This window comes from Helianthus annuus, chromosome 3 (assembly GCF_002127325.2).
Source record: "Helianthus annuus cultivar XRQ/B chromosome 3, HanXRQr2.0-SUNRISE, whole genome shotgun sequence".
NCBI classification, from domain to species: domain Eukaryota; kingdom Viridiplantae; phylum Streptophyta; class Magnoliopsida; order Asterales; family Asteraceae; genus Helianthus; species Helianthus annuus.
In genome coordinates, this window is record NC_035435.2 from 163585966 (window position 1) to 163658054 (window position 72089).

General features: G+C 36.3%; 1 protein-coding gene and 3 long non-coding RNA genes across 4 annotated transcripts; all 4 read left to right on the top strand.

Moving 5' to 3' along the window:
- Positions 1-30864: 30864 nt before the first annotated feature.
- LOC110928255 lies at positions 30865-33415 on the top strand. Its single transcript, XR_004888791.1, has 4 exons — positions 30865-31164; positions 31259-31472; positions 31671-31691; positions 33338-33415. It is a non-coding gene; the product is annotated as an uncharacterized LOC110928255 (long non-coding RNA).
- An 8302-nt stretch (positions 33416-41717) lies between these two features.
- LOC110928254 lies at positions 41718-43116 on the top strand. The gene is made up of 3 exons (XR_002586244.2): positions 41718-41773; positions 42618-42723; positions 43067-43116. It is a non-coding gene; the product is annotated as an uncharacterized LOC110928254 (long non-coding RNA).
- A 2717-nt stretch (positions 43117-45833) lies between these two features.
- Positions 45834-47297, top strand: LOC110928253. Its single transcript, XR_002586243.1, has 3 exons — positions 45834-45960; positions 46585-46672; positions 47144-47297. It is a non-coding gene; the product is annotated as an uncharacterized LOC110928253 (long non-coding RNA).
- An 18859-nt stretch (positions 47298-66156) lies between these two features.
- LOC110930544 (golgin subfamily A member 3) lies at positions 66157-71481 on the top strand. The gene is made up of 6 exons (XM_022173858.2): positions 66157-66578; positions 67885-68085; positions 68169-68291; positions 68376-68413; positions 68514-70170; positions 71267-71481. Exons 1-6 carry the CDS (start codon positions 66501-66503, stop codon positions 71267-71269), a joined length of 2100 nt encoding a protein of 699 aa, XP_022029550.1. The 5' UTR covers positions 66157-66500; the 3' UTR covers positions 71270-71481.
- Positions 71482-72089: the final 608 nt, after the last annotated feature.

Consider the following 72089-nt stretch of genomic DNA (forward strand, 5'->3'; position numbering starts at 1 on the left):
CTTCATACATGTTAAGCTGGAAGAGGATTATCCTATGCCACCAGCACACGGGCTATGGTTGACCCACTGAAGACCCCATACAGAACAATGGGAAGATATGTACTTGCCACGTCTAGAATGGTATACATCGATAATGAATCCTCGGCCAAGATCAAACCCCAGTCTTAATTACATAGATAGTTATACGGAAGAATGATTTTTGTAACTAATAGTATTTTTTTGTAATTAATAGTATTTTTTTGTAATTAATAGTATTTTTATGTAATTAATACTATTTTTTTTGTAATTAATAGTATCTTTTTTGTAATTAATAGTATTTTTCTATAATTTTCTACAAATTCTATAATTTTTATTATAATTTCTATCATTATTCTATAATTAGAATTCATTAAAACAGGTTAATAAAATTTTAATAAAAAAATACAAGTAAACGCCTCGTATAGAGCTAGACGGGTCGTATACGGTTGACCAAAAGACCATTTAGCCCCTGATATGCCCCCAATCTAGGCTTATTTCAGGGGCTAAAAAGTAATTTTACTTAATCCAGACGCCTCGTATAGAGCTATACGGGTAGTCTATTTGAGCGGGTTTTTGAAAATTTAAATTTTGAATATCTGAATTTCAAAATTTGAATTTTTTGAAAATGGACGCTTCGTATAGACCTGTACGGGTCGTTTATTTGAGCGGTAACAATTCTTTTACTTTAAATTTGAATTTTGAAAATATTTTATGTTAATTACTATTTTACCCTGAAAGTCCCCAGTATAGCCCTTTAACAGGGGCTCAAAGGTAATTTAGAAGCCTAGACGACACGTACAGGTCTGTACGAGTAGTACAACTGAGGCGACAACTTTAACACCTTTTCCTTTTTTAATTATTAAAAAAGTTTTATTAAATGACCATTTTGCCCCTGTATAGCCCCCAGTATAGGCATTATTCAGGGGCAAAATGGTAATTAACCACTCCAGAAATATCTTTTTGGTTTGGTTAATTACCATTTTGCCCCTGAAAAATGCCTATACTGGGGGCTATACAGGGGCAAAATAGTCATTTAACAAAAAGTTTAGACGTCTCGTATAGCTCTATACGAGTCGTCTATGTTTCGTATAAGTCTGGGGGGGGCCCTAGACGACACCGATTACACCCCCAAACAACAAAAACACACACATACGCACAAGACAGAGCTATACGCCTCGTACGTATTTCGACCGTATTTTTGAAGATTTGAAGCATCACCGGTACGTATTTCATCCCGTAGTTAAGTATTTTTGCCTCGTTTTTGCCTTTAGACCGTAGGTTTGCCCTGAAATTTGATTTTTGTTGGGTTTTGGGGGTTTGACTATAATGTTGAAGATGAACCAGTAGAACAGGACGCCGAGTATAGCCCTATACGAGGGCTATACGAGGCTCTGATTTTTTTTTTTTGTAATGTTATTATTATTATTATTATTATTATTATTATTATTATTATTGTTATTATTATTATTATTATTGTTATTATTATTATTGTTTATTAATTATTATATTATAAATATTATTATTATTACTATTATTATTGTTATTATTATTATTATTATTATTTATTAATTATTATATTATTATTATTATTATTGTTGTTATTATTGTTTATTAATTATTATATTATACATATTAATATTATTATTATTATTATTATTGTTATTATTATTATTATTTATTAATTATATTATTATTATTATTATTATTATTGTTATTATTATTATTAATTATTGTTAATATTATTATTATTTATTAATTATTATTATTATAAACATTATTATTATTGTTATTAAATATTATTATTATTAATGTTATTATTATTATTATTATTATTTAATTATTTACTTATTTATTTATTTATTATTGTTTTTATACGTATACGGTATTTATTTGCAGATTGATTATGGAGGACGATCTGATTCCGGGCGATGACATTCACGTAGAGCCGGTTCACCAGGGTCCACGACGGAGACGGCGACCGCCTGTGGATACGCTGCAGGGGCATCCATATCTAGAGTTTCCCGACGGCACCGAGGCCGCCCGTCATTGCCAGAAGCTTAAGAGGATGTACATTGGATCGCATGCAGCGATCGACTGGGATGCGATGGACGAGATAGCTGAGACGCCGAGAGTGCGTCGGTTTATACCTGTCGATTCTCCGTGGCATCCTCTTTTTGATTTGGCGCACACGCCGACCTACAGGGAGCTGCTGGTCGAGTTCCTTTCGTCATTCACATTTTACCCTCCTGGGGTCCCAGTGCCGCTCCCGCACCCAGGTGCTCCTCCTCCGCCTGAGGTTTCTTTCAGGCTTGCTGGCGTTATGCGTTCGATGACGCTAGCAGAGTTTGCGGTGCATTGTGGTTTATACATGCAGGAGGAGATCGAGACTGAGATTTACACAGCGGGGCTAGTGGTGGTTGAAAAACCCACTCTTGTAGGGTTTTGGCAGGTGATTGCGGGGGCGGATCATTGGGAGCACGAGAAGTCGAAGGGGAGGGTGTCGTTTGTTAGGGACCCACTGTACAGGTATGTACGTTTATTATGGCAATTATTGTGATTATATGCACTGTTTATTAATCTCTGTTTTTTGTATTTCGCTAACACTATCTGCAGGTATCTGCACCATTTGCTCGCTACTTCTATTTCAGCGCGCGGCTACAGCCGTGAGTGGTGTACGCCCACAGATCTTTTTTTCCTTTATTGTTTGTTGTATAGGAGGCCGTGCGCGCTAGCACACGGTCTAGCCCAGTACTACGCCTCCGCCCATCACCGGCAGGAGCGCGGATTTTTGTATGGCGGGGCGTACGTGACCGTCATTGCCCGTTCATTGGGCCTCGTACCACACCAGGACCCACATCTACGGACGCCGCCAGTCATGCCGACGCGGATGGGTTTTCAGACGCTGTGTGCGATGAAGGTAATCAAGAGGTTCGCTGTTGGCCCGCGGTTTAAAAACCGCGAGGGGGGCGTATGGACAGAGGAGGCCCTACCAGAGCATTTCGAGCCCGTTCATCCTCCTGCAGATCCTGCTGATGCAGTGCCCGTGGAGGACCCTCCGGAGGATGTAGACGGTGCAGCGGTGCCACAGCCACCGCCACCTGCCGGGGTGTAACGCCCGGCTATTTTGTACTTTCCATTTATAGAAGATTTTGTTCGTAATCTATTTTTGGAAACCTTGTATTCTTGTAATCATTTCCTTTCTTTGTAATCTTTATCAAATCGAGACTTGGATCATTAATGGAACTGGTATTTTGTTATGTATATGTTGTACGCACTCTAATTAAGCTCGTATGTCCAACTTCATGAATCAATCGATGCTTAATCATTACCCTTGGAAACTATGTGTGAAACTTGTAATTTAACTAAACTTATGCCTTGATCGTGTTTCAAACAAGAACGACACTTGATTTGACACTTATACGCTTTATCATACTTGGTTTATAATCCTCATACTTAATCATAACTTATTCTATGCTGTTGTGACAAGAATGGCCCTCGAAACACCTTAGATGCATCAATTAAACAACTATAGGGGCCAAATTGTATCAAAATGAAACTTGTTTCCGAACCACAAGGGGCTCGCGGCCCGCATTAACTAGCCTGGATATCCCAGGCGGGCCGCATGAGGCCCAGGTCTGCAGACCATATGGATGGTCGCGACCAGCCTCCATTTTTGAGCGGGATTTCGAGTTTAAACCGAGTTTAAGCTCTTGTAAACACCTCTAAACAACCCTAATCACCTCCCTATAAGTACCCAAGCTTTCCCAAGCACTTGGACACTTTCACCACTCTCAAATCTCACCAAAACACTCCCAAATTCAGGCAAGAATCTGTATTTTCGGACAGATTCATACTCCTACACTAAACTTGGTATAACTTGCTCATTTCTTGATGAAAACACTTGATTCTTCTTCCTATTTGCTTGGTTAATCATGGAGTTTGATTCCTTGACTTCTCCTTGGAGAAATCAGACCTGGAATTGCTCCGAAATTGACCAAAAACTTTCTGTTTTGTTACATCTTATGCAAACTTCATCCAACTTGTGTTTAACACAACTCAAACCAATGTCCTAATGCTTACAACCTCTCTTATGGTTGGTTAAGCTTAAAAACATGGTTGAGACATCTAATTCAGAGGTTAAAACCTCATAAACTTTCTGTTTTAGTTAGGGTTTTACCCACAAGTTGTAACACCCTAACACGTAATTAGCGAAAGTCGCAGCGGAAGTTCGTGCCATAAAAATTCTTTCACTATAAACCTTACGTCTTACTTGAAAGTTCACTTTTAAAATAACTCTTTTATATCGAATACAACAAACTGACTCTATTATAGAATAAATCATAGCTTATGTACAACAAATTTACATCCTTAGACAACCCCGTACAATCCCTTAAGTGACTCGGTCTTCGATCTTTATTCCTTGATGATCCTCCGTGACCCGCACAACCTGCATTCACCACATACATTCAAAAACATTAGCACACAATGTATAAACAAGATCATTCGCATACACTTCACATCTCGTTCTTTATCAAACTTCAAGCATTTCATCTGCGTATCCATTTCCTGGCGAGGCTTCATGAATGTACCTGCATTACTTATCATTCTCAAGGTACACCATTAATAACGTTAATCCTCAATGTGTCAAAATCATACACATATATGTACTTACATACCCACATACATATACATCTACATGCGTACATACACTCATACATACCCTTATACATACCTACATACACAACTACATACTTACATATCCTTCCTACAACTAGACATACGTACATACACTCATACATATCATTAAGCATAACTACATATCCTACTACATACGTACACTTGGAGTTATAAACATACATACGTGTATGCCTACATACATGCTTACATAACTTCTACATACGTATACAAATACATACAAGCACACAAACTTGCTTATCTACATATGTACATACTTTAACGAACACATACTAGATCACGCGTACCTCTTACATAATCATACATTATTAACGTGGGTCTTAGACTTAGCTTTATAGCCCATAAACATCCAAGGAACCTTCAAAATCATGTTTGGAAAGTCCACCGTAGTCCACGGATATCAAACCGAAGCCTACGGTACATAAATTAACTTAAATAACAAGATTTCAACTTTTGGGACTTGGGAAGGCCGTCACCGACGCCCCTAGGGCCGTCGGCGACGGGCCTTGCATTTACCCGTAGCCCAAAAACACGGAGACAGGTAATTAACCCGTCAGCACAAAAACTGATTTTCTAGATCCCGTCGGCGACGCCCCCATGCCCGTCGGCGACGCCCTCTAGATTTTGCATTTTTCTGCAGCTCCGTTTCGTCGTCCGTACGCACTAAAACACGCATAACTTTTGAACCGTTTACCCGTTTAACCTCCCGTTTCTTCCTACATGCTTGTAAATTCACATTCTATCATATGAACTTAAAATCCCATATCCGGATTAAGGAAATTCTTAACTTACACTATCGGCTTATTATTCACTTATGAATTATTCGACCCGTTATGGGTATTTATACATTAAAAGGTCTATAACATACAAAACCCTATACTTCACTTTCATACTTGTCCAAGACATTACACTAATCAATAACTTGTTTCTAAACTACTTATTAAGATCGTTTGCCCAAAATACCCATCGAGGGCATTTTGGTCAACTTTAATCCCATCATTTACGACGAAAGACTTTCCTACATATTTAACCTCAAACATCATGTTTAATTAATTTCAACACTTTATTACTTACTTGAACTAAGAAGTGATTACGGAAATCACTTACCTTGTAAACCTCATGCTTCTTACTTGATATGTTGCTTCCCTTGTCTTGCTAGCTCCGAAGGTACAAGTCCGCCTTTCCGAGGACCTATCCTTCATTATCATTTACATACACACACACGTTAACCCACAATCTAATACTAGCTAACCACATCCACAATCGACTTTCATGTCACATTAACTTCCAAGCATTCAATGTCAACACACACATTGTGACCTTATCCATCTAACATATTACGCAATCATCACACCACACAACATGTCTATGAGAGTCATGTTACATTCGTAGTTTTTGCATAGATTCTAGGGTCATTAGTTTAACCATAGTATTACTTATATCAAGGCAAGTTTACTTCCTACTTGTTGGGTTTCTTAGAAGTCAAACCACCAAACTTTTCCACATCTAGACTAATCGTTGTAACATGGACCTACATCAATGTTTTCAATTAAGATTCTACATACCATCCCTAACAACACATGACTTGCATGTTTACCAAGCTAATGGATCACATAGTGTGTATCTTTTACAACAACAAGGTTCATGGACCTCTAAGGTGCCATCGTTCACCAATTGCATAACTATTATACTTGCAACATGAAATTCATTCAAGACACCTTCATTTTTTTTTTCATATTTACTAGCAACTAACACAACCAACTCATTATACTAGTCATTCACAATTTCAAGGACACCATATCATCTATTATCACTAGTTAGGCATTTTATCAAACACTTGGTGTGCATACAACTTACTAAGCGTAGTTTACAACTAGTTTAAGCATAGTCATCTCCTTCCAAGTTCCAATCACTAAGAGAGTGCTCAATATCACATTCCATTCATACAATTAGCCCTAGACTATCATCTTAAAACCCGTTTCAAGCTAGGAACAAGTAAATCAAACAAGGATTGGACATGGGTATAACACCCATGTCGGCACTTTCATTCACCATGGTGGGTTTCACCTCAAATCATCAAATTGATATAAATTAGCCATGAATAAGGTCCCATTTCATGATACTATCACTTATTCATATTCAATTTCTCACAATTTCAACAATTCAAGATTTACCCATGACTAACAACTTCTCTAAGTTGAAAACTATGACTTACATGATGATTATTGTAACTAGGTGGTGATGAATTAGCATCCATGCATGAGATTTGGGCTAGAATTCCTCTTCAATTGGAGCTTCATCAAGAAGTTGGAGAACTCTCCTCCTGCTTCTCTCAAAATGGCGATGGTGCACACAGACTAAATGTCTGGTATTTTTCCCACCCCCACATTCTTATAAAAATTCATCCCTATTGCCCACCTTTAGCCCCTCATGTTCTTTTCTTATTTATTTGACCCCCATTATTTTCCACTCTTATTTAATAGCCAACTTTACCTAACCAAGTTAAATGACTTGGTTATTAGTTAAATATCCCACTTAGTCAATAAATCATATTTACTTATTCCGTCCTAATTAAATGTCCAAATAAAATATTTGGACCCGAGTTTTGGGGCGTTACAAGTCTACCCCCCTTAAAAGAGGTTTCGTCCCCGAAACCTTGTTCATTATCTCAGAAAAATAACTGCCTTTTCTTCTTGGTCAGTATATTCATTCATTTACATATTAAGAACACACTCATAATGCGTACACCTTAGGGCTTTGCTTTGGTCTTCTACCGTTAGCATTCTTTCTAGTTACTCTCATTAACACATGTTCATTTAGACCATGTACACATGCATCTTGCTAACATTCATTCGGGGTTATGATCATTACTACATAGCTATTATTTCACTCTCATAATTCGCACTTGCTAGAAGATTAAGTATCATTCTGTTGTCATTACATGTATAACCACTAGGCGTACCCTTGTAAGGTAACCCCCGAGATAATAAATCATGACCTAAAATCCCGTTCTAGGGTTTTATGTTCCTATCCATGACTCAAGTATGAGTCAATGTCCTTCCTGTGTTGACTTATAAATTCTCACCCTAACCACAACGTAGCTACTATTTCACGCATATATATATATATATATATATATACATTTTTGCCATATCACAATTGTGCTACCATTAGTTCATATGGAATTACCTATTCAACCCATAGCCTTATATCTACATTCACATATTAAACAATTCACTAACCTTGTTACTTTGGCGCAATATTACGACTTGCAAGAACAGATCGGTCCACTTTGTCACAAGTCTGTGCCATCTCTGGATGGGTTTTATTCATTTTTATGACATATTCTAGCTCGCGAGCATCCTTTTACTAACTCTATTGGTTTCATCACCTCAAGAGTTTTACCATCCTTACATATAAAATCGATGATTAGCGCCTTTCATTCAATTCCATCAATCATGAAATTTATCAAGTTATCTTGTTTACATACTACCCCCCTTCCAAATTCCTTTAAAATATTTGTTCGTTTGGCCTGCTCGTAATGGGTCAATGCATGTTCGTTCCTTAGTATATCATCTTCATTTGTTTGACTTTTCGAAAGTCCCATACTAAATACATTCTCACCTCTGTTTTATTAGTTACCCAAATTTTGACACACCCTTCTCTAGTCGAGCCATAAGCTACTATTGAAAGCATAACCTTTTATACATACCTGGCGTGAGTCAAAAGCATTGACTCGCTATCAATACCTTGCGATGGTTATTTCTTTCAAATTTGTGGCGATGCATGCCCGTACCTTGCGCTTACCTATAAGCATAAAACTTGACAATCAAAACATTACTTACCGGGTTCAAATGGCGTTTACCATTTGACCCGTATGACTCATTTGTCCTTTTAACCATTCTTGCATACAACATATTTTCATATAAATATATATGCAAAATTTGAAACATAATTTGGATAATATCCGCTTTAAAGGATATTTACTTGTTTGGTCCGTACTTACTTACGAATTCAAACATTTTCCTATAGTTCATTCTTACTTGTTTGACTTGTACTCACTTCTGGATTCAAACTTTTCATTCTACTTTTCATTCCTTTCACTTATATACTTTCATTTCTTTTACGCATTCGATTACCCAATTAAATGGGTAACGGCATATACTCTCGTAATGAGATTCAAGCATACCACTTACGACCCGGTCACATCGGGTTAATTGCTTTCAACATAAATCTTTCGTTCTATCCGTATAACGGGTCGAACTTATACATTCGTTATTGCATTCACGACCACCCGTTCTAAACGGATGGTACCTTATCCTTACTCGACTTGTTCAACTTGAACCGGTCGACTTGCATAGCTTATCATAGCATTCGCTATCATAACCAAATCCGCAAGGGATTTGCATCATTCTTATCTTTCATTCCTTGAATCTGTCTCGCGGATTCAAGCATTGCATTCGCATATTTCATTCCTTGAATCCGTCTTGCGGATTCAAGCATTGCATTCACATCTTTCATTCCTACAAGGTACTCTCAATCCCCCGAGAGTCTTACTACCCATTTCACCCACACGCCTAGCTGCTACCAAACTCTATCGGACATACCTGTAATAATTATCACGGTCTCACGAACGTCATACGTTTCTTGTGTACTGGCCAGGTACACATTCCACGTACTAGTTTCGTGCCTTCGTGTAATTGCCACCTTATGTCGAAGAATTTAGTTTCGGCTCGTGTAACCTTTTCAACTTATTTGTTATGTCGTTATTATATTTTGCTAAAAATTTTCTTTCACTTGCTTAATTATACCATTTCATATGCCCACACGTTAGGTTTACGTACCTGGGGTCAATTCGCCTTATTACTTGCCTTGATGTCGGTCCTAGACCGCATCCACGGATCTTCCCTTCCAAACAATTGCGCTTACCCTTCACATAACATACTATTAATTTCCTTCAATTACATAGGCTAATACATACTTACATTTGCTTTTGCCTTTAGGCCTTGATCGAGTCTTGGATTGTACGGGTTCCTTATCATAAGAGCACACAAGTTTGAGTTCGAGTACTTACTTTCTTGTACTTGATTCTCTCAAACCAGGGCTCTGATACCAACTTGTAACACCCTAACACGTAATTAGCGAAAGTCGCAGCGGAAGTTCGTGCCATAAAAATTCTTTCACTATAAACCTTACGTCTTACTTGAAAGTTCACTTTTAAAATAACTCTTTTATATCGAATACAACAAACTGACTCTATTATAGAATAAATCATAGCTTATGTACAACAAATTTACATCCTTAGACAACCCCGTACAATCCCTTAAGTGACTCGGTCTTCGATCTTTATTCCTTGATGATCCTCCGTGACCCGCACAACCTGCATTCACCACATACATTCAAAAACATTAGCACACAATGTATAAACAAGATCATTCGCATACACTTCACATCTCGTTCTTTATCAAACTTCAAGCATTTCATCTGCGTATCCATTTCCTGGCGAGGCTTCATGAATGTACCTGCATTACTTATCATTCTCAAGGTACACCATTAATAACGTTAATCCTCAATGTGTCAAAATCATACACATATATGTACTTACATACCCACATACATATACATCTACATGCGTACATACACTCATACATACCCTTATACATACCTACATACACAACTACATACTTACATATCCTTCCTACAACTAGACATACGTACATACACTCATACATATCATTAAGCATAACTACATATCCTACTACATACGTACACTTGGAGTTATAAACATACATACGTGTATGCCTACATACATGCTTACATAACTTCTACATACGTATACAAATACATACAAGCACACAAACTTGCTTATCTACATATGTACATACTTTAACGAACACGTACTAGATCACGCGTACCTCTTACATAATCATACATTATTAACGTGGGTCTTAGACTTAGCTTTATAGCCCATAAACATCCAAGGAACCTTCAAAATCATGTTTGGAAAGTCCGCCGTAGTCCACGGATATCAAACCGAAGCCTACGGTACATAAATTAACTTAAATAACAAGATTTCAGCTTTTGGGACTTGGGAAGGCCGTCACCGACGCCCCTAGGGCCGTCGGCGACGGGCCTTGCATTTACCCGTAGCCCAAAAACACGGAGACAGGTAATTAACCCGTCAGCACAAAAACTGATTTTCTAGAGCCCGTCGGCGACGCCCCCATGCCCGTCGGCGACGCCCTCTAGATTTTGCATTTTTCTGCAGCTCCGTTTCGTCGTCCGTACGCACTAAAACGCGCATAACTTTTGAACCGTTTACCCGTTTAACCTCCCGTTTCTTCCTACATGCTTGTAAATTCACATTCTATCATATGAACTTAAAATCCCATATCCGGATTAAGGAAATTCTTAACTTACACTATCGGCTTATTATTCACTTATGAATTATTCGACCCGTTATGGGTATTTATACATTAAAAGGTCTATAACATACAAAACCCTATACTTCACTTTCATACTTGTCCAAGACATTACACTAATCAATAACTTGTTTCTAAACTACTTATTAAGATCGTTTGCCCAAAATACCCATCGAGGGCATTTTGGTCAACTTTAATCCCATCATTTACGACGAAAGACTTTCCTACATATTTAACCTCAAACATCATGTTTAATTAATTTCAACACTTTATTACTTACTTGAACTAAGAAGTGATTACGGAAATCACTTACCTTGTAAACCTCATGCTTCTTACTTGATATGTTGCTTCCCTTGTCTTGCTAGCTCCGAAGGTACAAGTCCGCCTTTCCGAGGACCTATCCTTCATTATCATTTACATACACACACACGTTAACCCACAATCTAATACTAGCAAACCACATCCACAATCGACTTTCATGTCACATTAACTTCCAAGCATTCAATGTCAACACACACATTGTGACCTTATCCATCTAACATATTACGCAATCATCACACCACACAACATGTCTATGAGAGTCATGTTACATTCGTAGTTTTTGCATAGATTCTAGGGTCATTAGTTTAACCATAGTATTACTTATATCAAGGCAAGTTTACTTCCTACTTGTTGGGTTTCTTAGAAGTCAAACCACCAAACTTTTCCACATCTAGACTAATCGTTGTAACATGGACCTACATCAATGTTTTCAATTAAGATTCTACATACCATCCCTAACAACACATGACTTGCATGTTTACCAAGCCAATGGATCACATAGTGTGTATCTTTTACAACAACAAGGTTCATGGACCTCTAAGGTGCCATCGTTCACCAATTGCATAACTATTATACTTGCAACATGAAATTCATTCAAGACACCTTCATTTTTTTTTCATATTTACTAGCAACTAACACAACCAACTCATTATACTAGTAATTCACAATTTCAAGGACACCATATCATCTATTATCACTAGTTAGGCATTTTATCAAACACTTGGTGTGCATACAACTTACTAAGCGTAGTTTACAACTAGTTTAAGCATAGTCATCTCCTTCCAAGTTCCAATCACTAAGAGAGTGCTCAATATCACATTCCATTCATACAATTAGCCCTAGACTATCATCTTAAAACCCGTTTCAAGCTAGGAACAAGTAAATCAAACAAGGATTGGACATGGGTATAACACCCATGTCGGCACTTTCATTCACCATGGTGGGTTTCACCTCAAATCATCAAATTGATATAAATTAGCCATGAATAAGGTCCCATTTCATGATACTATCACTTATTCATATTCAATTTCTCACAATTTCAACAATTCAAGATTTACCCATGACTAACAACTTCTCTAAGTTGAAAACTATGACTTACATGATGATTATTGTAACTAGGTGGTGATGAATTAGCATCCATGCATGAGATTTGGGCTAGAATTCCTCTTCAATTGGAGCTTCATCAAGAAGTTGGAGAACTCTCCTCCTGCTTCTCTCAAAATGGCGATGGTGCACACAGACTAAATGTCTGGTATTTTTCCCACCCCCACATTCTTATAAAAATTCATCCCTATTGCCCACCTTTAGCCCCTCATGTTCTTTTCTTATTTATTTGACCCCCATTATTTTCCACTCTTATTTAATAGCCAACTTTACCTAACCAAGTTAAATGACTTGGTTATTAGTTAAATATCCCACTTAGTCAATAAATCCTATTTACTTATTCCGTCCTAATTAAATGTCCAAATAAAATATTTGGACCCGAGTTTTGGGGCGTTACACAAGTAGTGTTCAAGTGTGAAGCTTGATGAATGTGTGATGGTTGGACTAGCTTGGGCTATCCTTCATAAGAATCCACTCATTACTTGATGTTTTTCTATAGATTAGTTGTTGTTATTACCTTAATACTTGTATGTTCATGACCCTCCTTGTTGTTTATAACAACAAGTGTAGTGGTGAACAATAGAGGTGCCTAAATGGGAGCTTGTTCTTCCTACCTCATGTATGTACTCTATGACACAAAGAGGTACCTAAATGGAGACATTAATCTCCTACCTCATGCTTGAATCATAAGACTTGTAATCTATATAATATCTAAGCTATTCTATATACATATATACCTAAGTAACTAAACTTGATGATAACTTAATAGTTACTTGTCAAGAATATGTTACATCATCTATGACCATGCTCTTGTTACGACTCTAATGGACCTTTGAATCCATGAAATCATACCAACTCTTTTGAGTTCTAATAGTGTCAAGAACAAGGGTTATGTGTACAAGATGATTATTTTTACTTATGTTATTTTCTATACAATTTAAACTCCGAATCTATAATCTTCCGTAAATGCCAAACTCACACACCTTGCTTGCCTCGTGTAGAAGGACAAGGTGCTCCGAATTAATCCATCCACCAACTCTCTCGCGGGATTTCAAGTAGGAAAGCTTGCAACCACCGTGAGTATACTCGTATTCCCCTTTTTACTTTTACCACTTTTGGGGTGTAACATGTTTATCTATCAACAAACTTACACATGAACATTTTGCTTAAACACATAAACATTCCTATAACATGCTTGTATACGTGATGGCTTGATGCTTTAAACTTGGATTAATCTTATGTGTCGAATTTATCATTAACTTCGTACGAGCCAAACCGTGACATATGTAGCGCTATAGGATTAACTACCCGCCTCTTTATCTACGGTAATGTCATGAGCATATTGCGTTTCCTTGGTTTGATATGTTAGACACATACCATATTTAAATGTTTATCTTGAATCACATGCTTGCTATGAGGAATTGTTTAAAACTTATCTCTTGCTATGTATGTATCAAACTTGTATACTCGCCTTTGCTTTTGCATTGAATTGTATTTTTAAACATGTTACAGGTTGATGATGACGATGCTATGAAAAGAAGTAGCATTGATGCCTAGATACACATATAGACGTTTAGGTTTAATATGTTGTATCAATTTTGCTTATGTTGTTATGTATTACTTTTGGAACTTGTTGTCATTTGAGTTTATGTAATGTTGACTATTTGAAGTTATGAAATGAAATTGGGATTATTTAAATATTGTCACAAATAGCATTATGATGTCTCTAGCAATCTTCACACTTCGTCTCATCCCGATGTTTCCGCCATTGGTCGGGGTGTGACAGATTGGTATCAGAGCCATAACTATAGGGAATTAGGAAAATTGCCATGCTTTTGCCCTAATCTATAGTTCTAGGAATTTTTCCTCTTATTTGTTGTTTAAAACTTTTGTACTCTACCATGCATGCTTCCTAGCTATACTTTTGATTAAATTTATGTGCCTTTCCTAAGGCTAACACGAATACACCTATGCTATTTTATACTCTTGTAACATCAACGAGACAACTTTACCAAAATAGGCGTGAAACCCACAATTTGGTAAACGACTCTCACTCTACCTTTAATCTATTTTTGCACGAAATTTCACCATTAAGCTAGGAGTGACATCCACAACTTAATGGTAGTTTCCATTTCAACTCTAGTGGACCCTTGTCAAAGTGTCAAAATTTTATTTTTGGCCGACAAGTACCAACCACATTTAGGGTACGAAATCGTCAAGTTAGGGGTGAAACCCGCATCTTGTCGATTAAGTCCCATTCCTTGATTTTTATTCTCGCCAAAGTCCCGAATGTTCCAATCATTTAGAGATGTGTAGTAACCGGAAGGGTAAGATACCATTAATCGCTTCTCGACGAGAGTATCTTACTTATAGGCCAAAGCACAATATCTCTAAATCGAAAGGACTTTCGACCCACTTTGGAATTGTCGACGTTTCTCTACCCGAAACAATCCTATGTTTTATTGAGCCTCTCTTTTATGTATCTCAATTTATATGTGATTTTATACTTGAACGTTCATTTGTTTCGAAATGTCGTTTTAATCATTTCGCACGTTACCGCAATCACAAACAATAATAATTCTCGTGAACAAACTAAATTTATATCCCTTTACGCAACTTATGTGTTATACTTGTTGAATGCATGTTGGAAACTTATGCTCTATGTGAACTTTACTTGATACATGAACATTTACTTGCTTTTACATACACAAACCTTATTTTCAATTAATGATCAAGTCTCATCCTTTCCTTCTCTTTCAATCTTTTAGATATCGTCTAGCTCTTCCAAGAGGCAAAAGTCAAAGAAGGGATCAACTTCCACCGCCATGTCTCAAAAGGATTGCATGAGATTTATGGCCAAGCAATTTGCTAAAGTCCTACCCGACATCTTTAGCAAGATTCAAATCGATTCACCGCATGGCTCTGTTGACTCAAAGGCAGAAAAACCTAAATCGACCTTCCAATTTAAGCAATTCATGGCTTGTAAACCCTTAGAATTTACTGGCAAGGATGGCGCTACCGCCATGATGAACTGGTTTGATGCCATTGAGCTTACCTTCTTGCAAAGTGGCTGCCCTGACGAACTAAGAACCTTGAATGCAACTGGGGTGTTTCGTGAAAAGGCACTCGAGTGGTGGACGACTGAACGTAACAAAAAGGGAAACGAGGTTGCACATGCTATGCCTTGGGACGATCTCAAACAGCTTATGAAAGACCACTTCTGCCCTCCTCATGAACTCCAAAAATTGGAGAACGAATTTTGGAACCTTACTCAGAAGGGGAGTGACATGGATGGCCTGATTACGCGCTTTAAACAACTCAGTGTTCTCTGTCCCGGACAAGTTGAAACCGTAGCCAAATTCGTCCGTTGTGTTGCACCTTCCCTGACAAACCACCTTGCCTCTGCTAATCCCCAAACCATTGAAGATGCTTTTCGTATAGCCACCGAACTTAACAACAACTGCGTTCTTCATGGAACCTTTGACAAGGTTTCAACAAAGAGTGCACGCCAAGCTACAATTGACTCTTCTGATGAGCCCAAACCCTCTCAACCGTCTAAGAAAAACCAAGGCAAGAAGCGGAAGGCTTCGAGCCAAAATTGTGCGGTCGTCACTCCGCCAAATCCACAACCCCTACAAACCGTGCCTGCTTTTACCAACAATGAAACTCCACGCAAGGTTTACACTGGAACGCAACCGAAGTGTGGCAAATGCCAGTATCATCACCCTCCAAACGCTCAATGTCGAAAGTGCGACAAGTGTGGCCGAGGTGGGCATACTGCTCCATACTGCCGCTTCCCACCTCATGCCTACCAAAACCAAGCCCTTTTAGCTCCGAATCAAGTCGCCCCTGCGTGAGCATGCTACACGTGTGGTGATACCAACCATATGGCCAACGTGTGCCCTCAACGATACCAGCCACAACAACCTCGACAGCAGCAACCGCAGCCTCAACAACAACAGCAACAGGTCCAAGAACCCGCTAGAGGTCGAGCTTTCCTTCTCACCACTGCTCAGGCTCAAAACGCGAACGACGTCATTACTGGTACGTTTCTCGTTAACCATGTCTATGCTTCATGCTTATTTGATACTGGTGCCGATAAAAGTTTTGTGTCGTTAGAATTCGAGTCCTTGCTCAAGTGTAAACGCTCTAAGTTGCCAAAATCTTTCGCTGTCGAAGTCGCTAATGGTAAAACCGTCGCTGTCAATTCTGTTCTCTCCAATTGCTCGTTGATTTGTAACGCCCCAAAACTCGGGTCCAAATATTTTATTTGGACATTTAATTAGGACGGAATAAGTAAATAGGATTTATTGACTAAGTGGGATATTTAACTAATAACCAAGTCATTTAACTTGGTTAGGTAAAGTTGGCTATTAAATAAGAGTGGAAAATAATGGGGGTCAAATAAATAAGAAAAGAACATGAGGGGCTAAAGGTGGGCAATAGGGATGAATTTTTATAAGAATGTGGGGGTGGGAAAAATACCAGACATTTAGTCTGTGTGCACCATCGCCATTTTGAGAGAAGCAGGAGGAGAGTTCTCCAACTTCTTGATGAAGCTCCAATTGAAGAGGAATTCTAGCCCAAATCTCATGCATGGATGCTAATTCATCACCACCTAGTTACAATAATCATCATGTAAGTCATAGTTTTCAACTTAGAGAAGTTGTTAGTCATGGGTAAATCTTGAATTGTTGAAATTGTGAGAAATTGAATATGAATAAGTGATAGTATCATGAAATGGGACCTTATTCATGGCTAATTTATATCAATTTGATGATTTGAGGTGAAACCCACCATGGTGAATGAAAGTGCCGACATGGGTGTTATACCCATGTCCAATCCTTGTTTGATTTACTTGTTCCTAGCTTGAAATGGGTTTTAAGATGATAGTCTAGGGCTAATTGTATGAATGGAATGTGATATTGAGCACTCTCTTAGTGATTGGAACTTGGAAGGAGATGACTATGCTTAAACTAGTTGTAAACTACGCTTAGTAAGTTGTATGCACACCAAGTGTTTGATAAAATGCCTAACTAGTGATAATAGATGATATGGTGTCCTTGAAATTGTGAATTACTAGTATAATGAGTTGGTTGTGTTAGTTGCTAGTAAATATGAAAAAAAAAATGAAGGTGTCTTGAATGAATTTCATGTTGCAAGTATAATAGTTATGCAATTGGTGAACGATGGCACCTTAGAGGTCCATGAACCTTGTTGTTGTAAAAGATACACACTATGTGATCCATTGGCTTAGTAAACATGCAAGTCATGTGTTGTTAGGGATGGTATGTAGAATCTTAATTGAAAACATTGATGTAGGTCCATGTTACAACGATTAGTCTAGATGTGGAAAAGTTTGGTGGTTTGACTTCTAAGAAACCCAACAAGTAGGAAGTAAACTTGCCTTGATATAAGTAATACTATGGTTAAACTAATGACCCTAGAATCTATGCAAAAACTACGAATGTAACATGACTCTCATAGACATGTTGTGTGGTGTGATGAATGCGTAATATGTTAGATGGATAAGGTCACAATGTGTGTGTTGACATTGAATGCTTGGAAGTTAATGTGACATGAAAGTCGATTGTGGATGTGGTTAGCTAGTATTAGATTGTGGGTTAACGTGTGTGTGTGTGTAAATGATAATGAAGGATAGGTCCTCGGAAAGGCGGACTTGTACCTTCGGAGCTAGCAAGACAAGGGAAGCAACATATCAAGTAAGAAGCATGAGGTTTACAAGGTAAGTGATTTCCGTAATCACTTCTTAGTTCAAGTAAGTAATAAAGTGTTGAAATTAATTAAACATGATGTTTGAGGTTAAATATGTAGGAAAGTCTTTCGTCGTAAATGATGGGATTAAAGTTGACCAAAATGCCCTCGATGGGTATTTTGGGCAAACGATCTTAATAAGTAGTTTAGAAACAAGTTATTGATTAGTGTAATGTCTTGGACAAGTATGAAAGTGAAGTATAGGGTTTTGTATGTTATAGACCTTTTAATGTATAAATACCCATAACGGGTCGAATAATTCATAAGTGAATAATAAGCCGATAGTGTAAGTTAAGAATTTCCTTAATCCGGATATGGGATTTTAAGTTCATATGATAGAATGTGAATTTACAAGCATGTAGGAAGAAACGGGAGGTTAAACGGGTAAACGGTTCAAAAGTTATGCGCGTTTTAGTGCGTACGGACGACGAAACGGAGCTGCAGAAAAATGCAAAATCTAGAGGGCGTCGCCGACGGGCATGGGGGCGTCGCCGACGGGCTCTAGAAAATCAGTTTTTGTGCTGACGGGTTAATTACCTGTCTACGGGTTTTTGGGCTACGGGTAAATGCAAGGCCCGTCGCCGACGTCCCTAGGGGCGTCGGTGACGGCCTTCCCAAGTCCCAAAAGCTGAAATCTTGTTATTTAAGTTAATTTATGTACCGTAGGCTTCGGTTTGATATCCGTGGACTACGGCGGACTTTCCAAACATGATTTTGAAGGTTCCTTGGATGTTTATGGGCTATAAAGCTAAGTCTAAGACCCACGTTAATAATGTATGATTATGTAAGAGGTACGCGTGATCTAGTACGTGTTCGTTAAAGTATGTACATATGTAGATAAGCAAGTTTGTGTGCTTGTATGTATTTGTATACGTATGTAGAAGTTATGTAAGCATGTATGTAGGCATACACGTATGTATGTTTATAACTCCAAGTGTACGTATGTAGTAGGATATGTAGTTATGCTTAATGATATGTATGAGTGTATGTACGTATGTCTAGTTGTAGGAAGGATATGTAAGTATGTAGTTGTGTATGTAGGTATGTATAAGGGTATGTATGAGTGTATGTACGCATGTAGATGTATATGTATGTGGGTATGTAAGTACATATATGTGTATGATTTTGACACATTGAGGATTAACGTTATTAATGGTGTACCTTGAGAATGATAAGTAATGCAGGTACATTCATGAAGCCTCGCCAGGAAATGGATACGCAGATGAAATGCTTGAAGTTTGATAAAGAACGAGATGTGAAGTGTATGCGAATGATCTTGTTTATACATTGTGTGCTAATGTTTTTGAATGTATGTGGTGAATGCAGGTTGTGCGGGTCACGGAGGATCATCAAGGAATAAAGATCGAAGACCGAGTCACTTAAGGGATTGTACGGGGTTGTCTAAGGATGTAAATTTGTTGTACATAAGCTATGATTTATTCTATAATAGAGTCAGTTTGTTGTATTCGATATAAAAGAGTTATTTTAAAAGTGAACTTTCAAGTAAGACGTAAGGTTTATAGTGAAAGAATTTTTATGGCACGAACTTCCGCTGCGACTTTCGCTAATTACGTGTTAGGGTGTTACATGATTCTAAACGATCATACGTTTTCAATTGATCTCATACCTATGCAAATGGGTAGTTTCGATGTCATAGTAGGTATGGACTGGCTTAGGCGAGTTCGTGCTGAAGTTGTCTGTTCCGAGAAGTTTATTCGCTTACCTCTTCCAAACGGTGACTCTCTACACGTCTATGGTGAAAAGCCTTCTCAAGGCCTTAAGCTTATGTCGTGTATCAAAGCAAACAAATGCTTACGCAAGGGTACCTTCGCCTTTCTCGCCCACATTGTGGAAAAGAGGGACAAAGGCCCAAGCATAAGCGACGTTCCTGTTGTACGCGACTTTCCGGATGTATTTCCCGACGACCTTCCTGGTCCACCTCCTGCTCGTTCTGTCGATTTTCGCATCGATTTAGTGCCTGGTGCTACGCCTGTCGCTAAGTCCCCCTATCGTTTAGCACCCTCTGAGATGCAAGAGCTCTCGAGTCAATTTTAAGAGCTTCTTGACAGAGGCTTTATACGCCCTAGTACTTCTCCTTGGGGCGCTCCCGTTTTGTTTGTCAAAAAGAAAGATGGATCATTTCGTATGTGTATTGACTATCGTGAGCTCAACAAGCTTACTATCAAAAACCGATACCCTCTTCCTCGCATTGATGACCTCTTCGATCAATTGCAAGGCGCAACCTGCTTTTCAAAGATCGATCTTCGTTCTGGGTATCATCAACTTCGAGTACTCGAAGAAGATGTACCTAAAACCCCTTTCCGTACGCGTTATGGTCATTACGAGTTCGTGGTCATGCCCTTTGGTTTGACCAACGCACCTGCTGTTTTCATGGATTTAATGAACCGCGTGTGCAAAGCATACTTGGACCGTTTTGTGATCGTCTTCATCGACGATATTCTCATCTATTCCAAGACGCAAGAAGAGCATAAGCGACACTTGCACCTTATCCTTGAACTCCTTCGTACTGAACGTCTATACGCCAAATTCTCCAAGTGTGAATTTTGGATAAAAGAGGTTCAATTCCTTGGTCATACTGTCAACGAACTTGGAATTCACGTTGACCCCGCAAAAATCGAAGCTGTGAAAAATTGGATCGCACCTAAATCTCCGTCTGAAATTCGCTCGTTTCTTGGTCTTGCTGGTTATTATCGTCGTTTCATCTCCAACTTTTCAAAAATCGCTGTTCCTTTGACCTCCTTGACTCAAAATGAGAAACCTTTTGTTTGGGGTCCCGAACAAGAGGAATCTTTTCAGACGCTCAAGGATATGCTTTGCAATGCTCCTATCCTAACGCTTCCTGATAGTAACGATGATTTTGTTGTGTATTGCAACGCTTCAAACCTTGGCCTTGGTTGTGTCCTTATGCAACGTGACAAGGTTATCGCTTACGCATCGAGACAACTCAAAATTCATGAGAAAAACTATACTACCCACGACCTCGAACTTTGTGCAGTCGTTTTTGCATTGAAGATTTGGCGACACTACCTTTATGGTACTAAATGTGTGGTCTTCACCGACCATAAGAGCCTCCAACACATCTTCAACCAAAAGGAACTGAACATGCGTCAACGTCGTTGGGTAGAATTATTAAACGACTACGACTGCGAAATCAAATACCATCCAGGTAAAGCGAATGTAGTAGCCGACGCTCTTAGTCGCAAAACTCATGTCAAAAGTATTCGTTGTTTCCAACTCGTCCACGATCTTCAAAATCGCATACGTAACGCTCAATATACATCCGTTAATGAGGGTAACCTCTACAACGAGATGCAATGCGGTGCTGAAAATAGTCTCGTGTCCAAATCTGATGGCATTTTATACTATCTCAATCGTATCTGGATTCCCAACCGTGATTATCTTCGCAAATTCCTGATGAAGGAGGCCCATAACACGAAGTATTCTATTCACCCTGGTGCCGACAAGATGTACCACGATATGCGTACATCCTATTGGTGGCCTGGAATGAAGAAGGATATAGCCACTTTCGTCTCAAAATGTCTCACATGTTCCAAAGTGAAAGCTGAACATCAACGTCCCTCTGGCTTACTCGAACAACCCAGAATTCCTATCTGGAAATGGGAGAGCATTGCCATGGATTTTATCACTAAGCTTCCTCGCACTACTGCTGGTCATGACAGCATTTGGGTAATCGTTGATCGATTGACCAAGTCAGCTCACTTCCTCCCTATTCGTGAAGACTTCAAAGTCGAGAAATTGGCTAAGGTCTACATGAAGGAGATAATCTGTCGTCATGGTATTCCCATTGACATCATTTCTGATCGTGATGCTCGTTTTACGTCTCGTCTCTGGCAAACTTTTCAATCTGCTATGGGTACTAAACTCAACCTTAGCACTGCCTTCCATCCTCAGACTGACGGTCAAACCGAGCGTACTATCCAAATCTTAGAGGATATGCTTCGTTCATGCGTAATAGATTTTGGTGGCAACTGGGATTCACACTTGCCCTTGGTCGAATTCTCGTACAATAATAGTTATCACGCGAGTATTCAAATGGCACCTTTCGAAGCATTGTATGGTCGCAAGTGTCGTTCGCCTATTTGTTGGCACGAGATTGGTCAAGCCCAAATCACCGGTCCCGAGCTTATACAAGAGACAACGGACAAGATTTTACAGGTTCGAGACAACTTATTGAAAGCCAGGAGCCGACAAAAGAGTTACGCTGACAAAGGACGCAAACCTATGGAATTCGAGACAGGTGACTTCGTGCTTCTCAAGGTATCCCCTTGGAAGGGCGTGGTTCGATTTGGCAAGAAAGGGAAACTCGCACCTCGCTACATTGGTCCTTTCAAAATTCTCGAGAGGATTGGCAAGGTTGCGTATAGACTGGACCTGCCCGAAGAACTCAGCAATGTACACCCTGTCTTCCACGTGTCCAACTTAAAGAAATGTCTAGCTGACGAAGGACTCCACGTTCCTCTCGAAGACATGCAAGTCAACGAAACGCTTCACTTTGTGGAAAAACCGGTCGAAATCATGGACCAAGGAACCAAGCAATTGAGGCGCAGTCGAATTCCTATTGTCAAAGTTCGATGGGAAGGAAAACGTGGCGCTGAATTTACTTGGGAGCTCGAAAGCGAAATGAAGTCGAAATATCCTCATCTTTTCTCTACGTCTTCCTAAATTTCGGGACGAAATTTCCTAAAGGAGGGGAGACTGTAACGCCCGGCTATTTTGTACTTTCCATTTATAGAAGATTTTGTTCGTAATCTATTTTTGGAAACCTTGTATTCTTGTAATCATTTCCTTTCTTTGTAATATTTATCAAATCGAGACTTGGATCATTAATGGAACTGGTATTTTGTTATGTATATGTTGTATGCACTCTAATTAAGCTCGTATGTCCAACTTCATGAATCAATCGATGCTTAATCATTACCCTTGGAAACTATGTGTGAAACTTGTAATTTAACTAAACTTATGCCTTGATCGTGTTTCAAACAAGAACGACACTTGATTTGACACTTATACGCTTTATCATACTTGGTTTATAATCCTCATACTTAATCATAACTTAATTTATGCTTTTGTGACAAGAATGGCCCTCGAAACACCTTAGATGCATCAATTAAACAACTATAGGGGCCAAATTGTATCAAAATGAAACTTGTTTCCGAACCACAAGGGGCTCGCGGCCCGCATTAACTAGCCTGGATATCCCAGGCGGGCCGCATGAGGCCCAGGTCTGCAGACCATATGGATGGTCGCGACCAACCTCCATTTTTTAGCGGGATTTCGAGCTTAAACCGAGTTTAAGCTCTTGTAAACACCTCTAAACAACCCTAATCACCTCCCTATAAGTACCCAAGCTTTCCCAAGCACTTGGACACTTTCACCACTCTCAAATCTCACCAAAACACTCCCAAATTCAGGCAAGAATCTGCATTTTCGGACAGATTCATACTCCTACACTAAACTTGGTATAACTTGCTCATTTCTTGATGAAAACACTTGATTCTTCTTCCTATTTGCTTGGTTAATCATGGAGTTTGATTCCTTGACTTCTCCTTGGAGAAATTAGACCTGGAATTGCTCCGAAATTGACCAAAAACTTTCTGTTTTGTTACATCTTATGCAAACTTCATCCAACTTGTGTTTAACACAACTCAAACCAATGTCCTAATGCTTAAAACCTCTCTTATGGTTGGTTAAGCTTAAAAACATGGTTGAGACATCTAATTCAGAGGTTAAAACCTCATAAACTTTCTGTTTTAGTTAGGGTTTTACCCACAAGTAGTGTTCAAGTGTGAAGCTTGATGAATGTATGATGGTTGGACTAGCTTGGGCTATCCTTCATAAGAATCCACTCATTACTTGATGTTTTTCTATAGATTAGTTGTTGTTATTACCTTAATACTTGTATGTTCATGACCCTCCTTGTTGTTTATAACAACAAGTGTAGTGGTGAACAATAGAGGTGCCTAAATGGGAGCTTGTTCTTCCTACCTCATGCATGTACTCTATGACACAAAGAGGTGCCTAAATGGAGACATTAATCTCCTACCTCATGCTTGAATCATAAGACTTGTAATCTATATAATATCTAAGCTATTCTATATACATATATACCTAAGTAACTAAACTTGATGATAACTTAATAGTTACTTGTCAAGAATATGTTACATCATCTATGACCATGCTCTTGTTACGACTCTAATGGACCTTTGAATCCATGAAATCATACCAACTCTTTTGAGTTCTAATAGTGTCAAGAACAAGGGTTATGTGTACAAGATGATTATTTTTACTTATGTTATTTTCTATACAATTTAAACTCCGAATCTATAATCTTCCGTAAACGCCAAACTCACACACCTTGCTTGCCTCGTGTAGAAGGACAAGGTGCTCCGAATTAATCCATCCACCAACTCCCTCGCGGGATTTCAAGTAGGAAAGCTTGCAACCACCGTGAGTATACTCGTATTCCCCTTTTTACTTTTACCACTTTTGGGGTGTAACATGTTTATCTATCAACAAACTTACACATGAACATTTTGCTTAAACACATGAACATTCCTATAACATGCTTGTATACGTGATGGCTTGATGCTTTAAACTTGGATTAATCTTATGTGTCGAATTTATCATTAACTTCGTACGAGCCAAACCGTGACATATGTAGCGCTATAGGATTAACGACCCGCCTCTTTATCTACGGTAATGTCATGAGCATATTGTGTTTCCTTGGTTTGATATGTTAGACACATACCATATTTAAATGTTTATCTTGAATCACATGCTTGCTATGAGGAATTGTTTAAAACTTATCTCTTGTTATGTATGTATCAAACTTGTATACTCGCCTTTGCTTTTGCATTGAATTGTATTTTTAAACATATTACAGGTTGATGATGACGATGCTATGAAAAGAAGTAGCATTGATGCCTAGATACACATATAGACGTTTAGGTTTAATATGTTGTATCAATTTTGTTTATGTTGTTATGTATTACTTTTGGAACTTGTTGTCATTTGAGTTTATGTAATGTTGACTATTTGAAGTTATGAAATGAAATTGGGATTATTTAAATATTGTCACAAATAGCGTTATGATGTCTCTAGCAATCTTCACACTTCGTCTCATCCCGATGTTTCCGCCATTGGTCGGGGTGTGACACGGGGCACCTCAGTTTCCACGACACATTATTCCAGGTCATGCCCACGGAGCTGCGCTACATCCGGATGTACGAGCCGAGCTTGACAGGCTCAACGATTTGGTAGGTTGGCTGGTACGGGCGGAGCAGGATAGACGAGAGAGAGAGGGATTACCCCCGATACCGCTTCCACCGGTTCGAGCACCACATCAGCAGCACCAGCCGCAGCAGCAGCATCAGGATTCAGATTCGGATTTGGATGCATAGACCTGTTGTTGTTTTTATTTTTATTATGGATGTACAAACTTATCTTATATATTTTTGTTTTGGATGTAAAAAGTTATCTTATATATGTCATATTTATGTTTGTTTTCAGTTATTCGGTTACTTAATGATTGTTGTCTTAAATTTATATAATACGGAAACAAAATATGTTTTGAATATAATACGGAAACAATATATCCCTTGAATATAATACGGAAACAATATTTGAAAGAGATAAAATATTAATCGAAAGAATAATATTTAAAAAAGCAAAATGTTAAAAACAATATAATATTTAATCGATATAATATATTCGAAGAGCCGATTTTTAAAATAGTTGATTTTTAAAAAACAAAAACTTTTTATAGTGTAAAAAACAAAAAAAAAAAAAAAAAAAAAACTTTTTTTAAAACCATAAAAATTTTCAACAAATAAACATATCTTCAAAACTATCCAAAAAACCATACCAAAACCCACCAAAACACCCCTCATTTCAGCCAAAAAAAAACCAACTTTAGACGCCTCGTATAGGGCTGTACCCTTCGTATAGGGTTCCTTAAACGTCGTGCCTGACACCCTCTGAGACCACCTTGAATTCAGTGCATATACGCCTCGTATAGAGCTATACGAGGCGTCTAGGGCACAAAAAGTGTGAAAATAGGCGGAGAAGGTGTCCGGATAGATCTGGCCTAAAAAAAATGAAACTACCCGTTGGACCACTCCCATTGGCCAGTCAACATCTCATCCTCATGCAATTTGTTTGGTTGAGCGTTGTTAATAAAACGCTGATTCACTTTTTTTTCAAAAAAAATACCAAACAACGCCCTATGTAATGGGGGGAGGGGGGCGTTTTTGGGCGTTATTTTTGGAATTAAAAAAAAAAAACGCCCCACTACGGGGGGTCTTAGCTAACGAAATTAGAGCATATATGTCCTTTATATTCTAATTTCATTATAGACAATGTCTTTTTTTCCTAAAAAGATAATTAAAATAAAGGACATCCGCTATAAAGAAATTAAAACATGAAAAACATTCATTGTAATTTCGTTAGTTAAAGGACGTCGTCATGTTACTGAAACTTAAAAGGGCGTAAAATGCATTTACCCAATTTAAAATGCATGAACGTATATTTGCACACACATATGTACAGTAAAGTTCATAGCAAAACATAATATTGTGAGAAAATTGAATAATAAAATACTAGAACTGATCGTATGTGTTACACACAGTGGCAGACTTAAAGGGAGCCGAGGGTCCGCCTGTGCTACGACTCAACTTTGTCTTCAAAGTGTATTTTTCCCCGTTTTATGCTAAATATATTTAATTCAAGGCCCAGTGAATCAATTATTATATTAGAATTCTATTTACATTTTAACTAAAGTCCAATATTATTAGTATACAATCTTTATAAGTAATGTGTCTGCATTTGTTTTTAGTACCCGTATCAGTAACCGGTTTAGTTCAGTCTCAATTCTATTTAGATTGAACTATTTATCTGATGAGTAATAAATTATTATGATGATCTCAACAATAAAGATAACTTTTCTCTTCCTTTTTTTTTACTTTTAAAAAAAATATTTGATCTCAGCTATTCACTTACTCATCAACTTTTTTAATAATAACAGTTTTGTACCAAAAAACCCCATGCTTATTTAAGAAAAATTTTGTTATGTTCTTCTTTTTACCAGTTCACAAAAAAATACGTTGGGAATCCAGTAAGAATGTACCAGTGGTTCACTGGTTCTGGCGGCCATGGCTAGTTCACCATGTTTTGGCTAGGCAGATCGAGACTCACCATCAAAGAATTGAACAACAAACATCATTAGGCATATTGAGACTCACCATCGATGAACGGGCTGGAATTGTTTACAAGAGGGAGCCGGGAGGCCAGACGTGTCGCTAGTCAGAAACAACAAACATCTACGCGGACGATAATAGATGAATACGCGTAAAACGAGAGACATTGAAGAATTCGCAGGGAAAACGATCGAACACATGATTTAAATGCTGAGAAAATTATGAGACCGAATTTGTGAAGAAACACTTACCGTTTGAGGAAAACATAAAGCCCAAGAGAAAGCCCATAACACTTAGTGGCCCGTATTAACTATTAAGTCATCAATAATTTACTAAAAGGCTAAATGCAAGTAATGCAGAATTATTTGAAGTTAAGTTTGACAGTCTGCTACTCGTACTCCTTAGGGCTGTAAATGAACTGAATGAACACGAATAAGATCGTTCGCTAAAGAAATAATGTGTTTGTGAACGGTTCATTAACACTTACCGAAGGAGACATCATGTTCATGTTCGTTCATTAAGGAAATGAACATGTTCATGAACCAGTGGCGGAACTAGGAGAAAAATTTAGGGGTATCCCAATTTTTTTTTACCTTGAGCCGCCCTTAAAAATTCAAGAGACCGGTGCGACTAGTAAAAATGGGCCCTTATTATTTTTTTAACCTAGGCCTGTCCGTGAGAATTCAACAACCTTTAGAAGACCCGAATGGCTAGTAAAACTGAGCTTTAATATATACAATTATTATGTAACAAACCCGTGTATTACACGCGTTAAATAAAAAATATTAAAAGTTAGTAATAAAATTCAGAAATTATAATATGATATTTTGAGATAAGATATAATTGAAATTACATATTGATTAGGTATAGATAGGTGTGTTATAAACTATTTTTAATGTAAAATTGTTAATCAAATTGAGTTTCACTCTCTAACAAAGTGAGAGAATGAAAACTAATTAATTATAGGATCCAAATATAATTTTATTTTTATATTCTAGAATATATGTTGATTATTATTTTTTTTTATTAATGGGTGTATCAAACACACACGAGAACGTTATCAATTTTTTTTTATAAAACATTAAATGTTATTTAAAAGTTTTATAGATAATATTTTGTTTGTAATAAAAATATCTTTTAACAACAAAAAGATCGAAAATTATTAACAAAGTAGATGTAATACTTGATAAAATGATAAACTAAAAAAGTAAAAAACAAACGGATAACGTTTACAGTAATAAAATAAAATAAAAAGTTAATAGTTAAATATGCATTAACATTTTTGAACGAAAATAAAAGGTAAATGGTAAGAATATTTAGGGTGTAAGGGGTGCTCACCTAAGAGGTGAGTCCCCTCTCTTACGCCAAACCAATACTCTTGTGCCACGTCAACTCCCCTCTTAAACTCCCCTAACACCCTAAATTGATGGCGGCACTCCCCTCTTAGGTGACTTGGTTTTTTATTAAAAAAAAAAGCAAGAAAATCTCTCATTGGTCCACTCATCCTCTCTCCTCCCTCTCTCCTCCCCCTCTCGTCGGTGAATCCCCACCCATTTCACTCCCCTAAACCACTCACCTAAGGGATGGCGACGGTGTTCTCCTTAGGTGAATGTGGTCACCGAATGCACTCACCGAATACACCCCGTGCACCCTTAATGAGGTTTTAAAATTGACTAAACTTTTACAGGTTTTACTTTTTGACTTCCCAATGCTAAATATTATTATTATAATAATATGTTATAACTTCATCTTCTTCGCACCTGCAACTTCAATTTTCCTTCGGAAGTTTCGTTTCCGTTGACCAGAAATTATTTTCTCATTTCAGTTTCACCTACACTAACTCAGGGGTATCCTAATATTTGTTTAGAGGTATCCCACTACATAAAATTGAAAATTTTAAAAAGAATTGTATTTCGTCAAGAAAGTTCAGGGGTATCCCGGGCAACCCCTAGCCGCCACATAGGTCCGCCCCTGTCATGAACACAAATAAACACTAACCAAATCGGCAAGGATATAGGTCGATGGCAACGGGAGAAGTGCTGGAACTTTATTTTTGATAAAGCCATAATCGTGGAACAAAGGTCAATAGTATTCATCTATGTGAATAATGAGATGAAAAAGGGAACGGTTCATAAACATGGTGGAAATCAGGTTTCATATTCTATTTGTTAGGATAATAAAACCAATAAGAATTAAAGAATATGAAAAGTTTAGATAAAATAAATAAATGTATAAAAATATTTAATGAACAACATAAGTAAACGAACATGAACACGTTCACGAACATTCACGAAACAATTGAACGAATGAGACCTCTGTTCGCGTTCGTTCATTTAACTAATCGAATGAAATTTCCTGTTCACGTTCGTTCCTTTACTAAACGAATGAACGTAAACGAACTTCCGCCGAATGATTCACAAACTTTTCGTTAAACATTCGATTCGTTTACAGCCCTAATTTTATGTATAATGACATGGTATACTCTGTCATTCTATGCAAGATAACACATATATAATTTTGTTCGTTAACATTAAAACAAAAATAGAATAAAATAAAAAAAGTTAACATTAAAAAATTAAAAAAACAAATAGAATAAAATAAAAAGAATTGAAGGAAACATGAAGTTGTGCACGCATGGAGTGATGGAGGGGTCACCCGGCCATGCCTCAATGCCTCATCATGAATCACAACGCATATTACCTTTTTGATATACACACACAATTTAAAATTTAATTTCTCACATATTCATCAATTAACACTTTTAACTAGGGTATTAAATTAATCGTGTTTACCAGTTGATTGTTTAACTCTATGCATTCACCGGTTGATATAGACACACTCGTTTAATCTGAAAATTTTAGCTTTTATGTATAACTACACTGAAATTACAAATATAGAAGGGTGATACAAATTTCTATAGAATATTTAACCACTTAAGTCTTAAACCATCTAACTTCTTGTTACTATTCAAGTTTTACCATTAAATACTCAATCAGATTATGTTTTAACAATTTTTTTATAAAATTTTGGGTGTACAAATAGCAAAACCCTATAAGTGAGTTTCACATATCACATTGTTTCACCGTCACATCATCTTATTTTTAATTTAAAATAATAATATTTTGTTTAGATAAATTTAAATTTAAAATATAACTAAATGGATGCCCACGCGCGTTACCACACAGTCCTCATGATTAATAACATAGATAGTTAGGTAAATGTTTAAGACTAAATAGGTTTTCAATTGATTGTATCATAGTGTTAACAAAACTTACATATCATACATCTATATATATATATATATATAAATGAGATGTGATTTGGGCTAGGTGGCATTGGATTTGGGACATTTTTGCTGATGTGGCAACTTATATTTTTGAGTTTAGGAGGGAATTCTCAAATGACTTCATCATTCACGATTTTAACAAAAAAGTGGCGGGATCCGGCTGTGATTCGGGTCACCAAATATTAAAAAACGGATCCTATATATCATCTTTACCAGACCACCATATCTCATAACCTCACTTTTCACAAACCCTACATACCATTTCCTAAATCTGCTTCTTCGTTTTTCAGAGATTCATCGTCCTTAGGTATGTTATTATGCCATTCCTTCTTTGTTTTCGTATTGTTAATCTAATACATCTTTGATTTTTTTCGATTTCATCAACTATCTTACATATTCAGATGAGATTCATAAGGACGACAGTGTTTTGATGCTTTCTTCATCTTCATGTAAATGCTATTTGTTTCATGTTTCCAGATTTGAAGAGATCGATTTGTTTGCTGTTTAATAATGATTTACGATGTGTTTTGTCATATCTAGGGTTTGCTTGTGGTCTTTCGTATCCGTCAAAACCCTAATCGACCGGAGAAATCGTCAAAAGTTCTTCACAATATGGTTAGTTTCTTCTCTCAATTTTGTTATTCAATCATCTTTCATCCACATTCAATTTTACAAACCCTAAAGCTCATCTACGGTTTCATCTGTAATTAGATCTTATACTGTTTATTTATGTTATTAGATCTTATAGGAACTTTTTTTTGTTCAAAACCCATTCGGCAGATCTTAATCATTTTCGTTGTTATTTGTTTGTAGATCGTTCCACATAATTTGCAGGTATGTAATTTATATTAGATTGTTATTTATTGTAAATGTTTAATGTGAATTTTTGATGATTTTTATGTTTTTTTTTTTTTGTTGATCGAACCTGTTATATGTAAGTTTAATCAACAATCTATAAAAAATTTGTTCTTCATCTCCTTCTCCGCAGATGCTTATTGTTTGATTTTTTTTTTTCCGTTGTTTGTTGGTTGTTTGTTGATGATGATTTTGCATTATCCGATTCCAATCATATGAAATGATATTTTGTTGATGTTTTGATTTTGTTCTCATGTTACTCATATTTTTATTTACAGTCTTTTAGTTTGTTGTTGATGATGATATGTTTTGATTGTGTCCGATGTTTTTTGATTGTGTTGATGAAGATTTACAGTGGTCTGATATTTTTTCATCCGGTATAATGTTTTTGTCTTCGGAATATTGATTTTGTTTCTAAAAAATAAATATTTTTTATTTTTTTTAAACCGTTTCTTTTTATTTTTGGATTTGGAAGTTTCTCAATTGATTAAATTATCTTTTAAAGCTTATTGATTGTTGATTTAGGAATACTGATTGTTTTTCTATAAATACTTTACCGTTTTATTTTTTTTTAAAACCTTCATATATATTTTTCAGATATGCATCCCTTGCACAACAGTTCTTCATTTTTAAAGCTTATTGATGAAGATGACCCGATATTTTTGCTATGTTTATGTGTATTCTAATTACTAATCATATTTTAAGTAAACTGATATTTATCTTTTTTTATTATTTTGTTTTAAACTTATAGCAAATAAATGGTGATTTATATTTAGTATGATAATTTATGGCATTGGATGTTAGTGATATAATTTTCAGAATTCAAATTTTAAATTTTAAATTTTGAGGTTTCTATTTTAAATTTTAAATTTAAAATTTTGAGCAATTTTAAATTTCGTTAGTGATTTATTTTTAGTATGATAATTTTGCGGAATTAAGGTTTCTGTTTTTATAAATAAATGGTGTTACGTTTTTTGAAACCTCAAATTTAAAATTTTAAGGTTTCTATTTATATTTCCGGAATTTAAATTTTAAATTTAAATTTTGAGCAATTTTAAATTTCGTTAGTGATTTATTTTTAGTATGATTATTTTCCGGAATTAGGGTTTCTATTTCTATTTCCGGAATTCAAATTTTAAATTTAAAATTTTGAGCAATTTTAAATTTCGTTAATGATTTTTTTTTTGAAACCTCAAATTTAAATTTTAGTGATTTATTTTTAGTATGATAATTTTTTCGGAATTAAGGTTTCTATTTAAATTTTAAATTTAAAAGTTTTCCATTAATGTGTTTCATTTTAAATTTCGAATCTGTAAATTGAATTTAAATTTGAAAGGTTAGACTTTCCTAATAAGTTTGCTTGATTTACGGGATTGGATATTAGTGATTTGATTTTCAGATTTTAAATTTTAAATTTTGAAGTCAATCATTATTTTAAATTTAAATTTTGAAGTAAACCATTATTGTGTTTGATTTTAAATTTTGTATGCTTTGAAATCTTGATGTTTTTTTATGAGATGCTTTGACTATATTATTTGTAATTTTAGGGATGCTTCGAGTCTTTGACTATTGTTTTTGTACTCGAGTTGCATATCTCACAAACTTTTTGTGTTTTGTAATTTTAGGTGAAGAGCTTCTTTCAGACTCCTTCCCCTACAAGGAACTATTGAATGGGTTCCTATGAGAAGTTGAAGAAAATGTATATCTGTTAGGATCTGAGGCTGTCTGTGATTGTGTTTATTTGCATAGAACGAATAAGTGCAGCGGAAATGAGTAGCAAACTTTGTAAACACAAACAAAGGAAAGTGTAGATTGATAAACAATTGCTTTTCATTGAGTCAAAAGATTTACATAAAAGCAAAAGATTATAGTGCAAGCTTACAATCTAAACTCCCCCTCAGCCTGATACACCAGAGTTGGTTGCACAAGATGAAAGGATGAATTGAGGAGAAAAACTCACTCAAAACGATCAAGTGTAACAGTACAGAGTACTGTCATACTTATAGGCAAACCAAACTACTGATATGCTTCAGCTGACGTCACCATGATAGTGACATCTAACGACCTAACAAACTATAAATACTGTTCTATACAAACTACTGTTATGTAACATCTGATAATCACTAAAGTACAAAACATAAGGAAACTACTGCTTCACGTTCCACTGTTGTAGCCTTAGCACAGATGTTGAGTCTTCAGTGCTTTCTTCAAAGGTGATCAGTCTTTGAAAGGGCAGTGCTTGAGTCTTCAGCAGTACTTAGGATACAGCAGTAGATAGAGCAACAAAGTTTGTCTTCAGCAGTTGTTAGATAATCATCAGAGTTTGGTTTATCAGTTGTTGTAGTTGAGCAGCACTTAACATCCATCAGCTGTTAGATAACCACTATCAAGGGAAGAGATTAGAGTAAACTGCTGCTTATTAAGTGTCCACTGATGGGATCCGGTTTTGGCTTTACATTATCTGTTCCTCTGTTAGGGTTCAATCCCAACAATCTCCCCCTGGAACAGATAATGCCAAAACCATTCCTTATTCAGGACCTTTATTACTCATCAAGAGTGCCCTAGCTTGTTCCTTAAATTCAACTTCAAATTCTTTGGCACTCTGGTCATCTACATCCCTGCACAGTGAAAGCTCAAGGAGATCCTGCAAATCTTGAACACTAAGGCCTAGTGCTTCTTTCCTTGATATATGCTTCACCTCACCATTGGATCTGAACAAAGTCAATACGTGGGTCTTTTGATCAGACATCCACTTTAGTATTTTTGAATCCAATGGGTTTCTTGGGAGAGATTTATTATCAGATGAGTTGAGGGACAATGGCCTTGAAAACATCTGCAGACTTTTAGACATTCTATTGAAAGCTTCTTCAATGACTCTGTCTGCTGCAGCTATATCATCTGCAGTTTCTTGTTCACTAAGCTCTTGTCTTTCAACTTCTGTCTTGTCTTTTGCAGTGTCTGGAGATGCAGGTTTGTTGAGTACCTTCTTAAAAAGGTTTTGAAGCCTTGATGAGCTGTCTTCATTTAGACCCATTTTTGAGATGGTGTCCTTGAGATACTCAGCTTCCTTTTCTAAGACCTCTTCTTCAGTCAGTTGTTTGCCTTCATCTTGTTTTGACCCAAGTGTAGGACTGTCTGCTGATTTTAGCATTGTCTTGAGGTTTTCAATTTTCTGTTCAAGCTTCATCATCTGTTCTCTTTTCTTTGAAGCATCTGAAGCAGTTTTCTTCTTTTTCTTTAGCCTCTCATAGGCTTCATCAGTTTGCTGCCTAGACCATTTTGATATGGCTTCAGCAGTGTCCATCTTAGCATCCACTAACTCCTTTTTCTTTCCTTTATATTCAGCAGTGAGGTCAGCAATGAGCTTTTTGTATTTACTCCAGTTTGGAGCATTTTTCTTCTTTGAAGGATCATTTTTGATTCTTTGGATCCTTTCAGCCTCATGCTTTAAAGCTACTAATGGCCATTCCTTAAACTGTTGTTCTTTAGCAGGATAGAACTTTTCTTTCATGATGAAGGCTAGAAGTTGTTCTCTTAACTTCTTCTTTTGATCAGCCTTTTCCTTTTCTAGCTCTTGGGCAAATTCTTCTATCTGCTTTACCTTTGCAAGGTAGAACTCCAGTCTTTTAGCAATGCCTACTTCGCTTAGACTTTCCTTTTCACTGTCAACCTTAGCTTTTACTTTAGCTTGCCTTGCCTTTATTTTGAGATAATCATCTATATCCTCTGGTGGCATGTAGCCTATGAGTGAGGAGAATCTTCTTTTTGAAGGATCTTCTTCTGTATAGAATTGCCTCATCTCATTTTTGAGAGCTTCAATTTCTAGAGGATATTTTGCATCATTAGGATCATGTGTTCCCTCATTGGCAGGTATTGGCTTCCTTTTTCTACTGAGGAGCTTTGGTTGTGATATAGGAAAGGATAGAGCAGTGGTGGATGGTTGACTAACAACTGTTGAAACAACTGGTGTCTTAACTGCTGTTGTCATTACAACTGCTGATGTGTCAGCAGATGTCTTCTACTTTTGAGCAGGGGATGGAGGATGTGATGGTGGTGGTGACTCATCATCAGGAATGAAAACCCTTCTCCTTTTTAATGCAGGGGAGGCTGGTGATGTATTGGGTGGATCAGTGGTTTGTGACTGTGACTAACTGTCAGTAGTTGAAACAACTGGTGTTCCAACCACTGTTGTCATTACAGCAGATGTTGTAACATCTGCTGTCTTCTGCTTCATGGCAGGAGGCAGTGGTGGTATGATTTTAGAAGATGGTTTTTGTGTTTTGGACACAGATGGTGGTGGTGGAGCAGTAGTTGTGGTGGTGTGTGATGAAGTGGTGTGTGTTGGAGGTGTGTGTGTTGATGAGATAGCAGCTGTTTGGCTACTGACAGCAGTTTTTGTAACTACTGTTGTATCAGCTGTTAAAGTTTTTGTGGTTTTGGGTTTTTCTGGTTCAAAGTATATCCCATCTTCTATACCTTTCTTTTGCAGCCTGATTTTCTCCCCCTTTTTGGCATTATCTGCCAGGGGTGTATCCATGAAGAGAATGGTAGATGGACTTTTCTCACTCTGAGCAGTCTTTTGGATGCTAGCCTTTATAGCTTTGATATCTGCTTGAGTGTCTTTGAACCTTGATTCCACCATGTTGGTCAGCATTTGTACTTGATTTGTATGCTGTTTAGCAGCCATTTGTTGCTGATGTTCAAGCAGTGGTTGGAGAATATTCCATAGCTCATTTGCAACAAATGCTTGTGGAGCAGGTGCTTGAGCAGGAGGAGCAGAAGATTGGGCTATTTGAGCTTCTAACAGCTGCTGCACCATATCTTTTATTTCGGCAACAGAAGATTCTAGATTTTCAACTCTGGCCCGTCAATTCGTCGTATCTTGAATCATCACCTGATTTAACAGGATCATCTGAATCCCCACCAGTGGTGGTTGTATCAATGTGTGACTTAGGAGCTGTAGCCCAAAAGTCATCCATTGATGCCCCTTTTTCTTGGTACTGGGGACTTCTTTCTTCAGCAACCGATAAACCTTTGTTGTTACCAGCAACTAAAGATAACTTACTGGTGGTTACCGATGTTGCCATGGAAGAAATTGCCTTCAAGGGAGTCTTAATAATGTAACAACTGTCCAACTGAAGATCTGTTGATCCATCAGTTGTAGTTGCTGCTCCACTTGAACTACCACCGAGAGTTACTTGTAACTCAGGGGGTGTAACCTCCTCAACTGTTGCTTGGATAACAGAGGTATAAACATCAGACCCAGTCACTTGTGGAGGTATGCTCTCAGTAATGGGTGATTGAGAGGAACTGGTTTTTGTTTGTGCAATATCAACTGCATGCAACAGGGGTATTATTGATTGTGGCAATATGATTGGTGAGGGTATTGGTGTAGAAAGAGACATGTCCTTGGGATCAGGACTGTGGAAGATAGATCCGAGTGGACCTAGAGCTTCATATTGTGGTGTCCATGTGCTTACAACTTGATCCTTTTGTGAGGATGCAAGAGGAGTTTGAGGCTGGGGTTGAGATCTTTCTACCAACTGCTGTGAGGAAGTAGCAGCAGTGGTTTCTGGTGACTTTTGTGTTGTCACTGGCAGTTGCTCTGGGATCTCATCTTCCAGAGTTGCCTTTGTTTTGGGTTTGGTGGGTTTTCTGGATGGTTTTCTTTTGGTCTTTTTGGTGGTGGCAGGTGTGGGTTTCAGAGCAGTGGGTGTGCTACTCTGATCACCTGGAGCAGTGGGCTCAGCAGTGGTTTCTTGAGGGTCAGTGGCAATTTCTAAAATCTGCTCTGCCTCTTTTGTTTTTAATTTTATTGGTGCCATCATTCTTGAAAAAGTTTCTATTGTTAAACAGTTTATTTTGAATGAGACACCTTGTTTGGGCACTTCTGCCTCTTTCTCGACAAATTTTTGTTCAAAATAGTAACTGAGAAACCTAGGAAAGAGCAGAAATGCCTTATTATCAACGTTCTTTACCAAATCATCAAATATTTCCTGGGAGTAGTTATAGTTTTCATTGTTCAAAATTGCATACCCCAGGCATTGGATTTTTGTTGGTATCTCATTGAAGGACGTTGTTTTATTTGAAACACACATGAGCAGTGTGTGGAATAAAAATCTGGGTGCAGAAGGGAAGTAACCCTTTTGTAGGGTGTCCCTGTTTGGTTGTTCTGCATAGCCCCTTTTCATGAAATCCTTTACCAACTCGTCTTTTGTAAAAGAGGTTTTTCCATTTAAATCATCGAGTTTAAAGGTTTCAGAGATGAATTTTTGTGAGATTTTTACCTTCTTACCCTGTATCGAGGAGTTGATAGCGGAGATGATGTCTCCTTGTTTTTCAAGGGTGGCATTTTTCCAGAACTCTCTCTGGGTATCAAGGTAAATAGGAGCGTCTGTTGTTATCAAAGTTTTGTACTTTGATGCAGAAAGGATGTCAAGGATGGAGTCGAAAGTGTGGTTATCGGTAGGTTTTGTGAGTATACCTACATAATTGTGTGGAGCTTTGTAGCGGATCTCCGGTGTTTCAGCGGCCATTTGAGTGGCATCTGCTGTTGTGGAGGAAGAAGATGGTTTTGATTTTGATTTCGATTTTGGTTTCGTCATTTTGGATGAAGAAGATCGAAGAGATTTTTGGAGTTATGAGAGGGAAACTGCTAGGAGAAGAGAACTTTTGGAATTCAATTCGACAGTAAAACCCTGTTTGGATTTAATCAGGGTTTTATTTAGGGAAAAAGTGATTGCTGATGTGGCAGCGGTTATTTTTGATCTGAAGGTTAAAAACTGACCACGTGTCAAACATCTGATGGAATGGTAAATAATGGAGGACAGTTGTTTTGACAACTACTGATGGAGCAAGTATCAGTAGTTACAACGGTAATAAAATGAAACAGTGGATGTATCAGTGGATGAAACAATGATTTTAAACATCAGTGTTTTTGAAGAGCAGAGGTTGACACTTTAGCAGTGGACAGACTTTAGAGAGTAGACGTTAAAGCACAACAGCATTTTAGATACAACAGTGGTAGAATAATGAAGATTTTTTTGTCTCAACAACTGATAGTGCAGCAGTGTTTCAACTCTTGACAAAAATGTTAGCATCTGCTTGTTCAGATGTAGAACTTGATTTTGCTTTGTGAAGGCACAGTATCTTATCTAACATCTGTTGAGCATTTGAGATGCTATTCTTAACAAAATACATTTTAGACGTAAATTATCAAGATTAAATTGTCAGCAGTTATCTACAAGGAATTTTGTTCAAGGATTTGCCAAATGTCTATTATTTTAGACAATGGTTTAGCATCCCAGATGATGAAGACATATCTATTAGAGCTGCTCATTTTGTGTCTAATTACTGGAACTAGAACATGAGTATCTCAGTAGTCTAAATCAATTTGCAATCAATTTTTGATCTGTGAAAACCAAACTTGAGCTTAGACCTTGATATGTGCGTCATTTCCTTTTGACCAGTTTTAGGGATAGTAATTACACACAAAAATAAGGTAATTACATCCAGACCAGAGATGAACTTTTACAAAAAAAAAAATGAGTAAAAGATCATAATATATTTAAAAAAAACATCTGGTTTTTATTTAAGAGGAAAACACCTTAACAAAAATCAAAGGAAGTTTTGAAGATAATCAAAAGGATCCGACAATTTTCCAGTAAATTCATGATCATATTATTCTCAAGTTATTTTGACCATTGTTAGGGTCATTTTCTTGTCAATTGATTGTAAATTCCTTTTAAGCACCATCACTGAAGATGCTATTGTTACCAGAACAATTCCTGTATTGATGAATGCACATAGTTGCAAAATGACCACTGATGATCTAATTTGAACCTCAAGAGTGTTTTATGCTTATACTCTTTTGCTTTTGATTTCAAAAGTTTTTGAGATAGCTACACTTTGAGATTTGTTCCTTTTTCCTTTTCCCTTTTTACCCTTTTTATTCATATGTTCAGAAATACCCACTGGGAGATTATATTTTGAACATACTTTGTCCATAATCATTCTGAAGCAATGTTTTGAGAGATCTGACCATGTTTGATCATGTTTTATTTCAAATCTCACATTACTTATGATTAGGACTGATTTGACACCTTATTTTCTCAATGTGTTTTGGACAAAATTGATTTGGTCCTTTTGAAGGTTCTCAACCTGCCTTTGAACACATGAGAAATTTTGACTAAACATCACAAAAATCAACACAACAATTGAAATCAATTTTGAAAACATCGAACGATCCCATAATTTATCAGATATTTTACAGATCTGAAAACTATGAGTAACATATGTATGAAAGCGCTTGTTGTGTGAGATTTGTGTGTCATATGACATCTTGGTTGAATTTCAGAGTAGTTGAGTATTCATTTTATCCATGATTCACTCATTACTCTGTTTTTCAACTGAATACAACCAACCTTAGTATCAATGAATTTTGAGCTGAACTGTTATGTCAAATTGATTGTAAGATCGAATTTGACTGTCCAAGCTCTGATACCAATTGTTAGGATCTGAGGCTGTCTGTGATTGTGTTTGTTTGCATAGAACGAATAAGTGCAGCGGAAATGAGTAGCAAACTTTGTAAACACAAACAAAGGAAAGTGTAAATTGATAAACAATTGCTTTTCATTGAGTCAAAAGATTTACATAAAAGCAAAAGATTACAGTGCAAGCTTACAATCTAAACTCCCCCTCAGCCTGATACACCAGAGTTGGTTGCACAAGATGAAAGGATGAATTGAGGAGAAAAACTCACTCAAAACGATCAAGTGTAACAGTACAGAGTACTGTCATACTTATAGGCAAACCAAACTACTGATATGCTTCAGCTGACGTCACCATGATAGTGACATCTAACGACCTAACAAACTATAAATACTGTTCTATACAAACTACTGTTATGTAACATCTGATAATCACTAAAGTACAAAACATAAGGAAACTACTGCTTCACGTTCCACTGTTGTAGCCTTAGCACAGATGTTGAGTCTTCAGTGCTTTCTTCAAAGGTGATCAGTCTTTGAGAGGGCAGTGCTTGAGTCTTCAGCAGTACTTAGGATACAGCAGTAGATAGAGCAACAGAGTTTGTCTTCAGCAGTTGTTAGATAATCATCAGAGTTTGGTTTATCAGTTGTTGTAGTTGAGCAGCACTTAACATCCATCAGCTGTTAGATAACCACTGTCAAGGGAAGAGATTAGAGTAAACTGCTGCTTATTAAGTGTCCACTGATGGGATCCGGTTTTGGCTTTACATTATCTGTTCCTCTGTTAGGGTTCAATCACAACAATATCTTGCACTGTTTTGTGAGTTATAATTTTTTGTATTTTAGTTATAATTTTTGTATTTAATTAGTTTTTAATTCTTTAAAGATGTCTTTAATTTCTTTTTAAATCTGTTTTTGTTTCTATAAATAGATTAGTGTTGTTAAAGATGATTTTTGTATTCGAAATTATGATTCAGTTTCTGTAAATAGACTTTGTTTCTATAAATAGATTACCGTTATATTTTTTTTAAACAATGGTAACTTCCTTTGCAGTTATGGATAATGAAAACAACGCTCCTTCGTTATTAAAGTCGATTGAGGACTATGATCCTATATTTTTCGAATTGTTCGTCGACCAAAAACAGGTTAGTTCAGTTTTGTTGGTGTTGTTTGTTTTTTGATATGTATAGTCTTTCTTTTTTATTTTTGTCTTTAGGTGTTAATTTGAAATTTTATGTGATTATCTTTTAAAGTTCTTATGGTTTGTTTTGTGAGTTATAATTTTTTGTATTTAGTTATGATTTTTGTACTTAGTTAATTGTTAATTCTTTAAAGATGTCCATAATTTCTTTTTAAAGTTGTTTTTGTTTCTATAAATAGATTAGTGTTGTTAAAGATGATTTTTGTATTCGAAATTATGATTCGGTTTATGTAAATAGACTTTGTTTCTATAAATAGATTACCGTTATATTTTTTTTTAAAACAGTGGTTACTTCCATTGCAGTTATGGATCATGAAAACAACGCTCCTTCGTTGTTAAAGTTGATTGGGGACTATGATCCTATATTTTTGGTATGTTTCTTAAGTTTTCAGTTTTGTGCACACAATAAGTTATTGCAACTTATATGTTTTTTTTTTGTTTCGATTGATAGGAAATACCATATGATTTTGCAACCTTATTGTGGGGAGAACAACTTTCATCTGTCAATGTCTTAAAATTATTGATGATGATTTATCGTGAGTCATTGAGTTATAATTTTTGTATTTAGTTAGTTGTTAATTCTTTAAAGATGCCTTTGATTTCAATTTTAAAGTTGTTTTTGTTTCTATAAACAGATTACTGTTGTTAAAGATTATTTTTGTATTCGGAATTATGATTCGGTTTCTGTAAATAGACTTTGTTTCTATAAATATATTACCATTATATATTTTTTAAAACAATGGTTACTTCCTTTGCAGTTATGGATCCTAAAAACAACTCTCATTTGTTGTTAAAGTTGATTGAGGAATATGATCCTATATTTTTGGTATGTTTCCTTAGTGATTTGATTTTTAAATTTTAAATTTTGAAATCAATCATTATTTTAGATTTAAATTTGAAAGTTTTCCATTAATGTGTTTGATTTTAAATTTCGAATCTGTAAATTGAATTTAAATTTGAAAGGTTAGACTTTCCTAATAAGTTTGCTTGATTTACGGGATTGGATATTAGTGATTTGATTTTCAGATTTTAAATTTTAAATTTTAAATTTTAAATTTTGAAGTCAATCATTATTTTAAATTTAAATTTTGAAGTAAACCACTATTGTGTTTGATTTTAAATTTTGAATGCTTTGAAATCCTGATGTTTTTTTATGAGATGCTTTGACTATATTATTTGTAAATTTAGGGATGTGCTTTTATTTTGATTCATTAGGTGTTTATTTTGGATGGTCCGGAGTTTTTGGCTGCAACTATGTTGGACAGAGATATGCTTGCTATTGCTGTAAATTGGTACCATGTCGGTTGGTTTGCTTGGTAAGGTTAGACTTTCCTAATAAGTTTGCTTGATTTACGGGATTAGATATTAGTGATTTGATTTTCAGATTTTAAATTTTGAAGTTAATCATTATTCTAAATTTAAATTTTGAAATAAACCATTATTGTGTTTGATTTTATATTTTCAATTTCGAAGTCAATTATTATGTTAAATTTAAATTTGAAAGTTTGCCATTAATGTGTTTGATTTTAAATTTCGAATCTGTAAATTGAATATAAATTTGAAAAGTTAGTCTTTCCTAATAAGTTTGCTTGATTACGGGATTGGATATTAGTATACTTTGTTTATTGGGTTTTAACTAATAATTTGATTGACTCGGTTGTTAGATTTGTGACGATGCGTCGGACAAACAACATTGGGAAAATATACAGCCTTGAGCCTTGGTAAGTTAACACATTAGTTAAGGTTATGATGTTTTTTCATGGCACTGACACATTATTGAGTAGTAGCGCATTAGGTTAGTGATATTAAAATTTGTGCCTTGAGAAATTTTGTATATTGATTGATGTTTGAAATTGATTGTGAGGTCTTTGATTGTGCATTGTATTGTTGATTGATGTATGAGATTTTGTTGATTGGCATAAGGTATTAGATAAGATGTGTTTGAAGTTGTGAAGATGAATAACTGAGACATGTGTAGCAGATATTAGTGAGTGCACAACACATTAGTTAGGGTTTTGAATTATTGCTACAGGTTAGTGATGTTAGAGATTGTGTTATGAGAAATATGTAGATTGAATTATGTCTGTGTTTGATTGTGACACCTTTGATTGTGCATGAAATTGCTGGTTATATGAGATTTTGTTGATTGTAGACAAATAAGTTTGAACAGAACTTATTGGATTTGAAAGTTTGCCATTAATGTGTTTGATTTTAAATTTCGAAACTGTAAATTGAATTTAAATTTGAAAGGTTAGACTTTCCTAATAAGTTTGCTTGATTTACGGGATTGGATATTAGTGATTTGATTTTCAGATTTTAAATTTTAAAATTTGAAGTCAATCATTATTTTAAATTTAAATTTTGAAGTAGTGGCAATCTGAGTCTGATTTTTTTCGTGATTAATATCCGCTTGAGTAACCCAATCTGAGTCTGATTTTTTTCGTTAACGATTCTGGTAAACTTTCCCGATTTGGGTTTTCTGCAAGGCTAATCATCTAAATTAATTTGTTATTTTTATGGTTTACCATTGCATAAGTTAGTATAATTTGTTGACAAAGTTTTGTTTTGTGGGATAGTAGTCATAAATTGAGTAATATTCAAGGTTTATGTGTTTTTATTTTGATTCATTAAATAAGATGTGTTTGAGTAATATTCAAGGTTTATGTATATATGAGATTTTGTTGATTGGCATAAGGTGTTAGATAAGATGTGTTTGAAGTTGTGAAGATGAATAAGTGAGACATGTGTAGCAGATATTAGTGAGTGCACAACACATTAGTTGGGGTTTTGAATTATTGCTACAGGTTAGTGATGTTAGAGATTGTGTTTTGAGAAATGTGTAGATTGAATTATGTTTGTGTTTGATTGTGACACCTTTGATTGTGCATGAAATTGCTGGTTATATGAGATTTTGTTGATTGTAGACAAATAAGTTTGAACAATTAGATTCACATTTAAGTATAAAAAATGAGAGGTTGTTATAATCTGAATTATATTCTGAACGAAAACTGAAAGGAAAAGGAAAAAAGAATAATTTAACACAGAGAAAAGAGGATAGAGAGAGAGAGTTGCCACATTTTTAAAACCAAAAATATAAGGTAACCATGCTTCTAAAATCTACTATACTTTTTAATAATATTTTGTGGAAAATGGACTATATTGGGTAGGTAGTCAAACATGGTTTTTAGGGTCAAAACGGCTGTGTTGGGTTGACTCGGGACACTTTTATGAAAAACTTGATGTTTCTGACCTTAATAAACCATTTTTGTAGATGACCAATGTATATCTCTATTTGAGGAATCTCCAAAGATCCAGAGCCGATTGTTTCATAGAGCTGTGAAGTTGCGTTAAACATACTGGATTTTGAACGATCCGACAAACCATTCGAGGTACTTGGAAGATTAAGTCTCTTATCTGGGTGGTTGTTACAGGTTTAGGATGTTAAATGATTTTGGATGTACTCTGCGATGTCGATGATGTAGAGATGTTGGTGAAGCTCAGGTTAACAACTTCATGTGTATATTTTAATGAATAAAGTTTTTGTTGTTTATATTTTCTAATTTAAACTTTTAATTAACTTCTAAATTTAATTAAATGAGTTTGTTTTGCAGGTTCGAACAACTTCATGTGTATATTTTATTATAAAAAATAAAAGTATTTTTTTTTGTTACATGGGTCGTTCAGAGAGGCAAGTTTCTGCCTCCGGTTCTTGCCCAAAGTTTCTGACCTTACTCGCAACCCATTGACTACAACTTTCAATTCAAAACAATTATAAAAAAATTACGTTTGAAAACATGTATTTTTATTTTATTTATGACATAACTCGATTAATATAAAGTAAATTTTTCTACCCGCGAAGTTCGCGGGTGATAACCTAGTAATAACATAAAGCAAAACATAAAAATCTAATGTACTTTCATTTCCTTAGCACCTTCATGTAGCGCATCAATTTTAGATTGCAACTCCAATTACCAGTGATGAAGATTCGCGACCCTATTAGTAAGATCCGCCAACTTCTCGGTTATCTTGTTGATCATAAGCAATAACCTCGTCTAGCAATTTCGGTAGGTATGCTAGATGTTGGGCCTCTTTTTCACTTGCCATGTTGAAGACTATAAACAAAATCATCAAAAAGTCTTATAAATGTGAAACTTATATGTAACACCCCAAAATGGGTTTGATAATTTAAACTCGGTTAATATAAAGGAACCGGGTAAAAATACCGTTTAGGGTAAAAACGGAACCGTAAATAAAAGTTGACTAGAAATATTTAACCAAGTGGTGACATGTATATAAGTAACAAGATAACGAGTGTAAGTCTCATTATTAATTGAAACGAAGTTTAAGGGACCAAAACCGTTAAAAAGGGAAACATAATCTATTAAATAAAAGGAAAACACACACACACACACTTGGTGTGTGCGTGGAACGAGCAGGAAGAAGAAGAACAAGGGTTCAAACCCTTGTTCTTGATAAATCATCAAATTGAAGGGTGGAATGAGGTCCAAATTCACAACTGAACATGAATTAACGATCACCTTCGCAAGGGGATCATAAGGTATGTCTTAAAATTTAGATTTGATGATCTTGTTTGAAGTGGGTTATGATCAATCCATGAATTTGTATGAAATTAAGCATGTAGAGGTGTTAGAAACATCAAGTAGAACTTATGTTATGAGTAAATTCAAGTAATTGGGTGATTTAGAATAAAACCCATTGCATGAGTGTGAAGATGATGATCATGATGAACTTGAAGATGTTATAGTGTGATTTTGTGATATATAGGGTGTAGTATGATAAGCTTAGATAGATAAACTTGATGTGGAATTTGTGATTATGAGATTTTGCTTGAATGTAAGGGTTCATAAGATGAAATAAGGAAGAACATGCTTAAAGCACTTGTACATTATGCTTAGAAAATGATACGCGCACCAGGTGTTTGATGAAATGTCTAAAAGACAATAATAAGTGAAATTGTATGCAAGTAGTGGGTAAATGGATATAGTTCATGTGAGTATTATGTAGGGATGATGTCGAGTATGTTTTATGCCTGTTTGAGTGGATTAATGATGTTAAGTATGCTTTATGTAGGTCGTATATTAGATGTGAATTTGATATGGTTGTTCACATGTATAAGCATATATGCTAATAAGAATGTGAATGTAATGACATGAGTGTATAGGAATCATGTCAAGATGGATGGGAGCTTTGAAGGCTAACGGGCTAAGAGGACTCAATCAAGTAAGCGGACGAGAATACGGACGCGCAAGGTAAGTGCACTCCGAACTTACTCTTTGGTTGTTAATGTATTTATGATATGTGATTATTGTTGAATGCAGTGTAAGAAGATATGGTTTGATGCAAGTAGTAAGTTAAGTTTTTAATGGAATAGGTTAGAAGTGGTTAAGAAAAAGATTCGATTTGGTTGGGTAAGAAAGGGAACTTACATAATGAAATTATGCTTGAATGAATAAGATGAGTTATGTATATTTGAGGACATGATCATGTAAATGGAAGCTAATGTACTAATCGCTTTTCTCTTGAGAATTAATGTGTAGTGTAGGCATGGTAACAAAGGATGTGAAGGTTGACTCCACAATCTGATGCGAGTAATCGAGTGGATGGATGAAGGGGCTAGTATAAGAAAAAGCATGAAACGTTGATGCGCTATTATGCTTGTGCTAAGATTTTTGTATTATGTCACTGGTTGCTAATAATGTGTTTGAATGTGGTGACTGCAGGCTATACATGTTGGATGTTTCATCTAGAAGCGTACGCGGTTGAAGATCGAGTCAAGACACGGATTGTATGTGGGTGTATACGTAGTCACTTAATTGAGTCATGTATGTTAGTTTTGCATTAAATTATAAAAGAGATTAATGTATTTAAATGAAAGAAAGAATATCATGAAGGAAAATTTCTAGTTATGTAGTGTCCGCTGCGAATCTTAGGTTAATGCGTTTTAGGGCGTTACATTATATCACTTTTTATTTCCCTAAATCATAAATGGCTCATATGTTAGCCGACGTGAAATAAATCTGAAATGTTACCAATAGCCATAAACAAATCTCTATCGTAGCTACAACGGAGTGCCATGCCAGGTAAAGACATTGCACATTATAATTTCATTTCATATTAGCATCATGCTCATAAAATGTTCGTTATTGTGGCTACGAATGAAAGGCATTCTCCATATTATAACAATAACGACCAAACTTCTTTCATCATCATGTTGGAAATTTAATAAATAATATTATATTATGAGTTAATATAATGAATATTTAATAAATAAGCCAAGATGAATGAGAGATCTTGTGCATTAAGTTTGTGTGTTGGAACCATAAACATGTGGGAAATTTAGCTTGTCCCACATAGGTGGAGAGATAAATCTTTTGTGGATTTATAATTAGAACTTTCTACACGAATGTATTCTTGTATGACAACTCACACCCAGTGGTAGCCAGGAGGGTGCGAAGCACCCGACACGTGCCTGGGCACGGGACCTGTAACACCCGTCTAATTACCACATGAATATAATAATATTTCGTATGGTTTTTATATAAAAGTCGTGTAAATTAAAACATAAGTTCCAAAGTGACCAAACATTAGTCAACTACCGACTAATTCAAATATTCATAAGTTGTTTAGCAAATCGTTTACATACAAAAACATTGTCTAATAAAGTTTAAATATCGCGGAAGCTTCTAAAGTGTGTTCGGTTCTTCAAAAACTTGCTTGATCGCCATCCGTAAGATCCCCATTGTCACCTAAGGTCAAAACCACTAAGAATGTTAGTTTTGACATTGACATAGTACATGTAAACAAGTTCCGTCATCGAAACATGAAAAATAAAATAAAATTTCAAAAATTACCCTGCCGCGTGTCGCGGCAGGTTCTATTCATTATGCCGCGTATCACGGCACCTGTCGCGTGTCGCGGGGGATCTGAAGGATCCTGTCGCGTGGCGCGGGAGAAACGCTTTTCCAACAAGTGCAGGTTTGTGACCTGCATTTGCTGCCAGCTCCGGAAATTCAAATTTTCAACTTCGTTTAGCCTTAACTTTTGACTCGTAAGTCCGTTTTAGGTGATTCTTTTTCCTATACATCTGTAAATTCATTACCGACGTGCCTATTACAATTATCATACCGAAAATTCGATTTACGGGCCGGACGACTAAATGTCACTATGCATTTATTCGACCCGTTCTAACTTTACCCTTTTACTACCATTTCACTAGTAAGCCTATGGCGCCTTATGCCCATCATCCAGGGCTTAGCATCACTTGCATTTCCATACCAATCCCATGGTTTAATGCTCTTGTGATTAATGTCGCCATTGCTAACGAATTGAGACACTAATACTACAATTTACACTATTATTCGACCCGTTGGCTCATCTTGTGGGAATCCTCCAATATGATGACTACAAAACGGTTCCTTATCAATTCTAACCCTATCACTTCAAGTAACGATCATGGTCACTAAAATCAACACAACTTCTAATCTACAATGCAACTACGCATACTTTAACAACAATTCCTTTAATGTAACGGGTCAAGTTACATCCTAGCGTAATTCATCGACATTGGTTTCTAACCATAATTACCCATTCCCGGGCTTGTCAATCTTAGCGTATCACGTCCATTCCAGGGATTACGCTTTTATAACTCAATTTTAATGAGTGATGTTTTAATCACTTCAACACTACAAAATTCGACCATTGTTTGACCCGTTTGGTTGTTTAATGGGAACCACCATTTTACAACATACTAAACTTGTTCTAACTAACATTTAACCCATTTACTTATCTAGTGATCTTCGTCACTTCAACTAGACATCCAAATTCATACTCTATTCTAAATTCAAGTCTATTAGTAAAAGTACATAACAAACATAACGTAACAAAACCGTGGTTACGTACCTTTAAAGCACACCTTTCAAGCGTGTATCACCTCCGGCTTGTTCACTTGACGATCCGGATTCTTTACCTATAGAGTTCCATTCACAACCAAATTTAGAACTCTTTTATAACAAAAAATCGGACAATTCATTACGATATTTAAATCTGCGTTTTTGTCCGATCTTTAACGTTTTACTCCTCACTTAGGCGTTTTAACAAACACCTAGCAGGTCAGATTTTTACATAACCATTACTAGGTTCTTGACATGTTATTTTCATCTACATTCACTTCAATTAACAAATCTATACTAAATTTTAACATCAATAATTTCAGATTCAACACATGAATTCAGATTTCACTAAAATAAGAACCATAATTCTAGTGTTTATTTAGTTTCTACAAACTCACTAATCACCTACAATGGTGATTATAAACCCCACAAGTATAATGCTAGATTTTAACAAGAAATCATCTAGGGTTTATCTCTAGATGCCATATTACTTCTAATTTCATCCATGCAAGACATATTCAAGCTCAATTTCAGTTTTTCACAATTAACCTATAATTTAAGATGGATCAAAACATCAAAATTTTGCATACCTTATGATCCCCTCAACAAGGTGATCACAAATTCGTGCTTGAAAATCGATTTGGAGCTGATTTGAACTCTCAATTTGATCAAGTTTGACATGCACTAGGGTTTGGTGGGGAGCCTGTGTCGCCCCCTATGTTCTTGTTCGACCAAACACACCTAAGTGTGTGTTTGGTGTGTGTTATTTTGATTATAATCACCCAAGTTTCCAACTTTGTAACTTAGGTCCCTCAATTATTGTTTCGTGTATTAATTTAGGAGTTACCATCCATTTATTTGGATTCACAATGTTGTATCTAACTGGGTTATCTAGTCCTAGTCAGTTTATTCTTGTTTATTTTATACTTCATAATTCTAATATAAAGTTTTATATTTTCGGGGTGTTACAGGACCGGGACGAGGGCGATGGGCGCAATGTGGCGCTTTGATGGCGCACTTTGCACTTCGCACGCTCGCATCACCGCGAGCCGCTTAGAGCCGCCTTTAGTATTTTTTATATGTGTCTTGGCCGGGTGTTGTCAACTAGAGACTGTTCAAAATTCCACCAGTCAAATGATTAAGTTACAGAATTAATTATGCCATTGAATTCTAAATTTATTTTACAGGTTTCAGAATTCATTGTGCTATTGAATTCTATAACTGATTTTATTGAATGGTGCATTCAATATTCAGTTATCTTATTCGAATTCTAATCAGTATAAATACAAATCTTTGTGCTTTATTTTAGGCACACTGAAATTCGTATGGTTCATACCACACACACAGCTTCTAACGTTTTCCCTAATCTTGAATCTCTACGCACTCTCGTTTCAGGTATTTTTTCAGGTGCTAGGCTAATCCCGGCAGTACAATCTGCTTAGGCTGTTGTACCCTGGGAAACAGACAGGTTCACCTGGGTGGCCCGAAATCTGTTTTAAGGGAAGCGTGATCTTCACGTGCCTCAGTCACCGTTGTTTTTCTCGTAACCTGTTCTTAGTTTAATTTACATTTCTGGTATTGTAATTTCTTTCAGTTTAGTTTTGTTCCTCTTTATGTATTGCAATCAGATTGTTTATTAATAAAATTCTTATTTTATTTATTTTGTGAACGGTTATCCTACACATCATTGCCTTGAAACCCTTTATAACATCTACGCACATGCCGACAACAAAGTCAATAACACGTGGAGGCCGGGCCAAAAGCCCACACAAATAAATCACTTAAACAAACACAAAAGCCCAAAGTACAACATATCAAAGCCAATTAAAGCAATAGTGCAAAGAGTACAAGCAAAATATGCATATCAACGTTGATAATTGATATCATATACAATCATTAAAGAAACATAAAATGCATAGTGTAGAAACACCATATGCACACAAAGGTTGAATATTAATATAATATCAATTATTAACATTTGTATACAATCATAAGTGTAAGCTCAGACTAAAGGAGGAATGGTTGTTTTTCAAAAGCGATGCCAGCCGCCAACCTTAAACGGTTATCATCATGGCCTAGATTCAGGTATACAAAACCAAAGGCTCAACAAAGCTTCATTGCCTAACTTTACAAGCACGTCGAATAGAACCAATGCTACGCATACATTACTAATGACAACATTGAGGCTCATACAAATATCATAACCCTACTAACAAAAAACAATCGAGCTGACTAGCTAGCATACAATAGTCACATATCCAAACACCCCATCAGAGCATCTTCTCTAACATGTCAGCTATAAACAAAAACAATCACAGATCGAAACACCCATTTAAAGAATGTTTTCTATCATACCAGTGTAAGGCTTTCCAAAGGCTCATCGCCTTGATTCAACCATCAAAATAACAACCTGAAAAAACCGAAACCAAACAACCTGGGCTGTAAATAGACAATAATGACACATCCAAACACCCATTCAAAACAACTTAAGGCTTAACAATGTGTCATCGCCTATACGTATCACATACAAATCTCAAATTTTAACATATCACATACAAGGATTATCAATGACTCATTGTCCATGCATGTTGAAAAATAAATCAGATTCAACCATCAAAATAACAACCCAAATTGCTAGACCAAACAATCCAAGCCATAAACGAACAACAATGACATTAAAACACCCATTCAAAGCCTGCTAAGGAACACCAATGGCTCATCGCCTATACATCTTCAAAAGTTTATCTGATTTAAATATCAGAACAACAACTCAATAGCCTAATAATCGAACAAAGAACATGGAGATAAGAATCACCATCTTAAGGCTCACCAATGGCTCATCGCCTATACATCTTCAAAAAATATCAGATTCAAACATCAAAATAACAACCCAAAAAGCTAGGGTTCAACCCCCCCCCCCCCCGAAAACATGATCATAGCCTAATAATCGAGCAAACAACACGATTATAAGGATCACCTTAATAGGATCGTAAATAACACGAACGACAACTGACCACAACAATGCAGCTTTCAGAGAGAGGGAGAGAGACATGCTACGATGATAATGAAATATGAATAAGGTGGGAAGTTAAACGCATGTCAATAACAAAGACACTAGATAATCATGTGTAGGTCGTGACAAGAGCTCGCACATATAAACCAATTAAACAAACATCAAAGCCCACCATACAACATATCAAAGCTAAGTAAAGCAATAATGCAAAAAGTACAAACACCATATGCATATTTATGTTGATAAATGATATTATATAAATATTTTTAATTCAAACATAATTCAAAAACATTACATAACAAAATTATATTTAAAGAAGACATGCGCACTATTTTGAAATACAATAGTATACGTATAAAAAACCTAGGCATGAAGTGTCATAGTTTGTTTCACCAAATCCGCACTAAGTATACGAGTATGTGCTAAAGTCGTACGTATTTTGAAACCTACTTGGTTTTCTAGTACGTGCTAAAGCTAGGATCATGTACATTAAAACCTACTCGGTATTCAATAAATTCTATATTAAAGCGTTCATTAAAAAAAGAAGCAACGCTTCATTATTAGTTTATTTTAATTAACAAGTAAATTAATTATTGATTCAAGAAAAACAATAAACATCTTCAATCACCATGAAAAACTACATGGATAACCGTTACGCGAGAGCTAAGCTGGTCACGTCAAGTTTTCACAGTATTACCGGCATGATGTTCATGCTGTGAAGCAGCTCAAGATCGGACCACGCAGTGAGCCGTGGAAAGCATGTCGGATGGTCTAATACCTTACAAGGTACTAGTTTACACCAATTATCATTATCATTTTATTATAAAAATGAATCATTTTCTTTTTAATAAACGAAAAAAATGTTGTGTTTCATGAAATAAATATATATAAAAAAATCATTTTAGTCAACTAACTCTAACTCAATGAGTTATATCAATATATGGTGTTCATGATTGAGCCCTACGTAATGGTTTAATAACTTGTGACTCACTTAGTTGGATAATTGACAGATAAATTCCCAGGATATGTCAATTACAAACGTCCCCATCAATATTTAGGAGTATATGTGCCATGTGGTGGTGAATAGTGTAAGCCACCTATGTGCTCGATCATATGTAGGCTCACTAAATCTTAACCGGTGGTCCACCCCACCATGTGTCTAATTTGGTTAATGGTGCGTGCTGGGAAAAACCATTGTTCCATCTTTCTGAGGTGCACATGGAAGGGATCATCTCCATAATCAGTTGATAATGACTTCCAAAATCTTTTGGTCATCATGTAAACACATGTTCAACATATACGTTTAGGTTTTTATATTTATTTTTTTATGAATAAATTAATTACGCAGAATAATGTTAAATTTGATGTCTATTTCATAGAGACATCAAGATGGAAGGGGAGACGTATTTAATAATGACGTCTCTCATAATCACTTGAATGAGTTTATCAAGAAAGTTGAATATTATAGTAGCAATTATCTATCTATTTAACCATCACTGGATAGCCCAGTGGTGGCCACGGAAAGATAAGGCATGGGGCAACCCAAGTTCGAGTCTTGCCGGGTGAGTTTTCCCCTCCGGGTTTACCTGGGTGATAGGGGTTTCTCATCGAGGGGTTGATGTCGGTTGGTCGGCGTGGGGGCTCTGTAGCGTGGGCCCGGTTAAGACAACATAGTCTACATCTCCCGACATACGCGAGTTCTTGATCCTCACCTTTCAAAAAAAAAAATTATCTATCTATTTTTTTTAAATATATATATGTTAATTTAAGTTTATTTAAAAAGCTCCACTTAAATATTGGCACTTCTAAAAAGAGTAATGATCATTATGTATACTGAAAGTCCAAAATGAACTTGATTGGTGTAAGTTGATTTAATGAAAAAGTGTAACTTCTTTTTTGACAAACCATACTGGATTATGACTTGGCCCGGTATCAAAAAATCACCAAAGAAAGTGATATTTCAAAAGGAGAAATGAAGTGTAGGATGAGTGAATATACATAATATGAAAATCTCTTAAGGTATTATCTTTTTTTTGAACGGCAAACCACTTTATATATGAATATAAAGAGCCAGCAAGAAGCTGGAAAACAACAAGAAAAAAAGAAAAGACAACGAATTACAAAATGTCTACAACATCAAACGCTACCCATTTTTCCCAAGACGGTTTCTTAATCTTGGCTCTGTTACAAACCCAAAGAAAAGAATCTTCCTTAATTAACTCCACCGTCTTCATAACCGGGATAAAGGTACCTTCGAAGACCTTCGCGTTCCTAGCACTCCAAATCCTCCAGACCGTGGCAATGATGATGGTGTACACTAACCGTTTCCAAATAGGGCTGCCCGGATTATCTTTAATCACCCTGACTAAGTCCACCAGAGAGGAGCACTCAGCCGGAAAACGAATGCGGGTCCAGGCTAACACGTTCCACCAAATACACTTAGCCCACAAACAGTTACAAAAAATATGATTTGGGCTTTCGGCTTCGAGCCCACAACGAGGGCACCCAACATCGGCCACCGGAACTCCTCTGCAAACTAACCCCTCTCTCGAAGCTACTCTACCAATAAGAGCTCTCCACAAAAGGAGGTTGCCTTTCGGCGTGGCCCAACTATTCCAAACAAGTTCCGGATCGTCTGGAACATCGGCCCATTTAGCATCTTCAAGATCTCTCCTGACCTGTTTGACCGAAAAGAACTCCTCTGAAGACGTCCTCCATCTCCAGACGCCATCAACGATAATCAACAATTGATCCAAACTGATTCCTTTCGATTGAAAGGTATCACCCATTTTTCCAATGTCTTTCCAAACTCCATTAACAGAATTTTTAACAGGAATCAAAAGATTATTCGAGTTATTAGTATGCACCGAAGCTATTACCTTGGCCCAGAGTTGATTCGGGTCCGACTTGAATCTCCACCACCATTTTACTAACATTGCATGATTGAGATCCGAAATACTGCCGATCCCTATTCCTCCTCTTTTCCTTGATTTTAACATCCCTTCCCATTTGACCCATCTAAGCTTTTTAATGGAATCAGAGAAACCCCACACAAAGTCTCTACGGATTTTTTCTAGCTTATTAAGAATGCATTTTGGGGCAGCAAAAAGCGATAAAAAATACGAAGGAAGACTTCCCAACACAGATTTAGCTAGGGTAACTCTACCCGAGAACGAAAGGTATCTAGCCTTCCATTTAGACAACTTGGATCTGAATTTGTCCACCACCGGAGCCCAAAATTTCGCACGCTTCATATTGACACCAATAGGGATACCGAGATAAGTGAAAGGCAGAGAACCTACCTCGCAATTCAGCAAATTTGCCAGCCTCAACTTTTCGTTATCGTTAACTCCGAACCCAAACAACTTGCTTTTTTGATAGTTGACTTTGAGACCCGACACGAGATACAACCATCTAAGGAGACGGTTGAGGGTTAACACATTTTCTTCCGACCATTTACCCACAAAAAGCACATCGTCTGCATAACAAAGATGGGATATAACCGGACCGCCATTCGGAAGCTTAATCCCTTGGAACAAATCGGCAGCCATCGCTCTATTCATAAAAACATTAATAATCTCCATGGCAATGATGAATAGAAAAGGCGAAATGGGGTCACCTTGCCTTAAACCCCTTTTGAATTTGAATTCGGCCGTTGGCGAGCCATTGACAAGAACCGAGCCCATGCCAGAGGACAAGCAACCTTTTATCCAACAAATCCACTTGTCAGGGAAGCCCAAGTATTGCATCATGAGGAAAAGAAACTTCCAATTTAAGGAGTCGTAAGCTTTCTCGAAGTCCACTTTAAAAATGAGCATTTTCTCTTTATTCTTCTTAGCCCAAGAGACCGATTCGCTTATGATAAGCGGGCAATCAAGGATATTTCTTCCACCTATAAAGGCCGATTGCGTTGGGGAGATGATCTCTTTGATAACCTTCTTTAAGCGGTTTATCAATACTTTGGAGATAATTTTATAGACCGACCCCACAAGCGAGATAGGTCGAAAGTTATTAATCACTTGGGGGTCTTTGATTTTAGGAATGAGAGCCACAAATGAAGAGTTACATCCTTTGCTTATAAAACCATTGCTGTGGAAATCACTCATGATCCCCAAGATTAGATGCTTAAAATCCCTCCAAAAGTGTTTAAAAAACTTTAGAGTAAACCCGTCGGGGCCCGGGGCTTTGCCCCCATCACACCCTTTTAAGGCAATCCAGATTTCCGATTCAGAAAACTCCTCACATAGGGCGTATCCGCTGCTGGCCGAAATACTAGGAAGCCCTTCACGACTGAATTTTGGTCTACACCGAATAGGTTCCGAGAACTGCTTTTGAAACCAATTTTTAATCTCATTTTTTAACTCTATCGGATCGCAATACAGCTTATCATCAAACTTCAACCCGTTAATTCTAGAACTTGCTATGTTAACGTTTAGCATCTTGTGAAAGAACGCGGTGTTATCATCGCCTGATTTCAACCAATTTAATCTGGCCTTTTGAAGGATATCATTTGCCTTAGAAGCATCCAAGGCGTTCAGTTTGGCTCTGAACTCAATTCTCGACCTTTTGTCCGAGTCCGGGATTGGCCCTATCGAAGCTTTCCTTTCAATTTCCCCGATGGCCTCTGATAGCATCTTCCTTTCTTGATTCTCGGTAATTCTGACTTCCTTCCTCCATTTCTTAATTTCAACTTTTATAGCTTTTAAAATAGACAGAAAAGTCTCGTCTTTCCTACCAACTGGAAGGGGGGAGTTCAGCACCTTTTGAACAATAACTGACAGGTTTTTCTCGCTAATCCAAGAGTTAAAGAATTTGAAAGGAATGGGGCCAAAGTCGAGCGGATTACAAATGAGAGAGATAGGGCAATGATCCGAGGCACCACGTTCGAGGACTCCAGCTTTGGCAGAAGGCCACCTATTTACGAACGCTTCACTTACCAGAAATCTGTCTAATTTACTTAGCTTAACATCCGCATGCCCAGAGATAAACGTGTACTTACCCCCCGTCATCGAGTATTCAAATAGGCCAGCACGCAATATGAACTCATTGAACGCATCCGAAGAACCCTTATCAAATCTAGAATTGACCCTTTCATCCTCAGAACGGACATCGTTGAAGTCTCCAAAAATCACCCACATACCTTCCAACTGATCAATCAGAACCAAGAGCTCCTCCCAGAGATTTTTTCTGAGTCTCGCCTCATTCGGGGCATGGATATTAAGAATATTGACCTTTTCTTCAACTCCAAAAATCTTTCCCGAAATCAACAGAAACCGATGATTTTGCATGACGGATTCTTCTTGAAAACGATCAGGGTTCCAAAGAACCGCCAAACCACCCGATCTTCCCACCGAATCAACCGAAACGGATTTGAGTCTCGTATTATCCCAGAAACGGCGGAGACTAAGATCCGAGAGACCCGACTGATGAGTCTCTTGAAACCCAATAAAATCAGCTTTAAGACTCTTTTTCAGGTTTTTAACCCAAATCCCCTTACTTCCCGAGGAAACCCCGTTCATGTTAATAGACAAGAAATTCATTGACAACCTTTTGAATTCGCTTCCCCATTAACCAATTTTCTCACATGATTAGTAAAGCCATTTACCTCGATTCCCAGCGCCACTCCAACTTTGATTGTTTCGTTCACCTCCAAGTCTTCCCTACAACGGCTTAGGTCGTTTTCACGAGAATCACCAGCTTCTTCTTCGATATTAACTGCTACTTCATTCTCTTCCATAGCCCTTTTCTCTCTTTCTTCCAACCTGAAGATAGACTCGATATCGAACGGGTCTGAATTGTGCTCGTCTTCAGCGGAGTTATTTAGGTCTGGAGTAATAAATTCACATACAGATTTTTTCTTATTTTTATTGCCTACTGTTTTGCGGTTGGGTCTCAAAGTGATGTAACTGGGCCGTGAAGAGGCTTCCGAATAAGGCCCAGGCACCTCAGCTTCAATATCAAGATTGGGTTGCAGCCCAGGCACTACCTTTTTAACATTGGGCCCATTAGGGTGGCCCAAAGACTCACCCATTGTCATACCGGGATCAATGTTAGTTAAAGGGCTCTTATCCCCAGGCGGAACCCCCGGAATAAAGGCAATGTCAGCTTCTCTCTCCAGATTAATACCCTCTGACTGCACTTCGTGATCCCCAAGGGCCCCATGCGCCGCCTCATCAACCTCGGGAACATGAGACGAAATAATAGGGGTTGCCATGCACGTAGGAGACGAAGAATCGTTCTGACTCTTCAGTTCTGCACTATCGGAATCCGACGACACTTCCCACTCCGATGACATTCCGGCAGAATCCGGCTCCGATTCTTCCGGTTTCAGAAACTCCGGGCACCATTGACCCGATAACTCCTCCATCCAAATTTTAATCTTATGCCCTTTCCAGCTAATATCGAACTCCTTAGACACTTTCTTACCAGTATCGACCAAGATAGCCAAACGATCCTCCGCCATGTTACCACTGTTACAGTCGGCCTCCGACTTAACCAACAGCCTGCCGCACCGCTCTCCGATCTTATTGATGACATGCCGATCCCAAAGAGGAATAGGAACACCCAACACTTTGATCCAAGCTACTCTCTCAAAAATGGGTGGAATCCCGTCCCACACGTAAAGCCTCGAGAACCACTTTTCCCACTCATTCACCATACTGGTTCTGAACTCCTCCGCATCTTCCGCCCGATTAAAACACAATAAGACTTTAAGACCCCCCATGTACCTTAGTTCAAAGTTTTCATCCATGATGCCAGAGATATGAACATTAAGCTTGTTCAATAACTCAATATCTTTCACTTCACCGATGAGCGATTTGAATTCCCATTTCTGTTTTGTCTCTGTATACAAGGGGGGGAGGTCAATCTTTTCACTATTAAGTGTCATCCGCCCAGGATTAACGGCAGCAGCATAGGATTTGACGTTGGGTTTTAAAACAGTTTCCGTCGGCGGGAAGTTTTCGTTCTGAACTTCAGCATTAGACTTCTGCAATCTAGAAAAGACGGACACCCTATCCCTGTTCTCCTGTAACCTTGAAAATACTGAAACCCTTCCACCACACTTCTGTTCCACAACCTTTGATCCATCTCTTCTGAATTTAGCTAGGCTCACTCCAATAATAGCTCCATCTATTCTAACTTCTTTAAGCTTCTCAATCCACCATAAGGGGTCCGATACATTAGACAACTTAACAAATCCAAACCTGTTTCCTACTCTATCAGTCTTCGAAGGAACAAATACATCTTCCAGGTTGGTCAGATGATCAAACGCTCTCCAAAGAGATTCCCGAGAGCAGGACTCCGGGAGGTTGGAGATGAAAAATGACGTAGCATTACGAAGTCTGAGTTCTCTGTGGCTGAACACTTTCTCTTTTCTATTTGGTAAATTTTGTAAGAATCAGGAAAAGTCGATTAAAAACCAATCAAAATCTAAAATGTTTTTTTTACACTATCATTATTACTTTATCTAAATTTTATGAGAATCATGAAAAGTCGATTAAAAACCAATCAAAATTTAAACATGATGTGAGCAAATAATAACAAATAAATTATCAACAATGCACAAACTAGTTTTAAGATAAAAGACCTAGAATACTAACTACACACGTAAACAGGCAAATGTACATATCATTAACATAGTATAGTTCAGGTAAGTTACCAAGTATCAATTCTATGACACAATAACTTATCATATTAAACCTTTAATCAATATCTAACTGATGTAATATTGAGTTTTTATAAAAGAAAACTATTAAACATAAATACGTGAAAAAATGTTTTTCGAAATCAAATATGTAAAAGATAACCAATTAGGATCAGAATCCTTCCCGTCATTTGAAAAACTTGTTAGGTTATATATTTATGAAAAGCTCATTTTGACAAGAATCAAAATGAGGTGTGAATTGTTAAAAGACCAATACCATACTAGGTTGACCACATAATCTCGTATACCTAAATTATAAATTCATTTAGATTGTCCAATTTTATGTAACTAAGCAATTCACTAATTTATTGTGATTTAGAGCTTCGTAATTGTTTAATTTTATAGATTAACGAACAATGGGAATTACTATATATACAACTCATTTTAAGGCAAACCCTAATTAATTTTCAGATTCGTTTATATAAGTCATTCCCATAGGTAACCCGTATGTTTAAACAACTCTTGAATCAGTTTATTAATTATCAGCTAGGTGTCAAGCCCAAAGTTAACGATCGATATATAACTCAGAGATAGAATAATCAGATCAAACATGCATAACCTCATAGAAAGACCTAGATCGTCCACATAAATTCATCAAAAGAATCAATACCCAACATATAGTTATACACATCACAAGTTTAGTAGTAAACACTTATATAAAATCACACTTTAATAAACATAATCATCCAAACTTAACAATAACTAGAATTCATTCTACCTAACCGACTATAAGGCGGTTAGCTAGCCATAAACAAAACTAAACAACTAGAATTCAATGAATACATGATAAAGACTAAGGAAAACATAAATAAGAAGTATCAAACTAAGTGAGAATCGCAAGCACGATCTTATGTATGCTAGATCTTCGGTTTCCAAGCTCCTTTGATCTTTAGCCTTCTTATTTGAATCCAATTAGCACCTTTTTCGCTTCTACAGTCGCCCAATTTCGTTCTCTAGGGTTTCTTAGTCGTCATATTCCTTTTTGATTTGTTTTAGGGTTTCGAGTCGGGTACAATCAGTACCCTCAGTTAATGGGTACGACTTGTACTAACACGTGTGCACGTGTGCACGTGTGCACGTGTCCCACTAGTTCTTGGGTACAGGCTATACTGGGCTATCCAGCTTCTTTAATCTTTTAAACTAATCTCGTATTTAACCTTGAGAATCCGTTATTTAAGCTTCAAGACTTGCAAAACACCAAAGTATAACAATTAACCAATTCTAGGCGAATTTATAATAAAGAACCACAAATATAAGGGGGTTTTAGGAATTGAAATCTATGTTTTCTTTCAAGCACATCAAAAATCACCCTTGTGTATTATTAATAACCTTTACTATAAAAATTCAGGGTCGGTGTCTAATTTAAATTTAGTTCAGTTTTTAAACTCAAGTACAATGTTTGATTTGTAATCTATTTTGGTTTTAAAAATCATGATCGGTGGTGCCTAATTGTTAGTTGTTTCGTGGTTGCAAACGGTGGCGATAAGTTTAAGGGCATCGACCGTCGATAAAGCTATGACTATGGCGATGGAAGCTACGATTGAGGTTGCAAGACGACAACAGATAAAATATAAATAAACCTAACCAATATATTTGTACAATGTGTCTCCCGGGCAGGACGAGAGGGAGAAGATAAGAAAGAAAGTTGTCACACAAGGGAGACGAGGTATGGAGAGAGCCACAACCAATCAATATTTGACACTCATAATAATGTAGAGTGGTAAGAGGTAGAGAATAGAAGGCGATACCAATGAAAATATCATTATTATTAATTTATTATTCATCAACTATACATAGATACAATAAGGATGATACCAATGAAAATCTCATTATTAATTTATTATATTCATCAACTATACATGGATACAATAAGGATAATTATATGGAAAACATAATTATGTTTTGATTAATATAATTACGGTACGTAAATCCTAACTAATATATTCTATTTACGTTTACAATAAGTTTAACTAAAATCTAATATATGGAATATAATAATAATAATAATAATAATAATAATAATAATAATAATAATAATAATAATAATAATAATAATAATAATAATAATAATAATAATAATAATAATAATAATAAATCACTAGGTCTAAAGCCGTGCATGTCGGTAATTTGAGATGAGTATAAGAGATATCTGAGTCCTGCCTAAAAGGAAATTTACACCAATTACTTATCTGACTTTTTTTGCCATATGAATATCTTAACTAGCAACATCCTTTATCAATAGCTGCGTGAGGGCAAATATGTGGGTTAAAGAGTCGTTTTCGAATAATTAAATAAATGCCAAAAGTTAAGTTAATAATTGAAGGAAAACAAATAATAATAATAATGTGTCCACGTCCATGTGTATAGTGTGCAAAGAAATCGACCGTTGGGTGTGCCTCAGTTTCTTTCCAACCAGCTACTTTTTGTCCACATTTATCGTCACAAATAACGTTGAAATAGTCAATATTCAACAATGACAAACATACCATTCATATTCCATATTACTATGCATATTTAGGAGCATACTTTTTTAATAACTTTAATCAAATAAATTGATGTGTTGTGTTTATAAATTTAAAATTATTATATAGGCTGTGATAATTCTTACACCTTTAAAATTTTATTTTCACACCCTTACATGTATACAACCTGTATAGAGTTATACGGGCCATATAAATGATTGTTGCACAAAGTCAGAGAATGTTTTTGTCCATGTATACGACCCGTATAGGATGTTATACGACCCAAACCACATATAATGTTATACGACCCGTATAGAATGTTATACGACCTAATATTTTCTATATGTATACGAGCCGTGTAACATTATACGAGCCATATAACATTATACGGCCCAGTATTTGTCATGTCAAATTATTCTATATGGGTTGTATAACGTTATACGACCCGTATACAGGGTGTGAATTAAGATTTTGGGGTATGGGATTATTAGGATCCTTTTATATATCCTCCTGAATTTATAGACATGAAAACGTAATAGAGATCTAGTAGAGATGGATATGATCAGATGGTTTCGTTGATGACACAATGATACTTCAGTGGTCCGTCAGTAACCCGTTAAAAAATTGAGAATATGAGATGGGGATGTTTGATATTCATTAATAACAGAAATATAAAATATATTGTCGGTGCCTATCTTATAATAGTAACTAGTTTGTGCCTCGCCCGCGGTGTGGGTCACTAAATTGAATATTTCTCTCTCAGAACATGTGCGTCTATGTTTCGTTAACTTGTACATACTACTCATAACACGATCTCAAAAAAAATTACATCGAGTCAACCAATTAAAACAAAACACTACCATACTTTTACTAATAAAAACTAAAACATTGGAAAGCCTATAAATTTAAACTGGGGGCAAAATTGTAATTTTTCGGGACAAATAAGCGTATGCCAGGTAGTTCATCTGGCACGAATAAAAATTACGCCGAGTCAAGCAATTAAAAGAAAATACTACTATAGTTTTGTCAAAAAAAAAAAAACAATGACATGCTGTAATTTTACACTGGGGTTAAAATCGTAATTTGACAGAGAAAAAAAATAATAATAGATTAATCGATATTGAAATTAAATACCAATTACAATTAATCTTGATAAAAATAATCTTGGTAAAAATAATGTTAAATACCAACTACAATTTATATATACAGGTTTCATTTAACTCATTTTTTTTAAAAGTAAAGACTAATAAAAAATAATAATAGATTAATCGATATTGAAATTTAACTGGTTTTATACTTACCACGAGCCTTCTGGCTATGTTGGGATGCACAAGAGGAACGTTCCCTTTCAAATATTTGGGGTTACAAGTAGGGGCAAATATGAATTTGATCAAGAATTGGGATCCGGTGGTGGAAACATTTCAAAAAAGGTTGTCACTTTGGAAGGCAAAAACGATTTCTTTGGGTGGCCGAATTACGTTGGTGAGTTCCGTTCTTAATGCCTTGCCTACGTATTACTTTTCTTTATATAAGGCACCACTAGGGGTGATAAAAAAGTTAGAAAAATTACGTAGAGATTTTTTGTGGGGATCGAATCCTGAACAAGAAAAAATGAAGTGGGTTGCATGGAAGAGTATGATGACGCCAAAAGACCTCGGGGGAATGGGGTTTGGATCATTACGAGCGGTAAATTTAGCAATGTTGTCTAAGTGGTGGTGGAGGTTTAAGGTGGAAAGAGATAGTCTTTGGAAAAAAGTGGTATGGGAGGTGCATAACAATTCAAGAACGTGGAGCTTTATTCCAGCAAAAATGTCAATGGCGGGCCCATGGAAACAAATACACAATTTAAAAATTGATTTCAATACAATGGGTTTTTGTTTGGAATCTCTGTTTCGTGGGTCTCCGGGAAGCGACAGGGAAATGTTTTTCTGGAAAGAAAGATGGTTGTTTGAGGAGCCTTTATGCGAGAAGTTCCCGGCCCTGTTTCAGTTGGAGAGATACAAAAATGTTTTAATCAAGGAGCGGGTGGTGGATGGTCCAAATGGTTTGGAGCTGAAGTTTCTGTGGATCAGGCTACCTTCGGTGGCTGCCGAGATATCCGAGTTAAACATCCTATCTGATGCTATTGTTCGATATGAATTCGGTTTGGGTGCGGACAAATGGGCTTGGATCTTGGACAGCTCCGGTAGCTTCTCGGTGAGCAGTGTAAAGGAGAAGACGCACCGTTTAATGTTTTCAGATCTTCGGCTGGATTTTGAATGGAATAATTGGTCCCCCATCAAGGTAAATTTTTTAGTTTGGAGACTAATTCAAGATAAGCTTCCGACCAAGGCGGCTTTGAATAGAAGAAATGTCATAATAGAAGATAATCGTTGTAAAATGTGCGGTGATGAGGAAGAGTCTGCTTTGCATCTTTTCGCCTCATGCCGTATTGCGGAGCAAATTTGGGAGTTCATAACTCGGTGGTGCAGAATAAAACAGGTTCTTGTTTTGGAGTTGAAAGACTTGGCAAATATACATAAATGCAACAGAGGATCACATAGGTGGAAAAAAACGGTTAACTTGGTAACACAAGCGACCATATGGGTGATCTGGAGAAGCCGAAACGAGGCGGTATTTGAAGGAAAGCAGCCCTATGTTAATAGGATGAAGGAAGAAATCAAGATGTTCGGGTATATGTGGCTGAAAAGTAGAGTTAAAAACGCTAATATTTCATGGGAAAACTGGTGTAATTTCGATTTAATTAGTCTTGGGGTATGATAGTTTACATGGGTGTATGAACTTTTGGTGATACATTTCTGGCTAACAGTTGGTTATCCAGATGGTATGAATAAATTTTGTTGATCTTTCAAAAAAAAAAAAAGTAGTAGCCCAGTTGTTTCTCCTCGGAAAGGTCACTAGTTTAAAGCTCAGAGTCTGGTGGATACGCGGTTGTTACAATTTCTATCTATAGAAAAAAATGTTTTTAAATAGACTAAATTTTATACTTAAAAAATAAATTTGACAGAACACCGAAAAAGTATGAAATATTAGGTAAAACATTCCCATAATTTATGTTGAATTAAATTCTTTCATTTTCTTTTCTTTAAATAGAGTTTGGCCTTATTTTCTTGTTATAGAACAGAGAATTAGGATCAAATACAAAGGATCATAATTGTAAGAAGTGTAAGAAAGATTTATAGAGTGACAAGTGTCCAATAATCTAAAAAAACCCAGTACACAAAAAAACCCCACTGAAAACAAAAATTTCTTTAACCCCACCTCCCACACATCACCCACCTTTTTTTTTTTTTTTTTTTTTTTTTTTGCGGAGGGGGTGGGGGTGGGGGTTTAGGTTTTTGGGTGGTGGTGGGTGTGAGTGTTTAGTTTTTTTTAGGTTTTTGGGAGGTGGGTGGGTGGGGGGGGGTTAGGTTTTTTTGGAGGTTTTTTTGGTGAGGTGTATATATATATATATTTTGCCCGGGGGGGGGGTTTAGGTTTTTGGGTGGTGGGGGTGAGCGTTTAGGTTTTTGATGGTGATGTAGTGGATTTAGTTTTAGGTTATTGGACACTTGTCACTGTATAAATCCTTCAAACACTTCTTACAATTATAAGCATTTGTAGAATAACTTGATCCAATAGAATAGAATATTATTATTATTATTATTATACACTTTTTGTTTTTATCAGAGATAGAAAACACAGAAACATAATTTATAATTTGTGATTTTATTCTGTGAATCACCAATGTCTTTCCTGAATCATTCACCAGTTCTTCATTTTCCATTGTAGATAATCAAACCCAACACAACACACATGTCACTCAACTACACCTCACTACTCTGCGTGTTTCTCTGTTACAAGTTATCTAAATCCTTAAATTCCCACAATTCTATTTTGCTTCTTTTTTGCTATTTTTAACCCACCGAACACCGTCAAAAGTTTCATCACTTCATCCATTTCATTTGTACTCTGTTCTGAGCTCTGATTGATTATGGTGTGAAATTCAGTTTGTGAAAAGAAAAAAAAATGTTTAAGCCTGTGAGATGGAGGAGTGAGAAGAACAAGATCAAAGGGGTGTTCAGATTGCAGTTTCATGCAACCCAGGTAACATTTTTCTTGATTAATATTTGATTTTGTTTGTTAATTGCATGCATTATGTCTGAATTTGTTATAGCAAGTAAGGTGTTTGTTGAATTGTCTAAGAGAGATTTTTAAGGATTTTGGTGTCTTGGCTTTTCTTTTGGGAAGAAATTGCAATTTTTTATCTTTTATTTTTAATCTTTATGTATACATGTATGTAGATAAAGTCAAAAGGAAGGGAATTTATGCCTTTGTGGGTGCTTTTTTTTTTTTTTTTTTCTTTAGTGTTTGATTATAAGATTGATTGTTAAGATTTACTGTATAGTGATGTTTTGGAGTGTCAAGGAAATATTTCTACAGAAAAATGGGTTAAATTTGTGTAGAAGCAGGAGAAGTGCACTTAATCTAACGGTTAGTTTTAGCAGTAGAACAATAAAAAGGTAAACTTTAAGTCTTTAAAGTTCATTGAGTTGACAAGATAGCATGAAGATACAGTTTTACTAGAATATGAAATGGATTCTTTGGGAACTTAAAAAAAAAATGTATACGTATACGTCAGAGCGTCTAAGTTTATAATGCTATGTGGATGGCGTCATGGCGACATGACAGCAAAAGGCGACTGTGGATGAAGTGGAAAAGGTGGAAGGAAGTGTATTTAAAGATGGTAACGGTGCAGTGGTGCTGAATTAAGAGCAAAAGGCAACCGTGGGTTAAGGGGGAAACGTTGATGGCGTCATGGCGACACTAAAAAATAACAGTAATAAAGAATTAAAAGCCGAAAGTTCAATGTGGGTAGACGTAACCTCATGACGAAACAGGATGAACCACATGTGACGTTAGAGATTGGTTGATGCTGACAGGCGGAAGTTAGCGGAAGACGGTTGTGACTTGGCTGCATTAGAGTTATACAATAATAATACCGCAACAGAACAAATAAAGAGATGAAGAAAAATATACTAAACCATATTTAGGATCTTTATCTAACCTGAAAAGCACATATACCGGCTATTAGTGCACATGTTCACCTTGTTCGATCGGTTCCACATATACACTATTTCATCGAACAAAAGGTATTTAGAAATATCTGAAAATAGAAATAGAAAGATTACAAATCTGCAGAACAGCTCCTTTAGGTATGCTTATTCAATACAAAGTAACAATAATGATAGTACCAAATATGTTAACATAGGTAATTGTGGAAACTAACGTCTACTTGTTTATAAACATGATAAAGATCTTGTTCATTCTGTGAAATAAGGTTTTTTTTTTTCTTTTTTTTTTTATAAGTTTTGCCAAATGTTTAGTTTAGATGTCCGTTATGTATATGCAGTTGGCACAGTTCGAAGGAGATGCGTTAATGATATCCATGATTCCCGCTGATGTTGGAAAACCGACATCAAAACTAGAGAAAGTCAAAGTTCGAGACGGAAGCTGTCACTGGGAAAAACCACTTTTTGAAACCGTGAAATTTTCTCAGGATCCAAAAACCGGAAGATATAATGAGAAAATCTATCACATTACTGTGGCAAAGGTACAGATTGCTTTAATCCACGCGATATTTTATTATCTTCCAAAAAAAAGTAAATTTATTTCTTCGGTTTTGACATTTTGTAGGATTCTTCACGATTCGGTTCTGTTGGAGAGGTTTCGATCGATTTTGCAAGTTATGCAGAGGCTACGAAGCTTTCTTCTCTATCTCTTCCTCTTAAAAATGCTACTTCTACAGCTGTATTGCATGTTAGTCCCTTCTCCCTTTCGATTTTTTATGGTAACTGGATTTGTTAATTTGAGTTTAATGATTGTTTATGTCGTTGGAATTAGGTATCGATTCAAAGGGTGCAAGGAACTTCTGATCAGAGGTAAATATAAATTTCAAAAAAAAAAAAAAAAACGTTACGTTTCTCTTCTTTTAACTCGATAAAGTATTTTGTATATACTTATACAATATACAATTTGCAGGGACGTTGATGGAATTGCGAATGATGATCACCATGATCGAAGCTTGAGGTCACACTTTGGCAATGGTGACTTAGAAGAGAGTTCCGATACCAGTTCGGGGCTTAATACCCCACGCGAACGCGAACCTAAGAACGCTAAACTGACGCATGAATCCTCAATCACAAAAGATAAATCATCACAATGGGATTGGTTAAACGGTTCGGATCCGAAAGTAAGTACTGATGATTCTTCAACAAGTACTTTAGGAGAAACTTCCGAAGAGAGTTCTCCAGATGCCATGATTCAAAACCTTAAGGTCAAAGTTGCAGCGTTGACCAGGCAAGCGAATGTTTCAGAGTTAGAATTACAAACGCTTCGTAAGCAAATCGTGAAAGAGATGAAAAAGAATCAAGAGATTTCGAGGGAAGTAGCTACCCTTAAAGAAGAACGAAATATGTTAAAGGATGAGTGTGAAAAACTTAAGGCGGAAGAAGTCAAAGTCAACGGTATGTTGTTGATTGACCAAGGCAATCCTTGGGCTCTTCTTGATGAACTGAGACAAGAACTAAACCATGAGAAGGATATAAGCTCGAATCTTCGGTTACAACTTCAAGAAACGCTAGAGTCAAATGCTGAGTTGGTTCTTGCTTTAGAGATGTCTAAGTCAAAGTCAGAGTTAAAGTCAAGGTCAAAGTCAAAGTCGGTGTGTTCTAAATCTGAAATGGATGATGATGAAGAACAAAGGGAGTTAGAAGCGATCGTTAAAGAACATAACGGTGCGAAAGAAACATATTTACTAGAGCAAAAGATGATAGAGCTTTCTGCTGAATTGGAATTATATAAACGAGATAAAGACGAACTCGAAATGCATATGGAACAACTCGCACTTGATTATGAGATCATGAAGCAGGAAAATCATGATTTATCTTTTAAACTCGAGCGTAGTCAACTTCAAGAACAATTAAAGATGCAATACGAGTGTACGTCATCTTACACAACGGTAACGGAACTCGAAACACAGATCGAGAGCATAGAAGACGATCTCAAGTCAAAGTCAAAAGAATTGTCAAAGTCAAATCTTGTCATAAAAGAGCTTGAGTTTTACATCAAGAATCTCGAGGAAGCGTTAAAGAATCAAGCGCATGAATTTGAGACCGATTTTAAAGAACTAATGCGTTCGAAAATCGAGCAGGAACAACGAGCCATTCGCGCAGAGGATGATTTGAGGAAAATGAAATTGCAAAATGTAAGTGCGGCCACACGTCTTCAAGATGAACTTAGAAGGCTTTCGCAAAAAATGGCATCTACGTTTGAAGTAAATGAGAAGGCGGCTGTGAACATCACAAACGAAGCTAATAAACTTTGTGTAGAAAAACAGGTTCTTGAAGATACCCTCGTGAAAGTAACACGAGATTTACAGGATCTTGGTGACCGTTTTCATGAAAAACTAGTTTTTCTTCAAGATCAAGTAACTCTCAAGTTAATACAGCTAGAGAAGATTCAGAAACAGGTTGAAAATATGACTGAAATTCATAATCTTGAAAGTGAAAGATTGAAGGAACTTGCTACAGATTGCTCTGAAAACTTCTTTTTATGTAAAGAGAAAGATCTTCGACTTGAAATCGAAGAGTTGGAAAGAAAATTGGATGTTCTTGTTCAGAAAACCAAGAATTCACAGGTATATACACTTTTTACATGATGGAAACTAGAGGTGGCAAGATGGGCGGGTCAAGCGGTTGGGTAACATGTCAAAACAAGTTCAAGTTGAAATGATCATTTTTAACATGGTTTAAAGCGGGCTTGGTTCGGGTGGGTTGAGTTGCCCACATAAACTTTTTATTAAATATAAACTAGTATTTTGCCCGCCGCGCGACGGGTGGAAACATGTATTAAGACAAAACACGATTCATAAAAAGCAATGTCACAATTACAAAAAAAAAAAAAAAAAAAAAAAAAAAAAAAAAATTGTAAAACACAATGCGTAAAAGACAATTACAAAAAAGTGTAAAGCACAAAGGTAGACACGAAGTGTAAAACACAATACATTAGCATTTGCAAAAGTTAGGCGGGTATAAAAGTGGACTAATAGTGCAAGGGGTAAAAACACAAAGTCTAAAAAAGGCAAGTGTAAAAGTATAGGGGTGGTTGCGTAAATGTATAAAAGTTGAGGGGGTGATGGTGGAAAAGCAAAGTAGAGGGTTGGTGGCGTAAATATGTAAAAGCTGAGGGGGTGATGGTGGAAAAGCAAAGTAGAGGGTTGGTGCTGGCAATGTTTGAAAGATGAGGTTGTGGTTAAGGAAATTCAAAGTAGAAGGGGTGATTGTGGCAAAGTGTTAAAAGTTGGGGTGTCGTTGGTTAAATGTCTGGTTGCTCAATGTGGTTTGCAAATATTGCAGACTTAGTTCTAGTGGTTCAATAATTACACACTTGATCTTGGTGGTTGTCATTTTTGCACTCGGGTGATCCTTATCACTGACCTATGTTAAATTTATCAGTTAAGTTTGTACAAAATGACTAAATTACCCCTTACCAATTAAAAAAATAGAAAATATATATAAAGATGGGTGGGGCCCCTCATCCTTACCACCGCGTTTTTTTTTTTTTTTTTTTTTTTTTTTTTTGCTTTTTCATGTTTTTCGTACGTTTTGTATGATAAGGCACTTTGTACGTGAACTTAACCCTTGAAAAGTTAACTCCATACTTTTTTGAATTATCTCCTATTGTAAAAATGGGTCTGTTTTTCTAACCTTTTAATCTTTCACCATTTCATGCAGTAACGATGCGTTTTTACTGAAGATGAAGAGGGACAAAGATAGATGTGAACATTGGTAAAGATTTAGTGCATGTCTATATACATATTAGTTTTACAATGTAGGTTAGTATGATAAAAATCTGTTGATATGGTCGTATTTATATAAATATAGTTTTTTTTTAAACTTTATTTTAGCTAATGGTGCTTCCTGAAAATCTTATATTCCTGATTTGATTCCATGGTGTGAAGGGTGTCCAGATCCTCATCTGGCTCCTGAATTGTGGTGTTGTACTTTGTGCATGAATGATGTTCCACGTCGTTGACGATTTAGGATGCATTGCTGAGTTGTACGGTACAAACTGTGAATGCATTTTCAACTATGGCAATGAATGAATCCAGAAAATAAAAGGCCAGCTAAGCCTAATCACAGATTGATTTTGTGCTAATTGCTGTTCTGGATCAAGAAGATTTGATTTTTTTTTCTTTGGATTTGAAATAATTTTAGTATCTGAAGGCTATCTCAATACACTATTCTTTAAATTTAAAATCCGATATTTGTAATTTAGTGGATGTTTTAGTTACTTGAATGTCAATTTTTCTTAATGAAAAAACACATAGTTTTGAGAATATATAGTTCTTTTGTGGGCAAAAAGCGGTCCAGCCCGGTCTGGCCCAACCAAGCCTACACGGTTCAGTAATTGGTCTTGAAATTTATATAAAACTGGTCGTTGGGTCCTATACCAGAGCCTAAACTAAAACCATCTGGATTGTGCTATAATCCATTTGTTATGTTTTGCAACTTTTAAATGGGTAATTAATTAACCAATAAGAGGTCTGAACCGTTA

What these genes read in the sequence shown, in the direction of transcription:
- LOC110930544 (XM_022173858.2), top strand. Translation starts at nt 66,501, where the DNA reads ATGTTTAAGCCTGTGAGATGGAGGAGTGAGAAGAACAAGATCAAAGGG. An exon ending in ATCACATTACTGTGGCAAAG is followed by an intron (nt 68,086 to 68,168) that starts GTACAGATTGCT and finishes GACATTTTGTAG; the next exon opens with GATTCTTCACGATTCGGTTC. An exon ending in CTTCTACAGCTGTATTGCAT is followed by an intron (nt 68,292 to 68,375) that starts GTTAGTCCCTTC and finishes CGTTGGAATTAG; the next exon opens with GTATCGATTCAAAGGGTGCA.